A 71343-nucleotide genomic window follows, 5' to 3' on the forward strand; every position below is an offset into this window, starting at 1 on the left:
TCAAAACAACTCATGCACAAAAAAAAATCCAGGTCAGCACACGCTGTCGCGTGACGCACTGGTCAGCACCTCCTCTCTCTCTGTCTCCTCCTTCTCGTTTCTCACATCACAGAAGAATTAAAGAAACAGACAAGAATTTAGTGTTTTATGCACTCACTGGGTTATTTCAACCATACAATACCCTTTTAGACATACCTATGTTCACATTCGCGCTAAGAAATAAGCAAACAGCTTAACTCAGGAATATTATAAATAGCGCAATAATATTTTATTTTATTTATGTATTTTTATTTTTAATCCGTCAACATAACTCTTATTTATAAATTCAATGGATCTCAATCAAATAGTTTCATAATTAAGCAACAGCCACTTAAAAAACAGAATACTTTATTCGTGTGTACTCAAAGTCCCCCTCCTTCTTTTTCAGCTCTAAGTCTGCGTCTCCCAGCAGCTCAGTGCAGGCAGGGGAGTGGCATATTTGCTCTGTGTAACTCTAAACTCATAAAATCCCACGCATGCGCAGCTCATTTACTAGTGCGATTTCAAGGTGAGAGGAGCTCTCCCACAGTAACTTTTCTCTAAGTCAGACAGCAGACAGACCAGCTGTCCCTCCGTTCTTTCTAACACAGACAAACAGTAACACTGAACAGAACGCACAAACCAACACAAAACATAGAACACAAATCCTACTTCGAAGTTTCTTAACTTTACCATCTTCACTTATTCTAATCTGCAGATTTATAGTTATTTTCTTATCCATTACAAATACTCTCTATACAATCATAACGTCCTCCCGGGGGCTCATAGTTTTTTAACAATCATAACGTCCTCTCTGGGGCTCATAGATTTTAACAATCATAACGTCCTCCCGGGGGCTCATAGTTTTTAACAATCATAACGTCCTCTCTGGGGCTCATAGATTTTAACAATCATAACGTCCTCCCGGGGGCTCATAGTTTTTTAACAATGTTTTGAAAACTTTCTCTCAAATGGAGACTCATAAGGTTTTAACCGTAATTAACATATTGACTTACAAAAACTAAAACCCCTGTTCTCAACCAAAACATATATATGTACAGTGGGGGAAAAAAGTATTTAGTCAGCCACCAATTGTGCAAGTTCTCCCACTTAAAAAGATGAGAGAGGCCTGTAATTTTCATCATAGGTACACGTCAACTATGACAGACAAATTGAGGAAAAAAAATCCAGAAAATCACATTGTAGGATTTTTAATGAATTTATTTGCAAATTATGGTGGGAAATAAGTATTTGGTCACCTACAAACAAGCAAGATTTCTGGCTCTCACAGACCTGTAACTTCTTCTTTAAGAGGCTCCTCTGTCCTCCACTCGTTACCTGTATTAATGGCGCCTGTTTGAACTTGTTATCAGTATAAAAGACACCTGTCCACAACCTCAAACAGTCACACTCCAAACTCCACTATGGCCAAGACCAAAGAGCTGTCAAAGGACACCAGAAACAAAATTGTAGACCTGCACCAGGCTGGGAAGACTGAATCTGGAATAGGTAAGCAGCTTGGTTTGAAGAAATCAACTGTGGGAGCAATTATTAGGAAATGGAAGACATACAAGACCACTGATAATCTCCCTCGATCTGGGGCTCCACGCAAGATCTCACCCCGTGGGGTCAAAATGATCACAAGAACGGTGAGCAAAAATCCCAGAACCACACGGGGGGACCTAGTGAATGACCTGCAGAGAGCTTGGACCAAAGTAACAAAGCCTACCATCAGTAACACACTACGCCGCCAGGGACTCAAATCCTGCAGTGCCAGACATGTCCCCCTGCTTAAGCCAGTACATGTCCAGGCCCATCTGAAGTTTGCTAGAGTGCATTTGGATGATCCAGAAGAGGATTGGGAGAATGTCATATGGTCAGATGAAACCAAAATATAACTTTTGGGTAAAAACTCAACTCATCGTGTTTGGAGGACAAAGAATGCTGAGTTGCATCCAAAGAACACCATACCTACTGTGAAGCATGGGGGTGGAAACATCATGCTTTGGGGCTGTTTTTCTGCAAAGGGACCAGGACGACTGATCCGTGTATAGGAAAGAATGAATGGGGCCATGTATCATGAGATTTTGAGTGAAAACCTCCTTCCATCAGCAAGGGAATTGAAGATGAAACATTTTTACATTTAAGTCATTTAGCAGACGCTCTTATCCAGAGCGACTTACAGTTAGTGAATACATCTTTTTTTTTCTTTTTCTTTTTTATACTGCCCCCCCCCCCGTGGGAATCAAACCCACAACCCTGGCGTTTTAAACGCCATGCTCTCAACTGAGCTACATCCCTGCCGGCCATTCCCTCCCCTACCCTGGACGACGCTGGGCCAATTGTGCGCCGCCCCATGGGACTCCCGGTCGCGGCCGGCTGCGACAGAGCCTGGATTCGAACCAGGATCTCTAGTGGCACAGTTAGCACTGCGATGCAGTGCCTTAGACCACTGCGCCACTCAGGAGCTGAAACGTGGCTGGGTCTTTCAGCATGACAATGAACCCAAACACACCGCCCGGGCAACGAAGGAGTGGCTTCGTAAGAAGCATTTCAAGGTCCTGGAGTGGCCTAGCCAGTCTCCAGATCTCAACCCCATAGAAAATCTTTGGAGGGAGTTGAAAGTTCGTGTTGCCCAGCGACAGCCCCAAAACATCACTGCTCTAGAGGAGATCTGCATGGAGGAATGGGCCAAAATACCAGCAACAGTGTGTGAAAACCTTGTGAAGACTTACAGAAAACGTTTGACCTGTATCATTGCCAACAAAGGGTATATAACAAAGTATTGAGAAACTTTTGTTATTGACCAAATACTTATTTTCCACCATAATTTGCAAATAAATTCATTAAAAATCCTACAATGTGATTTTCTGGATTTTTTTTCTCATTTTGTCTGTCATAGTTGACGTGTACCTATGATGAAAATTACAGGCCTCTCTCATCTTTTTAAGTGGAAGAACTTGCACAATTGGTGGCTGACTAAATACTTTTTTCCCCCACTGTATATATCTCTAACATAAATCTTATCATAGCATGAGTCGACACACAGCTGAAACACAACAGAGACCTCTTTAATTTTGCGCAAACACACACTCTCTTTCCCTCGCACACACATGAAAAGAATGCATCCATTCATACGGTCCTTAAAAGCATGCTTACGTCGCTCCTATTTCCTTTATATTCCTTCCTAAATGTATGCTACCTTGAGTTGCAGATATTGAATGAGAGGCTACTTTGGACATATACTTCGTCAACTATATACCGAGAGGTAACATACAATTGAATGTGTATTCTACAATCTCACAGTTCCTTGAACTGACCTGAAAATTCACCTAGTGACTCTCCAGGATTTATGGCCCATCTTAATGATCGCCTCGTTTGAGGGCTTCCGTAGATCAGCGACGTCCTAACAGTATACATTTTTCCTTAGTTCCTTGTCCTATTCCTTATTTCTATTCCTTTTCCCTTAAATTTTATTCAAGCCAAATATCCCTGGGCCCAGCGTTATCAATTCCTATAGACACTTTTATCCTGTATTATATTCTCACTCCCCCCTTTAGAAATTTAGAATGGATTCTCATCCCACAGCAAATAACAGCAAGGCGCACACACAAGTTCTAAACGGTGCATCCCCCAACGCACACACAGTCACACGAACTGACCAGCGCCCAAAGTTGTGAAAAAGCTCACCTTATCTGCCGGCCTCTTGAGCGGGAGTCATTTCGCAGCCCATGATGGAACGTTGAAACAGACGCAACACGTCCCAAAATCCTTGTCGCCAATTTTCTGTGGTGGCCGAACAACGATGCTGATATGCTGTGTTGACAAGGAATCCGCTGACACTGTACTTTGATTATAAAGGTTTATTATATCAAAAGATTTCAGCGTCAATTTACAGATTTCTGCAGAATCTGGAGAACAACTAACCCAATCTCAAATATGATTATTCTCCCCGTCCTTTGTTGAAAACCTGGTATATATCCTTTGTAACATAAGATGGGTGTTTTGAATAGACCAATCCCTGGCTTCCACATATCCAAGTCTCCTCTGTTTCAGGGGGCCCCTATAGTAATGCTTTCCAGATGTTTCAGCAAGGCAGAGTAAAGTTCATCTAACACACCATTTGCAAACGTCAGCCAAAATTATAAACTGTTCAGATATTACAATATTCTTTAAAAAATAATTCAATTTGGATTTCTGTGCATGTTATGCCAAAATTAGCTAGACTTCTGTCTAGTGTTTAGGCCAGACTGCGCTCTAGGGACCTTTGCCCTATTTATATCATAGGAAAGTGACCGCCTCTGCAGCTCTGAATTCGATTGGTCTTGCTGAATGTTGACACGTCACATCATTTGTTGTCTCTCACTTCCAGACACACGAACATCAACAGAAGGAGGGAGCTGCTGGAGAAGGAGAAGGAGGAGGAGGAGTTGGTGGTGGTGGTCAGGCGGCGGAGAAGGGGGTTTCAGTGACCGGGAGACTAGCTTCCTATCTGTCCACCAGTAATAACACCAAACTAATGCATCTCATACACATAGGTAGGCTTGGTGGTGTTACTCTTTTAAAAATACTTTTAAAAAAGTATCTATTTTGTTTTCCTCCCCGGAAAAGTTGCCATTATTGACTATGTAGTGCTCTTGTAGGTCTGTGAATGCACTTTGTTGTCAGCTGAGTCACAATCTCGCTTTTGCACTTGCTGAATGTGCATTTCCTAAAGGTACCTAGCTACAACTAAAGTGTTTTGTTGGTTTGCTTGCTTGTTTGCTATCTAACTTTGCTAATGTTATCTAGCCAGGTCAACTGAGTAACTTACTGTGGCACTGTGTGAAATCACTGTATAGTTAGATGGCTGAAGCTAATCAGCTAAAGTAATTTAGCTAACTTGCTCCACTAACTAGCTAGCTACTAATGTCAACAATAGACTCAAGAAAATGTGAATGCATTTTCAGTTGAATACTTACTTTAATTACTGTCTTTTCTGATACTCAACTGGCTAGTTGAGTGTTTTGCTTGTGTAGTGTCAACATTATTTACTGTCTTAATCTTTTTCTATTGACATGTGGTGTGGTAATTTTGAGAGGGGAGATCAAGGGTTTGGAATCGATCCTAAAGCAAAGCTCTCACTGAGCAACTATGACTAGCCTAGCCACCTGCTTTAAAACAGTATCAAGGTTTTTTTTAACCACAGGTAAGGTCAGTGTTTCACAATCCGTTCCTCGGGTTGCACGTATTTGTTCCAGCCCAACACAAACCCACCTGATTCAAATAGGGCTTGGTGACTAGTTGGGTTTGTGCTGGGTTAGAACGAAAATGTGAAACCCTGTGGTCCGTGGGGAGCAGATCAAACTAAAGCTTCAAGCAGTGTTGCCGGGATTCAGCAGTGTGCCCACTGTGCCACTATCAACTCAATATTAGGAAGGTGTCCTTAATGTTTTGTACCCTCAGTGTATAGTTTAGCAATAAGGCATGAGGGGGTGTGGTATATGACCAATATACCACGTCTAAGGGCTGTTCTTAAGCACGACGCAACACAGAGGTATATTGGTCATATATAACAAACCCAGAGGTGCCTTATTGCTATTATAAACTGGTTACCAATGTAATTAGAGTAGTAAAAATAAATGTTTTGTAATACCCGTGGTATATGGTCTGATGTACCACGGCTGTCAGCCAATCAGCATTCAGAGTTCGAACCACCCAGTTTATAATAATTATTAATAATCAACGCCAACAAATACAATAGGGTCTCATCAGTTTCGCTGCTGAACCCCTAATTCTAATCTGAAAACACTTGGATAATAGGCCAGGAAAATGTTCTGCTCTGTCTGTACTACTGCATGTTCTGGAATTATCCAACTCAAAACACCAATGGGAATGAAAGGTGGCCTGAGGTTACAGCTGCTCTAAATTGAGAGCCTGCGCTATATGTGTGTGTGTGTTTGTTCTCTGATGGCTGTGTCTGCCCACTTGTGCTCTGATTGCGAAAGTGTGGGTTTGGTATCTGACTCTGAGTTGTGTGTTCTCTGGTGGTTGTGTCAACTCTATCCTGTATCTCTGTGTGTGTGTGTGTGTGTGTGTGTGTGTGTGATCTCTCCGTCTCTTGTCTAATATCCAGTGTGAAAAGCGGAAGCAGCATCTGTAGCATCACCCGACAAGATCCCTGCCCTGCTCCTCCCTCTAGCCCCTCCCCCAGCCAGGGACACACCCCTCCACCGTCACCACGGAGACCGAGGTGCACCATGGTGGACGTGACAAAATGACCACTGTTCATCCTGATGGGGGGGCAGAAGCTCTCGTCCATACGGCAGGCCTGTGCGTTTGGAACGTCTGCCAACGAGGGCATCTATACTGAACAAAAATATAAACGCAACATGCAACAATTTCAAAGATTTTACTGAGTTACAGTTCATAGAAGGAAATCAGTCAATTTAAATAAATTCATTAGGCCCTAATCTGGATTTCACATGACTGGGCAGGGGCGCAGCCATAGGTGGGCCTGGGAGGGCATAGGTCCACCCACTTGGGAGCCAGACCCAGCCAATCAGAATGAGTTTTTCCCCTCAAAAGGACAATCCCTCAGGTGAAGAAGACAGATGTGGAGGTCCTGTGTTGGCGTGGTTAAATGTGGTCTGCGGTTGGATGTACTGCCAAAGTCTCTAAAATGACGTTGGAGGCGGCTTATGGTAGCAAAATGGCAACAGTTCTGGTGGACATTCCTGCAGTCAGCATGCCAATTGCATGCTCCCTCAAAACTTGAGACATCTGTGGCATTGAGTTGTGTGACAAAACTGCACATTTTAGAGTGGTCTTTTATTGTCTCCAGCACAAGGTGTACCTGTGTAATGATCATGCTGTTTAATCAGCTTCTTTATATGCCACACCTGTCAGGTGGATGGATTATCTTGACAAAGGAGAAATGCTCACTAACAGGGATGTAAACAAATTTGTGCACAAAATTTGAGAGAAATAATATTTTGGGATCTTTTATTTCAGCTCATAGGACCAACACTTGTTGCGTTTTATATTTTTGTTCAGTATACATCACCCATGATGACAATGTGAGTAATCAGATGATTGGAGTAGTCACTGTGTGTGTGTTTTACCCTAGACCTCTCTTCTGGAATGCACACACACATGCACTCTGCAATGTACATGCTGACTGGTGTCTGTGCTTGTTTCAAACATCAGTGACCCATCTCACTCACTCACTCACTCTCATCTGGCAGGTGTATGTGTTTGGTCTGAACTGCAGTAACTGTCTGGGATTAGGGGACAGCCAGAGCACCATCCTACCTAAGAAGCTGGACTTCACTTTCCTCCCACTCACGATCAGCCTCAGTCCTGGCCACAGAGGGTACTGCAGCGCATAGTTAACAGGGCCACAATGTTCAAGAGGATGTCACAGAATGTTGGACATGGAAATGTCTTCAATATAGCTGACATGATTCCTTATTCCCTTTGGTAGACGTCTGTTCTAAGTGTTTCTACCACTAGTTTGGGTTTCTGACTCACTGTTTCCCCCATTGTGTGTCTGAGGCCAAGCTGTTTGCCTGGGGCTACAATGGCTACAGCTAGCTGGGGAACGGGCCCACCAACCAGGGGGTGTGTCCAGTGCTGGTGTCTGCCAACCTGCTCAACAAGAGGGTGATGGAGGTGGCCTGAGGTTCACATCACTCATTGGCCCTGACTGACACTGGAGAGGTGAGGGATGGAGGGGCGAGGCGAGAGAGTGGGAGATAGGTGGCTTGGGACTCCTCATTCCAGGATCCGTTTTTTATGCTGGAGAGATGAAAATATAGAGAGAAGGATGGATGGAGAGGTCCTGAGTGGCGCAGCAGTCTAAGGTGCCACTACAGCCTGGGATTTGGCCAGGGGGCTTTCCGTGGCTCATCGCGCTCTAGCGACTCCTTGTGGCGGGCCAGGTGCCTGAAAGCTGACTTCGGTCGTCAGTCGAACAGTGTTTCCTCCGACACATTGGTGCGGCTGACTTCCGGGTTAAGCGTGCAGTGTGTTAAGAAGTAGGGGCTAGGCAGGTCATGTTTCGGAGGATGCATGTCTCGACCTTCGCCTCTCCCGAGCCCATTGAGGAGTTACAGGGATGAGACAAGGTTGTAACTGGGAAGAAAATGGGGTAAACATTTTTTAAATAAGATGGATGGAGAGAGGCAGGGTGAAAGATGGAATCTACATTACATTATTTCTCCATGGAGAACTGCTTATATTCTAAATAGCACTTGTGTCTGTCAGCTAACCATCTGAAGGGCTTGCCAACAACATTCCACAGACCATGGGTTGAGATTGAGAAACACTGCAGTCTAAACCCCCTACCATTGTGCCCTGGTCTAAACCCACTTACTGTGAACCTATAACCCTAAGCTCTGATATAAAGGTATATTGTTAACATCTATTGAGTCAGATTGATGTCACAGTGATCCAGTGACTGTGACACCATTCTAGAATGAACCTGTTGTATTATCAGGGTATTGCTGTTAGATCTGTGATGTTGTTTACTTTATTATTAAACCTGAAGAACATCAAGTTACTCAGTTGAATGTAACTCTCTGGCCCTCCTGTATGCGTGGGGCTACAATAACTGCCAGGTGGGGTCAGGGTTCACAGCCAACCAGCCCACCCCCAGGAGAGTGTCCAACTGTCTGCAGAACAAGGTGGCTGTTAGCATTACCTGTGGTCAAACCTCCTCTGGCTGTGGTTGAGAATGGATGAGTGAGAGGGCCCACAGTTTGAACGTGGGTTTGATGTTAAATATGTTCAGTATTTGTATTCAATCCGCCTGTGTGTGTGTGTGTGTGTGTGTGTGTGTGTGTGTGTTTCTCTCAGATGTACGGCTGGGCAACAACGGGAATCAGCTGACACCTTGTCGCCTGGTGGGCCTGCAGGGTCTCTGTGTGCAACAGGTGAGTACACACACATACACTACCTCCTCTAACATTCACCCCACTCCTCCCCTCCAGATAGCGTCTGGCTATGCCCACTCCGTGGCCCTAACAGACGAGGGGCTGCTGTATGCCTGGGGGGCTAATACCTATAGCCAGCTGGCCACAGGACACGAGCAACCAGATTCAGATCATGGCTGAGAAGGAGAGGTGAGAGAAGTCTCTGCATACAGTGCATTCGGAAAAGTATTCAGACCCCTTGACCTTTTCCACATTTTGTTACGTTACAGCCTTATTTTAAAATTGATGAAATTGTTTTTTTCCCTAATCAATCTACACACAATACCCCATAACGACAAAGCAAAAACAGGTTTTTAGAATTCTTTGCAAATGTATATTTAAAAAACACCCTGAAATATAACATTTATGTAAGTATTCATACCCTTTACATTTACATTTACGTCATTTAGCAGACGCTCTTATCCAGAGCGACTTACAGTTAGTGAATACATATTTTTTTATACTGGCCCCCCGTGGGAATCGAACCCACAACCCTGGCGTTGCAAACGCCATGCTCTATCAACTGAGCTACATCCCTGCCGGCCATTCCCTCCCCTACCCTGGATGACGCTGGGCCAATTGTGCGCCGCCCATGAGTCTCCCGGTCGCAGCCGGCTGCGACAGAGCCTGGATACGAACCAGGATCTCTAGTGGCACAGTTAGCACTGTGATGCAGTGCCTTAGACCACTGCGCCACTCAGGAGTACTGAGTGTACAGGAGTACTTTGTTGAAGCACCTTTGGCAGCGATTACAGCCTAGAGTTTTCTTGGGTATTCAGGCCAAAGACTTCAGTCTTGGTTTCATCAGACCAGAGATTCTTGTTTCTCGTGGTCTGAGAGTCTTTAGGTGCCTTTTGGCAAACTCCAAGCGGGCTGTCATGTGCCTTTTACTGAGGAGTGGCTTCCGTCTGGCCACTCTACCATAAAGGCCTGATTGGTGGAGTGCTGCAGAGATGTTTGTCCTTCTGGAAGGTTCTCCCATCTCCACAGAGGAACTCTGGAGCTCTGTTAGAGTGACCATTGGGTTCTTGGTCACCTCCCTGACCAAGGCCCTTCTCCCCCGATTGCTCAGTTTGGCCGGGCGGCCAGCTCTAGGAAGAATCTTGGTGGTTCCAAACTTCTTCCATTTAAGAATGATGGAGGCCACTTTGTTCTTGGGGTTGTTCAATGCTGCAGAAATTTTTTGGTACCCTTCCCCAGATCTGTGCCTCGACACAATCCTGTCTCGGAGTTCTACTGAAATTTTTTCGACCTCATGGCTTGGTTTTTGCTCTGACACGCACTGTCAACTGTGGGACCTTATATAGACAGGTGTGTGCCTTTCCAAATCATGTCCAATCAATTGAATTTACCACAGGTGGACTCCAATCAAGTTGTAAAAACATCTCAAGGATGATCAATGGAAACAGGATGCACCTGAGCTCAATTTCGAGTCTCATAGCAAAGGGTCTGAATACTTATGTAAATAAGGTATTTCTGTTTTTTATTTTGTATACATTTGTAAAAAATTATAAAAACCTGTTTTCGCTTTGTCATTATGGGGTATTGTGTGTAGATTGATGAGGAAAAAAATTATTTAATAATATGGCTGTAACGTAACAAAATGTGGAAAAGGTTGAGGGGTCTGAATACATTCCTAATGCACTGTATACCCACAGGGACACACATAGTACACATTATGGCTGAGAAAGAGATGAGGCAGTCGGGGAATACACACACACACACTGACTTCCTCCCTCCTATCCCATCCAGTTGCAGCGTGCCACTCCACACCCACCTCAGCAGCTAAGACCCATAGTGGCCAGGTGTACATGTGGGGCCATCGTGGTGCTCTTCCTCACACACTTCTCCTGCACTGATGACTTCTTCGCCTGCTTCACCACGCCCTCCGTCATGTGGAGGCTCGTCTCCATGGGTAACCGTGTGTGTCCTCGCTTGTTGGCAGAGCATTGTGTGTGTCCTCTCCTGTTGACAGAGCATTGTGTGTGTTTTCTACTTCCTGACGGTGGCCCAGTCTCTAAAGGAGGAGTTTGACAGCCCAGAGACGGCCGACCTCAAGTTCAGCGTGGACAGCAAACAAGCAGGTGATAAAGATCGACCAGTTCTCCTACCCCGTCTATCGCTCCTTCCTGGAGTTCCTCTACACCAGGGCTCTCCAACCTTTTTCTAGCATGAGAGCTACTTTTAAAAAATGTCATGAGCTACACATTTTTATTCTAGCTTTCAAATAGCACTTTCTTCTCTTCTCCTCGCCCCTGCAACTCTTCCCGGGACATTAGTGTACAAGAGAAAGTAGTGCACAATGTTATCTGTCAATATACCTGGTAAAATAATGGTTAATAAACAACTAAGGGGGCCTCCCGAGTGGCACAGCAGTCTAAGGCACTGCATCGCAGTGTTGCGACGTCACTACAGCCTGGGGTTCGATCAGCTGTGTCACAACTGGCCGTGACTGGGAGTCCCATAGGGTGGCACACAATTGGCCCATCGTCGTCCAGTTTAGGGAAGGGTTTGGTCAGAGGGGCTTTACTTGGCTCATCTCGCTCTAGCGACTCCTTGTGGCGGGCTGGGCACCTGCAGGCTGACTTCGGTCGTCAGTTGAACAGTGTTTCCTCCGACACATTGGTGCAGCTGGCTTCCAGGTTAAGCGAACGGGTGTTAAGAAGCGCAGCTTGGCGGGTCATATTTCGGAGGACGTATGACTCAACCTTTATGTTTGTTTTTCTCAAAATGAGGCAAATACTGGTCCCACCAGGTACTGACTGGTTTTCTGATCCATGCCCGTAACTTTTTTTAAAAGGTATACAGTGAGGGAAAAAAGTATTTGATCCCCTGCTGATTTTGTACGTTTGCCCACTGACAAAGACATGATCAGTCTATAATTTTAATGGTAGGTTTATTTGAACAGTGAGAGACAGAATAACAACAACAAAAATCCAGTAAAACACATGTCAAAAATTTTATCAATTGATTTGCATTTTAATGAGGGAAATAAGTATTTGACCCCCTCTCAATCAGAAAGATTTCTGGCTCCCAGTAACGAGCTGAGATTAGGAGCACACTCTTAAAGGGAGTATCTGTATAAAAGACACCTGTCCACAGAAGCAATCAATCAATCAGATTCCAAACTCTCCACCATGGCCAAGACCAAAGAGCTCTCCAAGGATGTAAATGTAAGGATGTCAGGGACAAGATTGTAGACCTACACAAGGCTGGAATGGGCTACAAGACCATCGTCAAGCAGCTTAGTGAGAAGGTGACAACAGTTGGTGCGATTATTCGCAAATGTTAGAAACACAAAATAACTGTCAATCTCCCTCGGCCTGGGGCTCCATGCAAGATCTCACCTCGTGGAGTTGCAATGATCATGAGAACGGTGAGGAATCAGCCCAGAACTACATGGGAGGATCTTGTCAATGATCTCAAGGCAGCTGGGACCATAGTCACCAAGAAAACAATTGGTAACACACTACGCCGTCAAGGACTGAAATCCTGCAGCGCCCGCAAGGTCCCCCTGCTCAAGAAAGCACATATACAGGCCCGTCTAAAGTTTGCCAATGAACATCTGAATGATTCAGAGGAGAACTGGGTGAAAGTGTTGTGGTCAGATGAGACCAAAATCGAGCTCTTTGGCATCAACTCAACTCGCCGTGTTTGGAGGAGGAGGAATGCTGCCTATGACCCCAAGAACACCATCCCCACTGTCAAACATGGAGGTGGAAACATTATGCTTTGGGGGAGTTTTTCTGCTAAAGGGACAGGACAAGGGGGAGGGGGGGGGGGGATTCAGCAGGGAGGAGAAGGTGGCAAAGAGCTTCCTAGGGTTAGAGGCAGATGCTTGGAATTTAGAGTGGTACAGAAACACATGAAGAAAATGTAGAGAGGAGGGAGTGAAGAGATGCCAGGTCCGCAGGGAGTCTAGTTTTCCTCCATTTCCGCTCGGCTGCCCGGAGCCCTGTTCTATGAGCTCGCAATGAGTCGTCAAGCCACGGAGCAGGAGGGGAGGACCGAGCCGGCCGGGAGGATAGGGGACATAGAGAGTCAAAGGATGCAGAAAGGGAGGAGAGGAGGATTGAGGAGGCAGAATCAGGAGATTGGAGGGAGAAGGATTGAGCAGAGGGAAGAGATGAGAGGATGGAAGAGGAGAGAGTAGCGGGAGAGAGAGAGCGAAGGTTGCGACGGCGCATTACCATCTAAGTAGGGGCAGAGAGTAGTGTTGGAGGAGAGCAAGAGAGAAAAATATACAAAGTAGTGGTCGGAGACATGGAGGGGAGTTGCAGTGAGATTAGTAGAAGAACAGCATCTAGTAAAGATGAGGTCAAGCGTATTGCCTGCCTTGTGAGTAGGGGGGGACGGTGAGATGGTGAGGTCAAAAGAGGAGAGGAGTGGAAAGAAGGAGGCAGAGAGAAATGAGTCAAAGGTAGACGTAGGGAGGTTGAAGTCACCCAGAACTGTGAGGGGTGAGCCATCCTCAGGAAAGGAACTTATCAAGGCGTCAAGCTCATTGATGAACTCTCTAAGGGAACCTGGAGGGCGATAAATGACAAGGATGTTAAGCTTGAATGGGCTAGTGACTGTGACAGCATGGAATTCAAATGAGGAGATAGACAGATGGGTCAGGGGAAAAAGAGAGAATGTCCACTTGGGAGAGATGAGGATTCCTGTGCCACCACCCCGCTGACCAGATGCTCTCGGGTATGCGAGAACACATGGTCAGACGTGGAGAGAGCAGTAGGAGTAGCAGTGTTTTCAGTGGTAATCCATGTTTCCGTCAGCGCCAAGAAGTCGAGGGACTGGAGGGTAGCATAGGCTGAGATGAACTCTGCCTTGTTGGCCGCAGAACGGCAGTTCCAGAGGCTGCCGGAGACCTGGAACTCCACGTGGGTCGTGCGTGCAGGGACCACCAGGTTAGAGAGGCAGCAGCCACGCGGTGTGAGGCGTTTGTATAGCCTGTGCGGAGAGGAGAGAACAGGGATAGACAGAGGCATAGTTGACAGGCTACAGAAAATGGCTACAATAATGCAAAGGAGATCGGAATGAAATGAACTAAACATCTGGGAAAGCGAGAGAGCGGGGCCTCCCTCACTTACGTTTCACTGAAACACCCAAATATAACTCTCCCAACTTCCACCTCAGAAACTATAATTGTTGTAAACTACAGTGGTTCAATGTTTTCTAGGAATAGACTAACTTAGTTTATTCAGCTAGCTAACTTGGTACAGTATTCTTCCGTGAAAACTGTCCAGGGCACCTAGTCATATGACGCCACAGCCAATCAAAAGAAGAAGGATAGTATTATCAGGAGATTTTATGTTGCATAAGTCACGTCAAACTTCCCCAACAAGTAGCACTTACTGAATTATGTAGACAAGTCAATGCTAGTGTTAGGTTACCAATTGTGACAGGTTTGGTAGGGAAAAGGCCACAGTTGGAGATCTCTGGTAAAGACTACTTACTGGTTTGGTAGAGAACAGGCCACAGTCGTAGAGCTCTGGTAAAGACTGCTTACTGCTTACTCCTTGAATCCTATCTTTACTGGAACCCCTTTATTGAGTTGGCAGTCCTCCAAGGAGTCCGACTAAAGTGATTTTCTATCATGGGACGTGCTCATTTTAAATATTCTTGGACACCAAATGATAGCAGTGCCGTTTGCGGCCAAGCTCCTTCCACACCTATTGATGAGTCGTATTCCACATTGTCAGTGGTTTGGTAGAGAACAGGCCACAGTCGTAGAGCTCTGGTAAAGACTGCTTACTGCTTACTCCTTGAATCCTATCTTTACTGGAACCCCTTTATTGAGTTGGCAGTCCTCCAAGGAGTCCGACTTAAGCCAATAGTGGCTAACCAGGGGTGGGATAAATGTCAATGTTGAATTGATTAGATAGTATCTGGGAGCTTGCGGTGTCTGATACTAGTGAGATTTGTTTATGACAGTTTGTAGTGGAACACGTGTACTTTCAGAATTGTTTGGCGAGCTACTCCCTCATAGGAGGGCTGCGACCTGTTGGAAACCCCTGCTCTACACAGACAATATAGACCTGCCCTGAGAGGACACTATTGGTCAGCCCCACACACAGCCACCAAGCCTTACTGACAAGGGAATTGATGAATAGGGAAGGGGTTAAGACTCAGTGAGAGCCTGACTGCTACCAGTCAATCTCATATATTGTGGTATAACTCCTCTATAGACCAAGGGTCATTGAGTTATAAAGGTCCCTTGTAAAGGTCCAGAAACATGCAATACATACACATAACCAAGCAAACATCCCAAGTCAACAGTGATCCAGACTGTCTATCTTGTATCGTTGTGTTAGGTCTGCTGGACCTGGCCACGACCTACTGTGAGAACCAGACTGTCTATCCTGTATCGTTGTGTTAGGTCTGCTGGACCTGGCCACGTCCTACTGTGAGAACCAGACTGTCTATCCTGTATCGTTGTGTTAGGTCTGCTGGACCTGGCCACGACCTACTGTGAGAACCAGACTGTCTATCCTGTATCGTTGTGTTAGGTCTGCTGGACCTGGCCACGACCTACTGTGAGAACCAGACTGTCTATCCTTTATCATTGTGTTAGGTCTGCTGGACCTTGCCACGTCCTACTGTGAGAACCAGACTGTCTATCCTGTATCGTTGTGTTAGGTCTGCTGGACCTGGCCACGACCTACTGTGAGAACCAGACTGTCTATCCTGTATCGTTGTGTTAGGTCTGCTGGACCTGGCCACGTCCTACTGTGAGAACCGCCTGAAGTGTCTGTGTCAGTGTCAGCACATCAAGAGAGGCTCGCCGTGTGCTACGACGCAGAGGTCAGTCCCACCCCTACACCTCACACCTAGCAACAGGTAACCCTTCACCCAATCTGCATTAACATATCTCACCCTGTACCTGTGGTTAGGAGCAACTTCTACCAAGCATACTCCAGGGTTGTGTTCATTAGGGCAACTTCTACCAAGCCTACTCTAGGGTCGTGTTCATTAGGGCACACCGTAGCAAAGAAAGACAAATGTTTGTCATTGGACAGGTTTAATTAGTACCTCCCAGTTTCAGGCCGTTTTCTTCAGTTTCGTGCCTACTGAACACGACCCAGGAGGGTTAGGGTCAGTTGAGTGCTAGTTTAATTCCTGTTGCGGTGTGATGGTTGGAGTGCTAACTTCCTATTTCCTGTTTAACCCTGTCGAGTCTCTAGGACCTGGAGGAGTTCTGCTTTAAGTTCTGTGTAAACCACCTGACGGAGGTGACCCAGACTGCAGCCTTCTGGCAGATACAAGGCAACCTGCTCAAAGAGTTCATCTGCCGAGCCAGCCGCTGTGGAACCTTGAACTGAATCACGCTGCTTTATCTCCCACAGTCTCCCTCAAAGGGGGCTACGCTAAAGCTGCGCTAACAAGGCCCTGGCCTGCAGTCTGATACAGAGCCACCCAGCTGTCCGTTAGCCCTGGCGTTAGCCACTGTGCCTGCCTCTGGTTGTCTGTCTACTGCACATGAGATGGGTGGCACAGGACATTCAGAAGAAGCTACCCTAGCCCCTGTATTAGGGGTGTTAAATAATTGTTCAGAGGAGGTATTAGATATGGATATCATCTTCTGTCTCCCTCTGTGGTTTGGTAGTTTCATCCTGCGTCTCAGGAGGCCAGAGTTTTTTTGTCAGTATTTTTTATTTTCCCTTTTTTCCTTCCAATCGTACGTGTGGATTGAGTTCGTTCTTGACAAGTGAAGAGCACATCTGCACTTCTTGATGTGGTGCAGTGGGTTCTGGGAGATTGTGTGAGATTGAGTATGTATCTTGTCACTGTGGCCAGGTTCTTCAGTGCTCCAAAATTTAAAAGAGGGTCTCCGGTTATAAGATGGTTGTGTCCTGTCATAGGGCTGGATTCAATCCGTATCGCAGAAGAGCCACGTGGAAATGTCAAGGTCATTTCCGATTGAGCCGACATAGACGGGTTGGCTGACAACATCATGAAAATTATGCGCACACATCGATGAGGCCGGAAGCTGTGCTTTGTGATGACAAGAAGCTGCCATGGGGAAATCGTAGCGGGTTCGTTTCAGCTGGTTTTATCTTGTTCTTGATATCATGTCTTGTTTTTAGGTGTTTTGACTGATTTCATGTCAATGCTAATATGGCTAAAATTCGCTAGCTAGTTAACCAACAACTGTAATGCTGTTGTAGTGTCGAGTCAATGTTGCTAATGATGCTGTTAAACAAAGGAGTCCGCTTATACTGAACTTTGATCATAAGTTTTATTCATATCACAAGATTTCAGCATAAGTTTACAGATGTCATGATCACCCGGAGAGCAGTGTTTCCCAAATTGCAATGGCCGCTCTGCTCTTCTTTGTCTCCATCCAGTACTTATAATATTCCCCAAAATATGGGTGGCTCCCTCTACTGTCCAATCCCGTGTCTTCTATGGGGCGTCACCCTAAAAACGTCTCCCTTTCTTCTAAATAAACATCCTCTCAGGTTCCACTTAAAACCTTATCAAAGTCATAATCTTAATACACTACACTGTATTTGCGAACAAGTACTCATTGTGAAAATGTATTTGTTTTCAATAAACATTTGGAGACAAAATATAGTTCACATGTTGTCAATCTCAGCCAACCCTGTCTGTTTTGCCCCATAGTTGCGCACGCGTCGGGAACATTGCCTTTACATTTCAATTGAGCTATAACACGGATCTTCCGAGATACATCTGTGATACAGATTGACTCCAGCCCTTAATCTGTTACAGAGCAATACAAGTGGACCACATGACATCACAACATTCCTAAAAAGTGCAACAAAAGAACCTGTGCAGGGGGTCAATTTAAACTATGACAGAGTTTCTAGAGAACATTGGGTTGGCTGAGTTTTTGTATGCAGTATTTTCAGCCTGTGTTGAAAGATGTTACAAATGATTTCAGACATAAGGTGTTGTTACTTTTCAGTAATGTTTGCACTATACTGTATCTCAACTGTACAGAAATATTGTACAGAAATATTATAATCGCCTATTTTTATGATGGTTATTAAAGATAATTTGTAGATATATTTACATACTGAGTGTGAGATGGCTGGGTCAAGGTTGCTTTGTTTTGAAGAGTGTCTGGAATTCCAGTTATGATTCCATTCCAACCATCAGTCATTTATTTCTATGCCAATTGTATGGAGTGCCAGGTGACGTTCCTCAATATGACCACTGACTGCTGAACCAATATAAATACACTAACCAGCTCAGTAGTTTTCCTTATTGGATCCAGTTGAGGGCCGCTTTACCTCAAGGGCAGAACACATTTGATCGGTTAGATCAGTGGTTCCCTAACTGTGGGGGTCGGCAGGGGGGACGCAGTGTCCCCCCCCCCCCCAAAAAAAAAAATATATTATTTTTTATTTATTAACTTAGTCCAGCTTTAAACTTACTCTTGAAAGCATCATCAGTTCCTCTTGTCATGCTAGTCATTGCATACCTTAGAGAGCTATTTATAACTTGTCAAATGTCCAGATCAACTATCCCATGTCAGCTAACGTTATTTTATTTAGGTCTTTTTAGCCCATAGATATTTTTGTAATTTCTAGTCACTCATATCACATGAATACACATTAGACATGGAAAAATGTATAGAATTGCAAGAAAATTTGCTTTAAAACTGCTGAATGTTCTTTGCACCCCACGTCAAAATGTGTAGAATTGCATGAAATAAGCTTTATACCTGAAAGATTCTTTACACCAACAAGAGGGGTGTGAACAGTTTGTGCCATGAACAGTGCTTGTGCCCATAGAAATAGATGTGGTGCAGGGATGTTCCCCAATGCTGGAAGGGGGGCCCGAGTGAAAAAGTTGGGGAACCCCTGTGTTAGATCACGTGTCAAACTCATTCCACGGAGGGCTGAGTGTCTGCGGGTTTTCGCTCCACCTTTTGTACTTGATGAATTAAGGTCACTAATTAGTAAGGAACTCCCCTCACCTGGTTGTCTAGATCTTAATTGTAAAGAAAAAACTAAAACCTGCAGACACTAGGCCCTCCGTGGAATTAAATTCGACATCCCCTGGGTTAGATGAAAGCTCAGTGGGCAGAGTTTACAGTGACAGGTCAGTGGTTGGAGTTACAGGGCTGCGTTCAGTACGGTGTGCAACGTTCCACTAAACGGAAACTGTGCTGTTCTGAACGACCAGTTGGAAAAATGGGGAGGGGTTGGGTTTGTTTACCTTTGCCATTTTAAATTAGTCACTCATTGCTTCAAGCCACACCCACCAAACATACCTCAAAGTCTGTTCAAGAACGTTGAAGAACGTTTTGGGGAAAGGTTTCCTTCCGTACAAACCGTCACTCAACGTAGCATTTACATTTTAATAATTTAGCAGACGCTCTTATCCAGAGCGACTTACAGTTACTGAGTGCATACATTTTTCATACTGGCCCCCCGTGGGAATCGAGCCCACAACCCTGGCGTTGCAAGCGCCATGCTCTACCAACTGAGCTACAGGACATTTAATCGAACTGAAAACACCCCAGGTGAGAGTCAAATAAAGAAAAACGAATCTTGTTGATGTCCTTTCTCAAAAAAGGTATACCTGTGTTCACAATAGCCTAATAAATGCTGGCATTCAATCTGAAACCACTGTGCACTTGACTTCCAGTAGTTTCCAAATGAACTGACATACAGTGGCTTGCGAAAGTATTCACCCCCCTTGGCATTTTTCCTATTTTGTTGCCTTACAACCTGGAATTAAAATTGATTTTTGGGGGGTTTGTTTCATTTGATTTACACAACATGCCTACCACTTTGAAGATGCAAAATATATTTTGTGAAACAAACAAGAAATAAGACAAAAAAACAGAACTTGAGCGTGCATAACTATTCACCCCCCCAAAGTCAATGCTTTGTAGAGCTACCTTTTGCAGCAATTGCAGCTTCAAGTCTTTTGGGGTATGTCTCTATAAGCTTGGCACATGTAGCCACTGGGATTTTTGCCCATTCTTCAAGGAAAAACTGCTCCAGCTCCTTCAAGTTGGATGGGTTCCGCTGGTGTACAGCAATCTTTAAGTCATACCACAGATTCTCAATTGGATTGAGGTCTGGGCTTTGACTAGGCCATTCCAAGACATTTAAATGTTTCCCCTTAAACCACTCGAGTGTTGCTTTAGCAGTATGCTTAGGGTCATTGTCCTGCTGGAAGGTGAACCTCCGTCCCAGTCTCAAATCTCTGGAAGACTGAGGTTTCCCTCAAGAATTTCCCTGTATTTAGCGCCATCCATCATTCCTTCAATTCTGACCAGTTTCCCGGTCCCTGCCGATGAAAATCATCCCCACAGCATGATGCTGCCACCACCATGCTTCACTGTGGGGATGGTGTTCTTGGGGTGATGAGAGGTGTTGGGTTAGTGCCAGACATAGCGTTTTCCTTGATGGCCAAAAAGCTCAATTTTAGTCTCATCTGACCAGAGTACCTTCTTCTATATGTTTGGGGAGTCTCCAACATGCCTTTTGGCGAACACCAAACGTGTTTGCTTATTTTTTTCTTTAAGCAATGGCTTTTTCCTGGCCACTCTTCTGTAAAGTCCAGCTCTGTGGAATGTACGGCTTAAAGTGGTCCTATGGACAGATACTCCAATCTCCGCTGTGGAGCTTAGCAGCTCCTTCAGGGTTATCTTTGGTATCTTTGTTGCCTCTGATTAATGCCCTCCTTGCCTGGTCTGTGAGTTTTGGTGTGCGGCCCTCTCGGCAGGTTTGTTGTGGTGCCATATTCTTTCCATTTTTTAAATAATGGATTTAATGGTGCTCCCTGGGATGTTCAAAGTTTTGGATATTTTTTATAACACAACCCTGATCTGTACTTCTACACAACTTTGTCCCTGACCTGTTTGGAGAGCTCCTTGGTCTTTATGGTGCCGCTTGCTTGGTGGTGCCCCTTGCTTAGTGGTGTTGCAGACTCTGGGGCCTTTCAGAACAGGTGTATATATACTGAGATCATGTGACACTTAGATTGCACACGGATGGACTTTATTTAACTAATTGTGTGACTTCTGAAGGTAATTGGTTGCACCAGATCTTATTTAGGGGCTTCATTGCAAAGGGGATGAATACATATGCACGCACCACTTTTCCGTTATTAATTTTTTTGAATCAAGTTATTTTTTAAATTTCACTTCACCAATTTGGACTATTTTGTGTATTTCCATTACATGAAATCCAAATAAAAATCCATTTAAATTACAGGTTGTAATGCAACAAAATAGGAAAAATGCCAAGGGGGATGAATACTTCTGTATGCAGCGTTTACCTTTAATCCAATGTCCTGGAACATGGTAACATTGCCTTTGAAAGCTGCTTGTCTGCAAACATGATTGAATCCCAGTCAAAATATGAGGGTGGATTGCATGTTTAGACAGGCAGCCCAATTTTTATATTCTTTCACTAATTGGTCTTTTGTCCAATCGCATCAGATCTTTTTCAGAGCTTATCTGATTGGCCTAAAACACCAGGCTTACAGCATGATGTAATAGTGAGGGTGGAGGGTGTAACATATAATAATAATAATATGCCATTTAGCAGACGCTTTTATCCAAAGCGACTTACAGTCATGCGTGCATACATTTTTTTGTGTATAGGTGGTCCCGGGGATCGAACCCACTACCTTGGCGTTACAAGCGCCGTGCTCTACCAGCTGAGCTACAGAGGACCACAAAGGGGGTGAATACACATGCCGGTTGCCATGCAGAAGGTCCATGGATCAAATCCAAGTGTGGTGTTTTTTATCACCTAAGAACAAGATAGAATGAGGGAAACTCCAATCTGCCACGGACAAGTTTGGTTCTTCATTTATTACAAAATGAATAAAAAGTGTGGCAACCTAACATGTAACAGTGCAGTTAACAAAAGAGTGGATGAGCAGTTAAAGACATGCAGGTTTTTCCTACCCATATGATTTAGGAATAACTCTAAACCCTAATCATGTAGATTATAAGAAGTTTTAAGTACAGAAGATGTTAAAAGCTTAAGGCCAGGATATAAAAATGATTGAAATGAATGCTTTAAGAGGTACATTTTAGTCATTTAGCAGATGCTCTTATCCAGAGTGCATACATTTTTCATACTGGCCCCCCGTGGGAAACGAACCCACAACCCTGGCGTTGCAAGCGCCACGCTCTACCAACTGAGCTACAATTTCACATACAAATATACACTGAGTATACCAAACATGTGGAACACCTTCCTAATACTGAGTTGCAACCCCCCCTTTGCCCTCAGAACAGCCTCAATTTGTCAGGGCGTGGACTCAACTAGGTGTTGAAAGCATTCCACAGGGATGTTGGCCCATGTTCACCCAAATGATTCCCACAGTTGTGTCAAGTTGGCTGGCAGTCCTGTGGGTGGTGGACCATTCTTGATACACACGGGAAACTTTTGAGTGTGAAAAATCCAGCAGCGCTGCAGTTCTTGACACAAACCAGTGCGCCTGGCACCTACTACCATACCCAGTTCAAAGGCACTAAAATCTTTTGTCTTGCAGATTCACTGTCAATGGCACACATACAATCCATGTCTCAAGGCTTAAAAATCCTTCTTTAACCTGTCTCCTCTCCTTCATCTACACTGATTGAAGTGGATTTAACAAGTGACATCAATAAGGGATCATAGCTTTCACCTGGATTCACCTGGTCAGTCTGTCATGGAAAGAGCAGGTGTTCTTAATGTTCTGTATACTTGCTATCAGCACTTTTTAGGATGTATTAAATATATATATACAGTGAGGGAAAAAAGTATTTGATCCCCTGCTGATTTTGTATGGTTGCCCACTGACAAAGACATGATCAGTCTATAATTTTAATGGTAGGTTTATTTGAACAGTGAGAGACAGAATAACAACAAAAAAATCCAGAAAAACGCATGTCAAAAATGTTATAAATGTATTTGCATTTTAATGAGGGAAATAAGTATTTGACCCCTCTGAAAAACATTACTTAGTACTTGGTGGCAAAACCCTTGTTGGCAATCACAGAGGTCAGACGTTTCTTGTAGTTGGCCACCAGGTTTGCAGACATCTCAGGAGGGATGTTGTCCCACTCCTCTTTGCAGATCTTCTCCAAGTCATTAAGGTTTCGAGGCTGACTTTTGGCAACTCTAACCTTCAGCTTCCTCCACAGATTTTCTATGGGATTAAGGTCTGGAGACTGGCTAGGCCACTCCAGGACCTTAATGTGCTTCTTCTTGAGCCACTCCTTTGTTGCCTTGGCCGTGAGTTTTGGGTCATTGTCATGCTGGAATACCCATCCACGACCCATTTTCAATGCCCTGGCTGAGGGAAGGAGGTTCTCACCCAAGATTTGACGGTACATGGCCCCGTCCATCGTCCCTTTGATGCGGTGAAGTTGTCCTGTCCCCTTAGCAGAAAAACACCCTCAAAGCATAATGTTTCCACCTCCATGTTTGACGGTGGGGATGGTGTTCTTGGGGTCATAGGCAGCATTCCTCCTCCTACAAACACGGCGAGTTGAGTTGATGCTAAAGAGCTCGATTTTGGTCTCATCTTACCACAACACTTTCACCCAGTTCTCCTCTGAATCATTCAGATGTTCATTGGCAAACTTCAGACGGCCTGTATATGTGCTTTCTTGAACAGGGGGACCTTGCGGGCGCTGCAGGATTTCAGTCCTTGACGGCGTAGTGTGTTACCAATTGTTTTCTTGGTGACTATGGTCCCAGCTGCCTTGAGATCATTGACAAGATCCTCCCGTGTAATTCTGAGCTGATTCCTCACCGTTCTCATGATCATTGCAACTCCACGAGGTGAGATCTTGCATGGAGCCCCAGGCCGAGGGACATTGACAGTTCTTTTGTGTTTCTTCCATTTGCGAATAATCGCACCAACTGTTGTCACCTTCTCACCAAGCTGCTTGGCGATGGTCTTGTAGCCCATTCCAGCCTTGTGTAGGTCTACAATCTTGTCCCTGACATCCTTGGAGAGCTCTTTGGTCTTGGCCATGGTGGAGAGTTTGGAATCTGATTGATTGATTGCTTCTGTGGACAGGTGTCTTTTATACAGGTAACAAGCTGAGATTAGGAGCACTCCCTTTAAGAGTGTGCTCCTAATCTCAGCTCGTTACCTGTATAAAATACATCTGGGAGCCAGAAATCTTTCTGATTGAGAGGGGGGTCAAATACTTATTTCCCTCATTAAAATGCAAATCAATTTATAACATTTTTGCCATGCGTTTTTCTGGATTTTTTTGTTGTTATTTTGTCTCTCACTGTTCAAATAAACCTACCATAAAAATTATAGACAGATCATTTCTTTGTCAGTGGGCAAACATACAAAATCAGCAGGGGATCAAATACTTTTTCCCCTCACTGTATATATATATTTATATAAACATTTATAAATTGTTTAAAGGTAAAACGTCCTTTTGCTACTGGCAAGCAAAATGGCAGCCTCTTCTTGTTTCACAATTGGTTCCCGGTCTCAGAGGTTGAACATACAATTTAAAAGTACTTTTGGGTGGGGATTATGATATTGACAAGGTAAGAAAGTGGAACAACGCGTTCTTCAAAAACTATTGCGAAATCAAATTCTCAATATATTGCTGCATAAAGCACCCTATAAAATCTTGTGCTGCCAATGAACTGAATGAGGGAAGGTGGATTATGGTTGTCATTTATCTGGCAGGGCTGTTTATCGCTTCAGGGCTGACCTGGCATCCCTTATGGCTGCTGTAGCTCTCTCTAGCTTATTTAGCTTCTTCTCAAACTCTGAACAAAGGAGGGAGAATATATTAGATTTAGATTTCACAAGCTTTCAAAAATAAGAAGCCTTAACATTCACACAATGCTACAAACTCCTGTACACCTGTTATTAACCCACCAATTCTCACCTCTCTCCTGCTCTGAGAGCATCTGTGATAATTTTCCAGAAGCCTCCATCACTCTCAGAGAGAGATCAAAATCTGAAAACGAGAGAAGGCAAGAAATAAAGTCAGCAATTTTGATAATATGCTCCCAACAGGGATTCATTGGTGAGGCAAGTTTTTTTTTTTATACCACCCAACCGTGCCACTCACCCTCCTGACTGGCCTTATTCGACAGGATCCTATTGGAGATGCTGACCATGTCAGAGATGAAGGTGTTGAAGATGGACTCTGTACAGCCTGCTTCGTTACATCTACTCCAGAACACTCGGCTGGCTTCAGAGTCAGAACCAACAGGTGAACCCAGGCCTCCAGGCCCAGCCGGAGGACGTTTGGAGACAGAGTGTGGAGAGGGAGAAGGTGGAGAGGACACAGGGATGAAACAGCAACCAGGGGGGACGTGTGAGACTGGTGGACTGGTACGAGTAGGTGTGCTGGTGACAATGAGTGGACCAGAGTGGACGGATGAGATTGGATCGTGAGCAGGACCAAGTGTGAGAGAGCTGCCGTGTCGACCAGAGAGGACAGGTTCTGCGGCTTGTCCTGGTTCACACGGCTCAGAACTGCACACTGAGAGGAGAGAATAGAAAACGGCTACATTATCAAAAGCTTTTCCAAGACTAAACTGATCAGTAGGGATAGTAAGTAAGGAGTGTAGGAGGTGAGTATCTACCTGAGAGGTTTGTGCCCTGAGAGGGTTCTTCAGACGCCACTGGCAGCAACAGACTCTGGGACACAGCGTACTGGATAGAGACACAATAATTGTATTTTATTTTTATTTTAGCTTTATTTAACTAGGCAAATCAGTTAAGAACAAATTCTTATTTACAATGACGGCCTACACCGGCCAAACCTGGACGACGCTGGGCCAATTGTGAGCCGCCCTATGGGACTCCCAATCACGGCCGGTTGTGACGCCTCAAGCACTGAGATGCAGTGCCTTAGACCGCTGCGCCACTCGGGAGCCCAAATGATGATCAAACCAATGGTCAATCAAACCAAATAATGATCAAACCAATGGTTTAGGACCAGGACAGAGACACAGTAATGATCAAACCAATGGTTTAGGACCAGGACAGAGACACAGTAATGATCAAACCAATGGTTTAGGACCAGGACAGAGACACAGTAATGATCAAACCAATGGTTTAGGACCAGGACAGAGACACAGTAATGCCACAGGAAGTGTTGGATAAGAATAGTCAAGAGTGTTGTGTAACTCACTGAGTCTATGACTGTATCGCTATCGCTATTGTCTCCGTTTTCAGGTTCTGGCTGACTTCCTGCGGAAAACAGTGGTTTTGATATTATCAGGGCTGATATAAAAAAATATTTAAAAAAATTAAACCTCCTGGCAATGTGTTGTGTGTGTAAATGTGTACCCTGACATGTTTACCTGTGGTGGGAGCCTCAGCATGATTTCTGTGAAGTAAGAGAGCAATATTATTTTTCTAACGTCACTGTACACTACAGAGGCAGGCAACTGTTATCTCCCTCCCTCCCTTTCTATAATATTTGGCCTACACAGGAACCGCCTCAACACTGAAAAGATAACATGTCTCATGATTGGGTATTTATGCCCATCAGACTAAACATGAAAGTAGTTTTATTCACACCAGACTAGAGCACCATCACCATTACCTGTGTTCAGAGTTGACACTGTCTTCTAGATCAGACTCCAAAGGGGCTAACTCCATGTCAATTCCATTCTCATCTCCGTCTGTTACAGAACATACAAAAATATGAATCAATGCAATGCATCACTGATGTCTTTGTAAAAACAAAAATATAAATGCAACATGTAAAGTGTTGGTCCCATGTTTCTTGAGCTGAAATAAAAGATCCCAGAAATATTTCATATGCACAAAAAGCTTATTTCTCTCATATTTTGTGTACAAATGTGTTTACATCCCTGTTAGTGAGCATTTCTCCTTTGCCAAGATAATCCATCCAGCTGGCAGGTGTGGTATATCAAGAAGCTGATTAAACAGCATGATCATTACACAGGTGCACCTTGTGCTGGGGACAATAAAAGGCCACTAAAATTTGCTCAAGTTTCAAGTTTTGACTGATTTCCTTATATGAACTGTTACTCAATAAAACATTGAAATTGTTGCATGTTGCATTTATATATTTTTTCAGTATAAATATAAATCGACAACAATCAAGATAATGAAAAGGGAGCCTACTGGAACAATAAAGTAACCTGAGTCTGAGAAATCCTCCTGTATCCTCTTTTTTGATGATTTCACTTCCTGTCTGTGACAGAAAAAGTAACAACTTGAGCAGTGTTCAGAAAAATAGTGCCCAGAGAATTAAAGAGACATATTTACATATTTAACTTTTTGACAGCAAAGAATGTTAATAAAGCTACATGCACTCAAAACGTGAAACAGAACAGGGCTGGTCAGCATCAAAGAAACAGACCACCCAACTATGACATGCATACATGAATTCAATACTTACGTGCTAGATGGGCTCAACCGTCTCTGTTTCAACAGCAAAAGCAAAGAGATTGCAGTTCACTGTGATATTACCATATATGATTACATGAGCATATTACGTGATTTTCTTTACTGAAGATATGCATCCCTTCTCAACAGCTAAATACACACCTTGGGTGTTTGTTTCTGCCGTCGTTTACTAGACATGTTGGAGTCACTATTGTGAGATGAGGGTCCTGCCACTGCATCAAGTCCTTTAGAATTGAAACATACATTTCTAAATTACAAATCTGATCTTTAAACTACAAGGAAACAACCAAAGGAGAAGTCAAGTCTGTTGGTGTGAGTCATTGGAGATAAATTACTTACCATCCAGCTCTTTCTGCAACGACTGTAGTTCATGCTTTTCACAATATGGCCTAAGTGACAGAGACAGACACGCCAGGCTCTCACAACTACATAATAAAGCACTGTACTGACATCAATGATAGAAATTAAGGAGCAAAGATGAATGGGATGGAAGGATTGAAGAAAGTGTTAACACACAGAAAGCTACCATTGCTGGAATGCTATCACACATTTTCCTACTTTAGGGACATCAAATAAAATCACTATGAGACATAATTGTCACCCCAAACAGAACCCCCTAGCTCATGGACTAGGTCAACTGGACAGCATCCAAGAAACAGACCACCCAACTATGACATGCATACATGAATTCCATACTTACGTGCTAGAGGAGCTCAACCGTCTCTGTTTCAACAGCAAAAGCAAAGAGATTACGATTCACTATTATATTACCATATATGATTACATGAGCATATTACGTGACTTTCTTTACTGAAGATATAAACTCAGCAAAAAAAGAAACGTCCTCTCACTGTCAACTGCGTTTATTTTCAGCAAATTTAACATGTGGAAACATTTGTATGAACATAACAAGATTCAACAACTGAGACATAAACTGAACAAGTTCCACAGACATGTGACTAACAGAAGTGGAATAATGTGTCCCTGAATCAGTATCTGGTGTGGCCACCAGCTGCATTAAGTACTGCAGTGCATCTCCTCCTCATGGACTGCACCAGATTTGCCACTTCTTGCTGTGAGATGTTACCCCACTCTTCCACCAAGGCACCTGCAAGTTCCTGGACATTTCTGGGGGGAATGGCCCTAGCCCTCACCCACCGATCCAACAGGTCCAAGACGTGCTCAATGGGATTGCGATCCGGGCTCTTCGCTGGCCATGGCAGAACACTGACATTCCTGTCTTGCAGGAAATCACGCACAGAACGAGCAGTATGGCTGGTGGCATTGTCATGCTGGAGGGTCATGTCAGGATGAGCCTGCAGGAAGGGTACCACATGAGGGAGGAGGATGTCTTCCCTGTAATGCACAGTGTTGAGATTGCCTGCAATGACAACAAGCTCAGTCCGATGATGCTGTGACACACCGCCCCAGACCATGACGGACCCTCCACCTCCAAATCGATCCCGCTCATTCCTTTGACGATAAACGTGAATCCGACCATCACCCCTGGTGAGACAAAACCGCGACTCGTCAGTGAAGAGCACTTTTTGCCAGTCCTGTCTGGTCCAGCGACGGTGGGTTTGTGCCCATAGGCGACGTTGTTGCCCGTGATGTCTGGTGAGGACCTGCCTTACAACAGGCCTTCAAGCCCTCAGTCTAGCCTCTCTCAGCCTATTGCGGACAGTCTGAGCACTGATGGAGGGATTGTGCGTTCCTGGTGTAACTTGGGCAGTTGTTGTTGCCATCCTGTACCTGTCCCGCAGGTGTGATGTTCGGATGTACCGATCCTGTGCAGGTGTTGTTACACGTGGTCTGCCACTGCGAGGACGATCAGCTGTCCGTCCTGTCTCCCTGTAGTGCTGTCTTAGGCATCTCACAGTACGGACATTGCAATTTATTGCCCTGGCCACATCTGCAGTCCTCAGGCACATTCACGCAGATGAGCAGGGACCCTGGGCATCTTTCTTTTGGTGTTTTTCAGAGTCAGTAGAAAAGCCTCTTTAGTGTCCTAAGTTTTCATAACTGTGACCTTAATTGCCTACCGTCTGTAAGCTGTTAGTGTCTTAATGACCGTTCCACAGGTGCATGTTCATTAATTGTTTATGGTTCATTGAACAAGCATGGGAAACAGTGTTTAAACCCTTTACAATGAAGATCTGTGAAGTTGTTTGGATTTTTACGAATTATCATTGAAAGACAGGGTCCTCAAAAAGGGACACTTCTTTTTTTGCTGAGTTTACATCCCTTCTCAACAGCTAAATACACACCTTGGGTGTTTGTTTCTGCCGTCGTTTACTAGACATGTTGGAGTCACTATTGTGAGATGAGGGTCCTGCCACTGCATCAAGTCCTTTAGAATTGAAACATACATTTCTAAACTATAAATCTGATCTTTAAACTACATGGAAACACAACCAAAGGAGAAGTCAAGTCCATGTTGGTGTGAGTCATTGGAGATAAATTACTTACCATCCAGCTCTTTCTGCAACGACTGTAGTTCATGCTTTTCACAATATGGCCTAAGTGACAGAGACAGACACGCCAGGCTCTCACAACTACATAATAAAGCACTGTACTGACATCAATGATAGAAATGAAAAAGCAAAGATAATGGTTTTGGAATTAAAAACTCCTCCTCATACTCACTTGACAATGCCACTATCGATGTGTTCTAGACTGACGTTTTCCTCTTTCTTCTCACAGACGAGACAAAACAGCTGGAAATGGGAACGGAAATTGATTAATTTAGTTGTGTTTGCTTCTCAGCCTTTAGCTGGATGATGTGGTTCAATGATGGCCAGCGGACGGGGATAGTGACCAGGTAATCAGTCATATATAGGCCTAGCTGTTAACTATCCATTCCATAATTGTCCTGTATGTGTGTTATTACAGTACAATCAGTGGAACACAGACCTTGGGTGACGTTTCTCCATTGTTGTTCACCTCTGTGTTTGAATCCCCGTTGAAAGACAATGCTCTACTCACTGTTCCATTGGTTGCTGTGTTGAGACAGAAACAACCCTCAACAAAAAGTCAAAGAAGCACCTCATTAACTTATAGCTTTTTGCTGGAACTGCAAGTTGGACCGGCAGAGGCAGCGTGTTCGTGTACAAAGCCAGGAAGATTTGCCCTGATGGACTAATAGGTATTTAATCAACTAAACACATCCAGATATATATTGGGAATGACAACTCATTGATTTCTGCTATAGTAACAGTTACTCAGGTAGCCTACAGGCATGAACCAGATGGACACATAAAACTCCTAACAGCCGCCTCACCTGCCATCTCCGGATGATGCTTCTGACAGTACAACCTGTAAAACACAGAGATACAGTCATAGAGCCCCATTCAATAACATGGTCATGACCTTTATCTACTTCCCCAGAGTTAGATGAACTCATGGATACCATTTTTATGTCTCTTCATCCAGTATGAAGGAAGTTAGAGGTAGTTTTGCTAGCCAATGCTAACTAGCGTTAGCGCAATGACTGGAAGTCTATGGTAACTCAGGCCCCGTGTAGCTCAGTTGGTAGAGCATGGCGTTTGCAACGCCAGGCTTGTGGGTTCGATTCTCACGGGAGGCCAGTATGAAAAATGTATGCACTCACTAACTGTAAGTCGCTCTGGATAAGAGCGTATGCTAAATGACTAAAAATTTTAATGTAAAAATGTAACTCAATGCGCTAACCCTAGTTATCAATTGCTCTAACGTTAGTTTGCAACTTCCTTCAAATTGCACTAAAAATTGTATCCATGACTTCATCTGACTCTGGGGAAGTAGATACAGTTGAAGTTGGAAGTTTACATAGACCTTAGCCAAATACATTTAAACTTAGTTTTTCACAATTCCTGACATTTATCCTAGTAAAAATTCCCTGTCTTAGGTCAGTTAGGATCACCACTTTATTTTAAGAATGTGAAATGTCAGAGTAATAGTAGAGAATTATTTATTTCAGCTGTTATTTCTTTCATCAAATTCCCAGTGGGTCAGATGTTTACATACACTCAATTAGTATTTGGTAGAATTGCCTTTAAATTGTTTAACTTGGGTCAAACGTTTCGGGTAGCCTTCCACAAGCTTCCCACAATAAGTTGGGTGAATTTTGGCGCATTTCTCCTGACAGAGCTGGTGTAACCGAGTCAGGTTTGTAGGCCTCCTTACTCACACATGCTTTTTCAGTTCTGCCCACAAATGTTCTATAGGATTGAGGTTAGGGCTTTGTGATGGCCACTCCAATACCTTGACTTTGTTGTCCTTAAGCCATTTTGAGACAAAAATTGAGCGTTTTGGTCTTAACTCCACTCGCCGTGTTTGGAGGAAGAAGAAGGATGAGTACAACCCCAAGAACACCATCCCAACCGTGAAGAATGGAGGTGGAAACATCATTCTTTGGGGATGCTTTTCTGCAAAGGGGACAGGACGACGGCACCGTATTGAGGGGAGGATAGATGGGGCCATGTATCGCGAGATCTTGGCCAACAACCTCCTTCCCTCAGTAAGAGCATTGAAGATGGGTCGTGGTTGGGTCTTCCAGCATGACAACGACCCGAAACACACAGCCAGGGCAACTAAGGAGTGGCTCCGTAAGAAGCATCTCAAGATCCTGGAGTGGCCTAGCCAGTCTCCAGACCTGAACCCAATAGAAAATCTTTGGAGGGAGCTGAAAGTCCGTATTGTCCAGCGACAGCCCCGAAACCTGAAGGATCTGGAGAAGGTCTGTATGGAGGAGTGGGCCAAAATCCCTGCTGCAATGTGTGCAAACCTGGTCAAGACCTACAGGAAACGTATGATCTCTGTAATTGCAAACAAAGGTTTCTGTACCAAATATTAAGTTCTGCTTTTCTGATGTATCAAATACTTATGTCATGCAATAAAATGCAAATTAATTACTTAAAAATCATACAATGTGATTTTCTGGATTTTTGTTTTAGATTCCGTCTCTCACAGTTGAAGTGTACCTATGATAGAAATGACAGACTTCTACATGCTTTGTAAGTAGGAAAACCTGCAAAATCGGCAGTGTATCAAATACTTGTTCTCCCCACTGTAAATGTATGTAAACTTCCGACTTCAACTGTAAGTATTGTTTGTTTCGGTTATTTCATTTGGACACTTGAAAACGAGATGGTGCATCTCAAAAGATTTCATCCCGCAAACGTTCTACTAAATAAATAAATAACATAAAGGGCTTCATTGCCAAAATCCCAAAGTATCCCTTCAAGTTGGTCAGTTAAGAACCACCTCTCATTTGCAATGAAGTTCAAAAATATATTTCATAGTTGTTAGGAAGAAAAGACGTTGTGCCTTGCACTAACGTAAACTTCTCTTCTCTATGGTCATCAACGTTTTGGGCCCCGTCTCGCACAGCGCAGGGGTAGTGGTAGGACTTCTTACAGCGTTTCACCTCACATCCCACTGTGGCACCCTTCTTCTTACATCTGTAGCAAATCTGGGTTGGAGAAACAGTACAGTAAGTAGCAGTTTGCTTTGTAAAGGCTACATTAGATAAATAAACATCAGACATAACTAGAGGATCCGACTAAAACAGTTAGACTTAATTCCTTCCTACAACGTTCAAACAACCAATGGAAACATACAAACAACCATGGGAAACATTCAAACAACCATCAAACAACCAAGAGAAACATTCAAACAACCATCAAACAACCAAGGGAAACATTCAAACAACCAAGGGAAACATTCAAACAGCCAAGGGAAACAATAAAAGAACCTCACCAGTCTGTTTCCCCTTTTTATCTCCTTAAGGACATCTTCCTCAGAGAAACCAAACAAGTCGTCAAACTCTGGCGAGTTCTGGCAAATAATCCCAGATGAATACAGCTGCCATTCAGACAACACATGGAAAAGCAGAGAGTTAAAGGGGCAATCTGGGATTCAAACAACAATCTGGGATTCTCATAGATGGTCAGTCCTTGCATCGATAGCTCCATCTATGAATTTGATTGGTTACATAACATGTATCCAAATAAAACACACCAAAAAAACATAACATAGGCCTAAGTGTTATGTAAGCAATCAAATTCATAGACAGAGCTGTGGATGCGAGGACTGACCATCCATGAGATCAAAATTATAGTTTTAACCATGTTTGAAGCTATACAGTGTTTGTTTACAATTAAATTGTTTACAAACAAACAATGAAATAGATGTTCTTTTTGGGGTTCTGATGGGGTATGACAGTTGTACTAAACTCATAAACCATGCATGGCCGCAGGAAGATGTTTTGGTGTGGGGTTTTTTTCTCCCTGCTCTGCTGATGAATATTTTTCTCCGCTAATGCAGGGTTTCCCAAACTCGGTCCTGGGGCCCCCCCTGGATGCACGTGTTGGTTTTTGCCCTAGCACTACACAGCTGATTCAAATAACTACAGAGTTTGGGAAACCGTGGGGAAGACAGTTTTGTATATTACTTTGTTTTTATTTGATGACTTTATTATTTTTAATTCCTTAAAGTCATGCCATCTCATCTCTGCTCAGACAGTAGCAGCCAAACAGCTCTCCGTAGCTGATGTGAGTAAGACTTTTAAGCAGGTCAACATTCACCAGGCCACAGGGTCAGACGGATTACCAGGACGTGTTCTCAGAGCATGCGCGGACCAACTGGCAAGTGTCTTCACTGACATTTTCAACCTCTCCCTGACCGAGTCTGTAATACCTACATGTTTCAAGCAGACCACCTGTGCCCAAGAACACTAAGGTAACCTGCCTAAATGACTACCAACCCGTAGCACTCACGTCTGTAGCCATGAAGTGCTTCGACAGGCTGGTCATCTCACATCAACACCATTATCCCAGAAACCCTAGACCCACTCCAATTTGCATACCGCCCCAACAGATCCACAGATGACGCAATCTCAATTGCACTCCAAACTGCCCTTTCCCACCTGGACAAAAGGAATACCTATGTGTGAATGCTGTTCATTGACTACAGCTCAGCGTTCAACAACATAGTGCCCACAAAGCTCATCACTAAGCTAAGGACCCTGGGACTAAACACCTCCCTCGATCCTGGACTTCCTGACGGGCCGCCCCCAGGTGGTAAGGGTAGGCAACAACATCTGCCACGCTGCTCCTCAACACAGTGGCCCCTCAAGGGTGCGTGCTTAGTCCCCTCCTGTACTCCCTGTTCACCCACGACTGCGTGGCCAAGCACGACTCCAACACCATCATTAAGTTCGCTGACGACAACGGTGGTAGGCCTGATCACCGACAACGATGAGACAGCCTATAGGGAGGAGGTCAGAGACCTGGCAGTGTGGTGCCAGAACAACAACCTCTCCCTCAACGTGAGCAAGACAAAGGAGCTGATCATGGACAACAGGAAAAGGAGGGCCGAACACGCCCCCATTCACATCGACGGGGCTGTAGTGGAGTGGGTCAAGAGTTTAAAGTTCCTTGGTGTCCACATCACCAACAAACTATCATGGTCCAAACACACCAAGACAGTCATGAAGAGGGCACGACAATGCCAATTACCCCTCAGGAGACTGAAAAGACTTGGCATGGGTCCCCAGATCCTCAAAAAGCTCTACTGCTGCACCATCGAGTGCATCCTGACCGGTTGCATCACCGCCGGGTATGGCAACTGCTCGGCATCCGACCATAAGGCGCTACAGAGGGTAGTGCGTATGGCCCAGTACATCACTGGGGCCAAGCTTCCTGCCATCCAGGACCTCTATACTAGGCGGTGTCACAGGAAGGCCAAATAAATTGTCAGACTCCAGTCACCCAAGTCATAGACTGTTCTCTCTGCTACCAAACGGCAAGCGGTACTGGAGCACGAAGCCTAGGTCCAAAAGGCTCCTTAATAGCTTCTACCCCCAAGCCATAAGTCAGCTGAACAATTAATCAAATGGCCACCCGGACTATTTACATTGACCCCCCCTGTTTGTTTTCACACTGCTGCTACTCACTGTTTATTATCTATGCATAGTCACTTTACCCCTACCTACATGTACAAATTACCTCGACTAACCTGTACCCCTGCACATTGAATCGGTACCGGGACCCCCTAAGGTTATATATAGCATCGTTATTGTTATTTTTTTTTTGTGTTACTTTAGTTTATTTAGTAAATATTTTCTTAACTCTATTTTCTTAAGACTGCATTGTTGGTTAAGGGCTTGTAAGTAAACATTTCATGTTAAGGTCTTCCCCGGTTGTATTCGGCACGTGACAAATCAAATCTTATTTGATTTTAACTTTATCTCTGTGCTCCCCATACTGTCCTGTCTTTAGCCAGCCAGACAACGTTAGCGCTGTGCTCCCCATACTGTCCTGTCTTTAGCCAGCCAGACAACGTTAGCGCTGTGCTCCCCATACTGTCCTGTCTTTAGCCAGCCAGACAACGTTAGCGCTGTGCTCCCCATACTGTCCTGTCTTTAGCCAGCCAGACAACGTTAGCGCTGTGCTCCCCATACTGTCCTGTCTTTAGCCAGCCAGACAACGTTAGCGCTGTGCTCCCCATACTGTCCTGTCTTTAGCCAGCCAGACAACGTTAGCGCTGTGCTCCCCATACTGTCCTGTCTTTAGCCAGCCAGACAACGTTAGCGCTGTGCTCCCCATACTGTCCTGTCTTTAGTCATCCTATTCAGCTAGGCTAGCTGCAGAGCTCTCTGTCAATAACATTTGACTAGTTCTTCAAAGATGATAAGGCATACTTTCACGAACTGTCTAACCCTCTGTCTCGTCCTTGTCTTGTGTACATTCCTCTCTCATGTGGTCTGTGTGTATCCAACATAATGTAGTAGGCGGGGTTTAGGACTTTGTGGCTGTGGTAACTAGTGACGAACCAAAAAAAAAACCAGGCGCAATGGATTTTGGTCATTGTAGTGAATTACCACGTTTGCGCTGAACTAAATTGAATATTTGCTTCATGAAAACTCCATTCAGCCCAGCGTCCCACATAATGTAATTATTGAGTTGATTTCTCTCGTGAATGATTTGATTTCTCTCTAGAGAACAGGCGCGTTGGGATCACAAAAAAACTAACTAAATGGAGTTCAAATGGAGTTCAAGTAATTCAATTAGTTGTTTAATAACCGAAAAAAAGAGGGAAAAAAAAGGTTAATCGCTCAGTATTACCCCCAACTAACTGGCCCACATCTCCAGCCTAGGCCAGAGAAGACCTTTGCCTAGGGCTAACTGCATTGAGAATTTAAATGGGAAAGTAAACCACAAAGCCATGCAGCCTATCTTATCTGTAAAGGTGTCCTTTAGTGGTCTCCTATAGTGCGCCACCAAAGACAGTACAGTATGAAGATAGGCTAAAACGGCTTCCCCAATAGAAAACCCCGATCACGCTTGTAGGCGATGTCATTGCGACGTTGGCTAGCAAAGGCATAACGGTCGTCTCGCGCATGTGCACGCCGTCAAATCAAATGCACTCCTTCGATATGAAGTTTTTTGTTTTACAAGAATGTAAACGTGTCAGTTTGTCACTTTCACGAGGTTGGAGTAACAACATGTTCAACTAAGACACTGGCTCGAATCTAGGTTGTGCTTTAGGATTGAGAAAGGTGTGCGCTCTGAACGAAATGCTGAATTTACGAATGGACAATCTGACAATACTCTGAAATTACGAACGCACCCCAGAGTGAATTTACGAATACAGTACACCAAATTTACTTCCCAAACGGGTCTGTTTCGCAAGCGTTCCCGGAAGTCTCGCGATGTTGCTCCTCTGGGTTTATAAACTCTTTGGCCACACTGTCAACTGGGTTTACCACAGATTGTTAGCTCAGCGTTTCCCAAACTCGGTCCTCTTGACCCCAAGGTAAGACTACATAGCTGATTGAAATTATATTATTTTTATCAGCTGTGTAGTGCTAGGGCAAAAACCAAAACGTGCACTGAGTTTGGGAAACCTTGTTAAATACTACTATTCTAACTTGATTGACTCGTTTTAGTTCCTTCAAGAAAGTTATATTTGCTAGCCTACCAGTACCAAAATCTTCGCCCAAAGCTAAATGACCCGCGTAGCTGGAATAACAGAACCTCCAGGCCCTGGTTATAACGCCTTTTAAAATCTTACCAAGCAGTTTTCATGAGCGGTGACAGAACCTTTTGTCGATAGCGGTCCAGTTGTCGGATTCTCTTCGGACGTTTGACAAAGTACGCATTGGACTTTCTTGCCATGTTGCTCGGTACCCATTCTGCAAGTGTTCGTTTTATCTTTAGCAACAACTTCCCAGAATCAGAAAATTGATCGCGCCAACCTCCGTGCTAGCTGGGCATCCGGTTTCGCTTCTTCAGAAATGTTGTCTAAACAAGTCTCCGTGTGGTTTTAGTTTCAGTACACTTGGGGGTGCAAGAGGGCATTGCGCACTGCCAACCACAGTAAATGGCAGGGATCGTCAACTATACTGAACAAAAATATAAACCCATCAATTTCTAAGATTCTACTAAATTACAGTTGAGGAAATCAGTGAATTTTAAATAAATAAATTACGATTTCACATGACTGGGAATACAGATATGCATATGTTGGTCACAGACGCCTTAAAATAAATGGGCCTCAGGATCTCGTCACGGTATTTCTGTGCGTTCAAATTTCCATCGATAAACTGCAATTGGAGCTAATTTCCTGGTGTGTTATGCCTAACAATGAAAATCAAAAAAAATTTTTTTTTTGCTAAGAACACTTGGGGAGCCAAATAAAACCACCAGGTGGGGAACCCTGGTATACCAATACATTCTGAGAAATCATAATCTTCACCACCTATATTATACACCTCCCTTTCCACTGTAGAGCATGAGCAGTGCAGTAACTTTGTAACTTGTACTATTTACTATACAAAAAAGTTCGGGACATTTTCGATCTGAAATAATCACATCACACAACTCATTTACATAACAGGAGTTTAATTCATTCTCAGAAAATGTCACAGTTCTCAGATTTCCTCTCAAGTATACTATATTACCAGTGTATTCATAATAATGAACTTGTCTTATATTACTACAGTGGACATAGTACCCATCAAGAGAAAATTAGATCTACTGGTTTGCACATACAGTATATTAGGATATATTTAGTCTTAAGGGTTAGTGAACATATACATACAGCAGAGAGGGAGACTAAGGATCACCTACTAACATCAAAACATCTCCAATAACCTCAGAACCAATGTCTGTCAAAATATTATATTACCAATTACTAATTTAATGTTTAACATGCCACCCAAGTCAGTGGCCAGGGTGAAACAAACTGCTTTCAAATATCATAGAGTCAAATGTCACAGAGTTAAAGTTTGAACACGGGTAGAAAAATATGGCAAATACAAAAGGTTTGAAATATTTACATTCGGTTAAAAGAAGGATCAGAGTTTCTCCTGACGAGGGGATTGGACCAGGGAAAACTCCAGGTCCTATACCTTCCTAGTTCAGTTACGTGGTCAGAAACTCCAGGCCCTGGTTATAACGCCTTATAAAACCGCTTTTATCTTCAGCAGTGCTCCGTCATGATGAGGTGAAGCTCATGACGCAAGCATCTCTCATGGCAGACCTGGCCGTCCTCACCGCTTCAGTCTCTCTCTGCAGCTCCCTCAGTCTCTTCTCCATTTCTAAAAAAAAGGGAAAGAAACAGGGCATCAGGGTGACAGCAGTTCTCTGGGCTCTGTCTGCCTACTGGCCAGTGGGTGTGACCGATCAGGGTACGAGCCCGGCGGGTCTCCTGCATGCCACATGACTGTGTTAGCCCATCAAGCTTAAGCCTAGGCATTAGCTCGGAAACATAATTCTTCAGGTGTCAGGCAAGGTTACTTGTGCTTCCGAACCAGAATTCCTATGAGGAGCTAACTTATGGGGACTTTATTCCATGTACCACAAAAATAGTGTATATTTTGTACTTAAAGGAAAGTTCCACCCAAAAAGTATATTTTGGTATTTGTTTCGTTAGTCCATTGTTGACATAGACCCCAAATACATTTTTCAAGATATGCAACTTTCAAAATACAGAAATCATCCCCTTTGAAAGTTACACATCTTGAAAATGCATTGCTGACAAGCAAAATAGTTTGGCACTATGTCAACAATGGACTAACGAAACAAATACCAAAATATCATTTTTGGGTGGCGTTTTCCATTAATGGGGATGTTTAAATACTTTACCTTGGTCTCTTTTGGCAAAGATCTCTGGCAGCATCCCAGAGGCCTCCAGCACTTTCAGGGTGAGGTTGAAATCTGTGGACACAGGAAACAATTTTTGTTAATATCTATACTAACACTAACATAAAAATGTAATATTACAAGCACACGTCCAACAAGGAGCAGTTTTACAATGGGTAATACAGTTGACAAATGCACTTTGAAAACGCGCACGCCCCGGTTTAGTTAGCTGACCCGGTTAAGTTGGCCGACAACAGTACCAAGCCATTTTATCTATCAGTAGTCGAATGTATCATTCCATTTAGTGCCCTTCTATTCCTCAGGTGTTCCGTCTCACCTTCCTCACTGGCCTGCTGGGATGTGATCCTCTCAGTGATGGTGCTGAGGCGGGAGGCGAACTCTGAGAAGATGTACTGTGTACAGCCTGCCTGGTGGCACTTCCTGAAAAACTGTGCAGCCTGACTCGTACTGGACCCAGAACCAGACGAGCCAGGAGGCCCCGAATCCCCAGGTGACCCAGAACCACAGCTGGAATCTGGTGATGGAACAGAAAGGAGAAGAGTCGACTCCTGATAAGTGCACATTGGATATGTAGGCAAATCAATCCTAGTCCAAATGTTACCGCAGATCATTTTCACTTGCTTCATTGTCCAGTTTAGTGCATACATTCACTATAGTCCCACCCCCCTCCCCCACACACCGGTTTGGTCTGGGAGGAGGGAGTCCAGCTGTTCCACTTTGATGATCGACAGATGGCTCTTGGAGGACTGCACAGGGGAAAAAAGGAAGAGGTTTGAGTAGAAGAAATGAGGAGCTGTAGCTTAGCCTGGTCCCAGATCGGTTTGTGCCATCATGCCAAACATCATATTTGGCATGACAAGGAGTTGAACGATCGCCTGGGTACCAGTCCGTTTTGTGCTAACTGCAGCTAACTACAAGAGTAAAAGAACACCTGCTCATTTGAGCAACGCTTTACCAACTCACCTCCCTGTTGTCATCCTTAAATGTTGGTCCCTCAAGTCCATACTGAAATTCAAACTGCTCTGGAGCACCGTCTACCGCAAAAAAAAAAAACATAGTATATTGTGAGAGACATAACCACAATATTATTGCTATGAGACCATCTGAAAGTTGACATATTTGACTATACAGGACATCTTGGATTGAAACTATTAATACAACAACAGAAACTAACCTTCTGTCAAGGCTACCAGTGAAGTATTGGGTTCTTGCCTGGGGGATGTTAAGAACACAGAAATACAAAGTTAAACCATTAGAACACTGAAGTAGTCTGGCAAAGGCTTGGCCATTTTGAACTCAAATCAAACATTCATATGAACTAAATATGTAACAACCTAGTCTGTCATAACAGACTAGATTTGATTATGGGCTCTGACAATCTAATACAGTAGGCCTATAGAAAAGTGTTACCAATGTTTTATCTTCCAATATACATGATACAATGAATTGGGGGGCTGTCAATGTGTTGACCCCTAGTTGAACCCCTCCTCCCAAAACCAAGGTGCTTGTTCAATGTGTAAACTGATGTTATTAAACTGTAGTGCTTTATGTTGTACATGTTTTGTGTGCTGCTATTTTGGCCAGGTCTCTTGCTAAATAGATGTTTAATCTCAATGAGACTAACCTTGTAAATGTAAATTAAAGTACCCACTTTGACATCCCTCTTTTAGGGTGCGGCTCATCTTCCTCATCCTCATGTGTGTTCTTCTTGGACAGTGTCTTCTCTTCCTTTATTGCAGCTTCTCTTTTGTTGTACTTCAATGACTGTAGAAAAACCATTCATACCACATAACCATTAACAAATAACATTATGGTACGTCATGTTCCATTCACCATGTGAATTTATGCAGCAGAAAGTACTAGCGAGCATAATACACTGAACACAAATATAAAACCCAACATGTAAAGTGTTGGTCACATGCTTCACAAGCTGAAATAAAAGATCCCAGAAATTTTCCATACTCACAAAAAGCTTATTTCACTCAAATTTTGTGCACAAATGTGTTTACAACCCTGTTAGTGACTCCTGCCCAGTCATGTGTAAGTCGCTCTGGATAAGAGCATCTGCTAAATGACTAATTTTTTAAAATTTATGTGAAATCCATAGATTAGGGCCTAATGAATTTACTTCAATTGACTGATTTCCTTATATGAACTATAACTCAGTAAAATCTGTGAAATTGTTGCATGTTGTATTTATATTTTTGTTCAGTATATCGTAGCCCACCAGATGTATACCAAAACAAGCTGCTTTTTAGATTTTTGAAAAAAGGATTGTAGCTTTAAAACTGTACATGTTGTCCCTGAAGATTTTGTTGGGTGGTTTTATACTCTATCTGTAAAACTTCAATTAATAGCCTGGGCGTTTATTTGCTTCAATCACTGAACACAACCGGCGCATATTAGAGACTGCTGTTTATTTACTTTTACCTTTTTCCACCCCCCACCTTGCAGCCTCACCCTCTTCTGATCCACCTTAGACAAACGTTGAAGTTCGACTTCTCCATTATCTCACTCCTTTTGGATCAATTAAAAAAATGCTTGGCTGTTGCCTCGACAGAATTTCACTCTGCGAATTTGATGTTGTGTTTTCTTTTTGGTGGCGCCATGGTTTAGCCTGGCTGACACGACCCACGTGACCACACAGCAAGGAAGAAGACTTCGCTTTAGGTGTCAGCCAGACTAGCCATGGCTAGCAACATTTCAGCTAAAACTAAATTTAAAGCTTATTTACTGCATTTCTACACTATTTAAACTCTCAAATGCAATGTGGAGAACAGCAGAAACAAACAAAATTGACGCCAGCCATTATCACCTTGTTGCTGTAGCTTCATTCACCTCAGTCAATATGGGACTTAACATTCTACAAACAGGTCATACAAGAATTAGCTGCTATGAATTAGCTCAGCACCGGGATTAAAACTCTAGTTAAGATTCGTGTCAAATCAAACAGCAGTTACCTAGCCAAAGCCATGTACTACAGGCATCTTTAAACGCTTCGTTGGGGACTGCAGCGAGGCAAATTGGCGGTATGACGTCATCGCGGCAATGGCAAAACGTCATCTAGCGGCAAATCAAGGAGCCAATAGCTGATCTCACTGAAAAATTGTTGGCAACACTGCTCTCCGTAAAGCCAGCCAGCCAGCCATAGAGGGTTGTTTAGTAACTATAGAGCAAAATCGAAGGGGTTGGCTAAAATAGTTGACAACATGTAAACTACATTTCGTCTCCAATGTTTATTGAAAACAAATACATTTGCACAATGAGCACTTGTCTCAACTACATCGTTACAGTTGTTGGTTAGCTAGCTAGCGAATTTTTGACATATTAGCATAGGCATTACATCAGTCAAAACAAGACATGCCATGGTATCAAGAATGAGATAAAACTAGCAACCTATGATTCCCCACATGGCAGCTTGTCATTTTTGCTAGCTATCTGGCCATCCAGAATCACAAAACACGGACTTCTGCCCATTGAATCGCCGCATCGTTTGTGTCGTTGTCAGCTAACCCAGCTAGCTTTACAGCCTTGCCTCATGCTTCCAGGCGTCCACATGGTCCTAAAGTCTGCCCAATAATACCGCTAAACTGCATTTGCCTTTTAAATCGGGATTGGAATCATTTTAGTAGCCTATTTTAAATGGTTGATGTTGAACTAGGGTATGGCGACCATTAAAAGGGACAGCTAGGCGGCTATTTGAGACAGCGTTTAATTTAAGTTTTACGGGTATGCCAATAAAGGTACTAATATTCGAGGGACAAAATAACATGTGGTGGATAATAATAGCTCTCTACTTTACCCCAATGGTCGTTTTTGATTTACCATCTAGAGCTTCTGCTACGATGGCTGGGTGCTTGTATTTTATGTGGTTTAACATGCTGCCGTTGTTGTATCGGAGTACTGCTTTGCATAGCCGACATATACATACATATACCTCCTCAATGATCGCCTTGAATTTATTGTTCACGAAGGCTTCTGCCTCAGCGGTATCCGCAGACGCCATCTCACCGTGCAGACAAACATTTTTAAGTCCAAAGCGTTTCTTAAACTTTTCAAACCAGCCCTTGCTTGCATTAAATGCGCTTGGCACTTTGTCAGCAGCACTTGCTGGGGGCCTGGCATCCTCTCCCACTGTGTCAGCAGCACTTGCTGAGGGCCCGGCATCCTCTCCCTCTTCCCCGTCACTGACAGCAAAGTTTTCATACAGCATTCTCGCTTTTGTGCAGATAACGTTTGTATCCAGGGTTATGTTTTTTTTCCTGCAGTCATTAGTCCACAGAGCTAATGCCGTCTCCATCCGTACCATGGTCTTGTTGCGGACAGTTACAACCCTTTTTGCATTCGTATTAAAATTGACTGCTGCTGTCGTCCTTATGTTTTTTTCCTCCTTCTTTATGTAACGAACGGAAGATTCATTGATTCCGTAATGGCGAGCAACGGCTGCATAGCTTTTACCTTCCCTTAGCATGTCCAGAAGTTTAACTTTATCTGAGATAGGTAGCATCTTCCGCCGTTTGGGCCCATCCGCAGGTGCTTTTGTCGGTCCAGGCCGTTTCGTCGACATTATGGGTTTAGGAGATGTTCGAAATTACAAGATAATTTGGCCAACTTAATGTAAATTTGCCAAGCTGTTTTATGTACGTACACATAACTGCACGAGACGACAAAATGATAGCACAATTCGTAGCATGTTTTGATACAAGAAGCGGGAGTGAGTTTTTAGCGAATCAGAATGCAGAGCACAATGCACCAAAAAAAAAAAAATGCATTATGAAAATCCGCGAAATAGCGAATCCGCGATAAGTGAACCGCGAAGTGGCGAGGGATCACTGTATATCAATGCCTTTTCTGGTGAAATACATCCAAGCTGTACTACTTTTAGCACGTCCCATCGCTTCCGTTTTATGCTATGACAGATTTTATCTCCAGAGTCAAAACCTTTCCTTTAGATCTCTGCTGCACTAGCCAAATTAGCAGGCTTCTACGTGCGTGTTAAAAAACACTATTTCGAGCGCGGTTTTAACACAACGTCAAATCGATAAGAATTCCTGGTTAGCTACCACAATATATGTATTTTTTTTAGGCTGGCATACAAGCGGATATCCGCAAATCCATGTAACGGAAATGTGCGCATGATCATTGAATCAACGTAATATAACTCCAAGTTCTTCATTGATCGTGTGAAATATAACTCGTCACATCAGCAGGTTTATAGCTATTTAGTGCTGACTCATTTTAATACCTACTGTCTCTTGGGCGCTCCAATATCTATAGCTCCATTGCTTTTGTCTGGTTACCAGCACAGTGTCAGAAAAGACGGAGGTCTCAAATTTGTTCTGGTAACGTTAGTCCTTTTCCGAGGTCCAGTTTACCTGATGCCGAGACTCTAAATGCCTTTTCATGCCACTGGTGCTACCTCCTTTACATCTGATATTCCGGTCGCAGTGTTTACATTTTGCCAGTGCAGCTTCTATTCTGTCGAAGCTGTGCCACACAGCTGAACCAAAGCTGGGTGAACTTGGTGTAGACATTTTGTGAATGAATGGAACAAATAAACAACCAAACCAGATAATCTATATGACTGACCAAAACAGCAGAGCAGCCTACTGTTACCTTCACCAAAAGAGCTGCGTGAGTGTGAGCGCAGATACTGTATATAATGACGAGATGGTTTTGTCTCCGCCCTAACAATGGGAGTCGTTGTCCCAAAGGCGGGAATGCAGTCGGTTTATCGCTGAATTCCCGCGGACAGATTTTGACGGGAATAAAACCTCTCGCTTCGCCTCTTCCTCTCTGGTGTGACTGACCAAAGATTATCTATTATATTGACGAGATAGTCGAGTGACCGCTATAACAATGGAAATAAATGTCCTCAAACATGGAATGCCGGCGAGAGGAGACGAGATCAGGTGGGTCCATTCTAGCAAATGAAAGGGCAGATACGCGTGTGATAAAAGGCAAACCTCCGATAATGGCCAATTTGGAAAAAACTGCCACGTGCGTCCACTTATCAGTGCATTCGTAACAACCTAACCAATACTAAACTTCGTTTCGATCAAATAAGCCTCACGTAGCAGGCAATTTTTGTTGACCAAATTCGACACTCATTGACCTCCATACAAAAATTCCTCACTTCGTTGTCTTATTTTCGTGGACAGATTTTGGGCGGAGTAAATGCTTCGCCTTTTCCTCTCGAGTGACCAAACATCGCCAATTTACCGTATTAACTGCATTTGTGGGCAAAACAAATGTGACGCATTCGGAATTTATGGCAACCTCATGAGGAGTAATTACGGTAGGCCTACAAGCGGAGGTAGAAGAGAAACTTGTCTTTGTGACCAGTCCAGATATCACACGAGTTTGCTGTAGTAGCCTACCTAAGAATTAAATAAAAACACTTACAGGACTCTTACCTCTAACGGTAGAAATCCGCTCTCGCTGCGTTTTGATATGTCTTAGCGACAGATGATGGATCCTTTCTAAATGGTTCAACATGGATGTTGTGCTACCGCTCGTCCGCTTCAGAACAGCCGCACACAGCTTGCATGTCACACTTTCCGAAGAGATTTCATTGAAATATCTCCATGTGTGACTCCTATATTTTTTACGGTCTCTGCTTCTACATTCCATATCTCACAACTGCTGGTTCTTAGAGTGTAATGGAAGGATATTTTAAGCTACCTCGAATGCACGTATTTAGCAGCACAGTGTACGGTCTTTGGTAGCCGTCTGGAATCAGATATTTCATTGCGCATGTGCAGGCATTAAAGGCGAACGTCTTCACCACTTCACATAGCCGACACATACAAAAGCAACATTTGACAATAAATCAAGCATCCTGCTTCACAACAGCACGCATATTATTTCAATTATCACACGCACATAAACTAATACTGTATGTGTCTGCCACAGAGTCCAATTTGAGCCCCCCCCCCAAAAAATCATAACCGCACAAACGGATCTGTTGGACCCGACTGCAAACCGCCATTAGGAAAGACTGCTACCTCAACCCGAACCATGTGGAATTTAACCGACCGCCACAACCCGAGCTAACCATCTTTGTCCTTCCTGCCGCGCATTTTAAGCTTCTTGTTTTGCATTACAATTGGCTACTGTGCAATTAATAGACGTCTTACCGTGCATTTCTCAATGTGTTTTTTCAAGCTGGAAGTGCCTGTTCTATGGCTATCATAGGCTAACACCCGCTTGCACTTTTTACATGCTGCGAATCCTTCCACATGCTGTTTGTCAGCGTTAACGATTACTCCAAAATGATCCCATACATTTGATTTGACTCGTGCTCTGTTTTTCACGATTCTGAGCTCCTTATTTTTGATCTTTTGGGTCAAGTTCTGGTTTTCCGTGGTATGCTTTTTGCTTTCCATTTTTTTTTCGGTCTTCTCTGGCTGGGCTGTGCGGGTAGGGTTGTCCTATGGTTAGTCTTCACTGTGTCAATGCGCGCTGCTTGGGATGTAGGCTGGCTGCAAACTACCGTAGCAAAGAATAGTTTAGCTGTAGGCTTCTCCTATATGCAGTCTAGAATGACATTTACAAGCAATACAAAATATTATATTATTAGGAAACCCGATAAGATGCAACACACACACTTTACAGTGTTCATTTTAGCACTTTTTTTTGTTGATCTAGGGTTATATTAGCCGTTGACCAAGACTCAGTTGCATTACATTACACGAATCATTGGATAACGGCGTATTTTGTAGGGGGGAGTTTTGTTAAGAGCCCTGATGCTCGGTCTGAACATTAACATGCATCGTTTGTGGTACAGTTTTGGAAACACAAGGACCTTATCTTTCATATCAGCTAGAAAAAAAAAAGTTAAATTGATACACATTTATAGGGTTAGTGTTCCCACACGGACATATCTCCATGTTACGGCACTTGTTTACGGAAAACAGAGGCGACCACCTGTGCTAATTATCTATCTAGCGTGCCCTGAATGCCTACTCTGGAAGTGCAGTTTCGTTGGATGGAGGCACCCATAACTGTATGGATCTGTGCAAAACTGCTACAGTAAGTGTATATTTTTTATTTGAAGGATTCGTTCTCGCTATAAGTCCATATGTATCGAAAGCTGTATCGCAAGCAACGATTATTGACGTTTCTAAACGTTAAAACACCGCTTGGCCCCAGTACCTCTATAACAGGCGGTGTCAGAAGAAGGCCCTCAAAATTGTCAGACTCCAGCCACCCTAGTCATAGACTGTTCTCTCTGCTACCGCACGGCAAGCGGTACCGGAGTGCCAAGTCTAGGTCCAAAAGACTTCTCAACAGCTTCTACCCCCAAGCCATAAGACTCCTGAACAGCTAATCATGGCTTCCCGGACTATTTGCACTGCCCCCCCTCCCCATCTTTTTACGCTGCTGCTACTCTGTTAACTATTTATGCATAGTCACTTTAACTCTACCCACATGTACATATTACTTCAACTACCTCAACTAGCCGGTGCCCCCGCACATTGACTCTGCACCAGTACCCCCCTGTATATATAGCCTCCCTACTGTTATTTTATTTTACTTCTGCTCTTTTTTTCTCAACACTTTTTGTTGTTTTATTTTACTTTTTTATTAAAAATAAATGCACTGTTGGTTAAGGGCTGTAAGTAAGCATTTCACTGTAATGTCTGCACCTGTTGTATTCGGCGCATGTGGCCAATAAAATTTGATTTGATTTGGGATTGTAGTTCACATGAGGCAGTTGTGGGCGAATCTAACAGCAGAAAACTGTAGGAAGACAGCCTGGGCTCAGACTAGACGTAAATGTAAATCGGGAGAAGGCACAATACTGCCTAGAGTTTGAGCGCTAGGGCTCTATTCAACCCGTAGCGCTGAAGATCTGCTTCATAGCCTCCCGAGTGGCGCAGTGGTCTAGTGGCTGTGCCACTAGAGATCCTGGTTCGAATCTCTGTCGTAGCCGGCCGCGACCGGGAGACCCATGGGGCGGCGCACAATTGGCCCAGCGTCGTCCAGGGTAGGGGAGGGAATGGCCGGCAGGGATGTTGGTAGAGCATGGCGTTTGCAATGCCAGGGTTGTGGGTTCGATTCCCACGGGGGGCCAGTATAAAAAAATATAATGTATGCACTCACTCTGGATAAGAGCGTCTGCTAAATGACTAAAATGTAAAATAGCGAGATTGGCAATGTTCCCATGGTCAAGGAGACTGCATTCACGGGCAAACACAGCACATGTTGGCTCAATCGGAAATTACCTTTAAATGTTAACCCGGATTTTAGCGATATTTAGGCGATAAGATTATAATCCAGCCCATAAGGCTCTATTCAATCAGATTCGCTTTAGGCGATATCCGCATAGCGGTTGTTTTGGCGGTGTCAGAGCTGTCAAATCCACAAGCGGCTCCTGGCGTTATACCTAAAGTGGACAATGCCATTGGCTGCACTGAGTCGCATTAGGAGAAATCCCATGCAGCCCATAGAGGTAGATAGAGGACTCATCTTTGTATCTGTGCCATTATAGTGTCTGACAGCATTAAGGCTCTCCATTTTGAAGTAGTCAATTTTCTTATTCACAACTGGCTGATCCCTCCTGATCATCAGGAGGGATTCAGCTAATGAAGTAGGAAGTCACCCCTTCAATGTCGCTACTCATTCTAATATGGCGTTTTGGCCACTAGAGGCCTCTATCATACTCTATGAAGCAGCCTTGTTTACACCTTCGAACACTGGAATGTGAGATGTAATCTACACCTCGATTAGGCTGATATAAATCTTCATTTAGTTTAATGATTTTCAATTTGAGCGTCATTATTACTATATAGCCTACACTTTCTTGTTCTGAACTTCTAACAGGTGTGGCTTCGTGACAATCATCAAGAGCAGCTGCTCACCAATTGTACAGCTCCAACGCAGTTACACATCCGACACCGCCAAAACACCAGCTATGAGTGTGTCAGCTATCACCGGTTAATGCTTGATCTGATTGAATCTAGGTCTTAGTCTAGTCTTAGTCATTTTGACTAACATATCATGAAGTCTTAGTCACATTTGTCATCTGACTAATGATTTAGTCCAGTTATTGTAAAAATGACAGTGGGCCATTTTAGTCAACTAAATCCACTTTCATTTTAGTCACATCACCTTTTTATTGCCCAATTAACCTAGTCACCCTTAGCGGAGTTGCCATCAACCAGATGTTTTCAGGGATAAACATAAAGGGGTTTTCAGGGATACAGCTAATTCAACCTAATTTACCTTTCTGATTATACGTTAGGTTAACCTATATTAAATCTAAATCACTGACTTCCATGTGCACAAACATACCTAGCTTGTCCTACTAACACATTTTTCAGCATAACGTCCTATCATGATTCTCCTCCCAACAGTCAAATTGGCAGAAGAACACATTACTCTGCAGCAGATTTTTTTTTAAATCACACCCCTTAACCTACTTGAGTTATATTGTAATCAAAGTTTTGTCATAAATAGTGGTCTGATAGGTTGCAGTAAACTAACTATCTAGCGTTTAATCTGTCATTACCTGACTGTATATACTGGGATGATGCGCTTTCAGATGTCTCTTGAGGTTGGTAGTATTTTTCCCCGTCAACTTGTGGGTGCAAACGCTGTCTTCTCCCGTGGAAACGTTGCATTCGGTCTTGTTTGAATCGACACGATAAGTAAAGTGGCTCCAAATGTCGCCCCTTTTTCTACCGGCAGCTTGTACCACAGGGAGAGTAGCCATGGCGTGTGCCTTATTTGCATCAATGATTTGTTGCCGCCAGATTGGAGAATGAGAAAGCCTTACAATTCTGCTAAGAATGAGAAAGCCTTACAATTCTGCTAATGTCCTCTATGCTTTTGATTCGACCAAACAAATAACACTGAAAAGCTCTCAATCTCTCCAAAAACTATTGTCCAGACAGTTCATGTACTAGTCAGATTTTAATCAGATGATTTCGTCTCTCTCGTTTTTGTCAAAGGAAATGAAAAATAATTTTAGTCTAGCAGTGTTACGCACTCCTCTCGGAAGAGGGAACGCAACACCCTGCTACAACTCAACTCTCCGTGGTGTGAAAGAGGTATGGGACTGTAGGTGTGAGTAAGGATGACAAAAGGCAGAGAATACCGTTAACAGGGAATGTATTCCTTCGCACGGTAAGTTTGGGGAAAAGGGGCTGGACAGAACAAAGCAAAGAAAGTAAATATCAAAGCCCCCTCTCCAACCTTACCTGTCTACCCACTACTTACTTAACTAGCACCACCTGCTAGTGCACTAACCAAAATACAGGGGATGGTCCGCCCAGGTCTTTCCTAGTGTGCATAGACAATTAACTTCTACGGGTAATGTATGCCTGCGGGCCTCTTGCCTAAGCACTCCCTAGGTGCCTTCCCCTTCCCCCCTTGGGAACAAAATAACACAAACTGGTTCACAACAAAACCTGAGAAAAACAACTAACTCAGGACATTAAAGAAACTCTCTGAACAACAAACTAACACAAAACATTACAATCAGCTCTCACAGCAACAACTACACAGTACATACCACATGTCTTAGCAACAACCAACATGCTATAACTTTCAGCCATTAGCCCTCTCTCTCATCTCTGGTGAAAAATCAGTCGATGTGCCCTTGAGCAAGGTACTTAACCTTTAATTGCTCCTGTAAGTCACTCTTATCCAGAGCGTCTGCTAAATGACTAAAATGTAAATGTTTAGTTATTGTTTTTTTCTGGGTCGATTTAGTCAGTTATCATCTCAATTGCCACTGAAAAATAGGTGTTTGATGACTATTTGTCACTTTTCGTTAATGAAATTAACACTAACCAGGTTTCCATCCAACCTTTTTTATGCGTAGGAAACTCCGAAATGTCCGACTTGCTAAAAGGTGATACAATGGCGCCGGAGGGGGGATGGCTGCTGTTTTACGGGCTCCTAACCAACTGTGCTATTTTGTTAGCTCTTTTCGCATTGTTTGTAACTTATTTTGTACATAAAGTTGCTGCTACCGTCTCTTATGACCGAAAAGAGCTTCTGGACATCAGAACAGTGATTACTCATCTCGAACTGGACAAAGATTTTTTCTTTAATGAGTCCGACGCGAAGGATATACTGCTCTCAAGAGACCAGGCCCAAATCCCTGTCATTTGCGTGAAGGAAAGCTGGAGATACAGAGGGAGAAGGTCGGGGTGCCTTGTTAGGATTCGTAGGCGAGTGAGTAAATCGCCATTACCATCGGTTCTATTGGCCAACGTGCAATCACTGGAAAACAAACTCAATGATCTACGGTCAAGACTATCCTACCAACGGGACATTAAAAACTGTAATATCTTATGTTTCACCGAGTCGTGGCTGAACGACGACACGGATATAGAGCTGGCTGGGTTTTCTGTACATCGGCAGGACAGAGCAGCTACGTCTGGTAAGATGAGGGGTGGGGGGTGTGTGTCTATTTCTCAATAACAGCTGGTGCCCGATGTCTAGGTATTGTGGATTTGTACAGCCTATCTCTAAGCCTAAAAGCATAATTCTCCTCATGTAGGCTACCATGACGGTCCTACCTGGCCGATAACATATTGCAGCCCAAATGTAATTCAATAGCTTATTTCCAGTTTCAGTGTTTTCATAAGGGCAAATAATAGGTAACGGGTGTGCAAAACCACTCAACCACTGGGCACACACCGGTTGAAGCAACGTGGAATAGACATTGAATGGACGTCTGTGCCCAGTGGGCAATTAGGTTCAGTAATTTCAAACCTGAAAAGCCAGTAGCCTCACCAACCTGGATTTAGGGGTAGGTGTAACATAGTAAATGTAAATCCGGGACTCACAATTAGTATGATATGTTACGTTTTGTATGGTATGTACTAATTTGTGGATGTCCATCATCCATTTCGTATGATATTGTAATGAAACAGGCAGGAAGCAGGTCTCGAGCCCTCAACCAGCATGCCATCGACTGTGCCCCAAAAGCATGCTCCCGTGGCAGAGTCGATATCCGCGCTTATAAACCCAGGGTTGTTACACAACTCCCTCCTTTCAAAGTGCGCGTCCTCGCACTAGCCCACAACTCAACATCTTACAGGAACGTATTCACCAGCCAAGCACACGCACGTTCGTGGATGCAAGGTCCGATCACTTCTGACACCAATGTAATGAAACAGGCAGGGAGCAGGTCTCGAGCCCTCAACCAGCGCGCCATCGATTGTGCCCCAAAAGCATGCTCCCGTGGCAGTCGATATCCGCACTTATAAACCCAGGGTCGTTACAATATGTTATGAATTACCTTTTGTATGATATTTGACGAATTACAAATCGTACGATACGTTACAAATTGCAATTCGTACAATATGTTACGAAATTAGCTAAACATATATGTTCCGAATTCCAATTTGTTGTGGCTAACGTTGGCTAGTGGCTAACGCTAACGTTGGTTAGGTCGCTAACGTTGGCTAGGTGGCTAACGCTAACGTTGGCTAGGTGGCTAACGTTGGCTAGGTGGCTAACGTTGGCTAGGTGGCTAACGCTAACGTTGGCTAGGTGGCTAACGCTAACGTTGGCAAGGTGGCTAACGCTAACGTTGGCTAGGTGGCTAACGCTAACGTTGGCTAGGTGGCTGGCTAGGTGGCTAACGCTAACGTTGGCTAGGTGGCTAACGCTAACGTTGGCTAGGTGGCTAACGCTAACGTTGGCTAGGTGGCTAACGCTAACGTTGGCTAGGTGGCTAACGCTAACGTTGGCTGGGTTAGGGGAAAGGTTATTACAGAATGGTGCTGGAGGGAATAGCAGCCGTTTTACGGGCTCTTGACCAATTGTGCTATTTTTTTGCATTGATCATAAATGTTGCACATTATGTTTCCGCCATCGTTTCCTATGACCAAAAATAGCTCTTGGACATTGAGATGTATTTATTTTCATAAGCAGGACATAACGGCAGGATCGGGTAAACTCAAGGGGAAGGTGTGTGGCTGTTTGCAAATCTGACCATAACTCTATTCTGCTGATTTCTGCTTAAAATAAAAAACTAAAACATGAAGTACCAGTGATGCTCAATACGGAAGTGGTTCCGATGAAGCGGATGCTAAGCTACAGGACTGTTTCGCTAGCACAGACTGGAATATGTTCCGGGATTCATCCGATGGCATTGAGGACTTTATCACATCAGTCACCGGCTTCATTAATAAGTGCATTGTCGTCCCCACAGTGACCGTAATAACATATGCCATAGCTAGAGCTGCCGCTTTCAAGGAGCGGGACACTAATCTGGATGCTTATAAGAAATCACGCTACACTCTCCGACAAACCATCAAACAGACAAAGCCTCAATACAGGACTAAGATCTAATCCTACTACACCTGCTCTGATGCTCGTCTGATGTGGCAGGGCTTGCAAACAATCGCACAGGTTACAAAGGGAAACCCAGCCGTGAGCTGCCCAGTGACGGTAGCCTACCAGACGAACTAAATGCCTTTTTATGCTTGCTGAGGCAAGAAACACTGAACCATGCATGAGAGCACCAGCTGTTCTGGACGACTGCGCGATCACGTTCTCCGTAGCCGATGGAAGACCTTTAAACAGGTTAACATTCACAAGGATTACCAGGACGCGTACTCGGAGCATGCGCTGACTAGCTGTCAAGTGTCTTTACTGCCATTTTCAACCTCTCCCTTACCCAGTCTGTAATACCTACATGTTTCAAGCAGACCACCATAGTCCCTGTGCCCAAGAACGCCAAGGTAACCTGTCTAAATGACTATCGCCCCGTAGCACTCATATGTAGCCATGAAATGCTTTAAAAGACTGGTCATGGCTCACATCAACACCATCATCCCAGACAAACCGGACCCACTCCAATTCGCATACCGCCCCAACAGATGACACAATCTCTATTACACTCCACACTGCCCTTTCCCCACCTGGACAAAAGGAACACCTACGTGAGAATGCTCTTCATTGACTAAAGCTCAGCGTTCAACACCATAGTGCCCTCCAAGCTCATCACTAAGCTAAGGACCCTGAGACCGAACACCTCCCTCTGCAACTGGACCCTGGACTTCCTGACGGGCTGCTCCCAGATGGTGAGGGTAAGCGACAATACATCAGGGGTGCGTGCTTAGTCCCCTCCTGTACTCCCTGTTCACCCACGACTGGCCAAGCACGACTCAAACACCATAATTAAGTTTGCCGACAACATGACGGTGGTAGGCCTGATCACCGACGATGTATGAGACAGTCTATAGGGAGGTCAGAGACAACAACCTCTCCCTCAATGTCATCAAGACAAAGGAGCTGATCGTGGACTACCAGAAACAAAGGTCGCCCCCATTCACATAGATGGGGCTGTAGTGGAGCGGGTCGAGAGCTTCAAATTCCTCAGTGTCCACATCACTAAAGACCTATCATGGTCCAAACACACCAACACAGTCGTGAAGAGGGCACAACAACTCCTCTTCCCCCGAGCTACCTGCCTTCCAGGAGCTCTATACTAGATTGTGTCAGAGAAAGGCCCTAAAAATTGTCGAACACTACAGCCACCCAAGTCATAGACTGTTCTCTCTGCTACCGCACGGCAAGTGGTACCGGAGCGCCAAGTCTGGGACCAAAAGGCTTCTGAACAGCTTCTACCCCCAAACCATAATACTGCTGAACAGTTCATCAAAGGGCTACCTGAACTATTTGCATTGACCCCCTATTTTCTGCACTGACTTTCTTGCACTGGCTCTGCACACTCACTGGACTCTATCCACACTACATACACACACACACTACATACACACACACACACACACACACGCATATTCACGCCACACACGCATACAAACTTTCAGACTCTTCACATATTCTGTTTATTATCTATCCTGATGTACACTACCATTCAACAGTTTGGGGTCACTTAGAAATGTCCTTGTTTTCGAAAGAAAAGCAATTTTTGTTGTGCTGATTAAAGAAGCAATAAAACTGGCCTTCTTGAGACTAGTTGAGTATCTGGAGTATAAGCAATTGTGGGTTCGATTACAGGCTCAAAATGGCCAGAAACAAATAACTTTCTTCTGAAACTCGTCTGTCTATTCTTGTTCTGAGAAATGAAGTCTATTCCATGCGAGAAATTGCCAAGAAACTGAAGATCTCGTACAACGCTGTGTACTACTCCCTTCACAGAACAGTGCAAACGGGCTCTAACCAGAATAGAAAGAGGAGTGGGAGGCCCCGGCGCACAACTGAGCAAGAGGACAAATACATTAGTGTCTAGTTTGAGAAATAGACGCCTCACAGGTCCTCAACTGGCAGCTTCATTAAATAGTACCCACAAAACACCAGTCTCAACGTCAACAGTGAAGAGGCGACTCCGGGATGCTGACCTTCTAGGCAGAGTTGCAAAGAAAAAGCCATATCTCAGACTGCCCATCTTAATCTTTTCTTTTTATTGGCCAGTCTGAGATATGGCTTTTTCTTTGCAAAAATTGCTTTTCTTTTGAAAACAAGGACATTTCTAAGTGACCCCAAACTTTTGAATGGTAATGTATTCAGACCCCTACGTTACAGCCTTATTCTAAAATTGATTACATTGTTTTTTCCCCTCATCAATCATCTACACACAATGCCCCATAATGACAAAGCAATAACAGGTTTTTAGAAAGGTTTGCAAATGTATTAAAAATACAAAACTGAAATATGACATTTACATACAGTTGAAGTCGGAAGTTTACATAAAAAATAAATAAAAAATTTAACCTTTTATTTAACCAGGTAAGCCAGTTGAGAACAAGTTCTCATTTACAACTGCGACCTGGCCAAGATAAAGCAAAGCAGTGCGATAAAAACAACAACACAGAGTTACAATACAATACAACAGAAAATATATATACAGTGTGCGCAAATGTAGCAAGTTATGGAGGTAAGGCAATAAATAGGCTATAGTGCAAAATAATTACAATTAGTATTAACACTGGAATGCTAGATGTGCAAGAGATTATGTGCAAATAGAGATACTGGGGTGCAAAAGAGCAAAATAAATAACAATATAGGGATGAGGTAGTTGGGTGGGCTAATTTCAGATGGGCTGTGTACAGGTGCAGTGATCGGTAAGGTGCTCTGACAACTGATGCTTAAAGTTAGTGAGGGAGATAAGTCTCCAGCTTCAGAGATTTTTGCAATTAGTTCCAGTCATTGGCAGCAGAGAACTGGAAGGAATGGCGGCCAAAGGAGGTGTTGGCTTTGGGGATGACCAGTGAGATATACCTGCTGGAGCGCAGACTACGGGTGGGTGCTGCTATACACCATAGCCAAATACATTTAAACTCAGTTTTTCACAATTCCTGACATTTTAATCCTAGTAAAAATTCCCCATTTTAGGTCAGTTAGGATCATCACTTTATTTTAAGAATGTGAAATGTCAGAATAATAGTAGAGATAATGATTTATTTCAGCTTTTATTTCTTTCATCACATTCCCAGTGGGTCAGGAGTTTACAAACACTCAATTAGTATTTGGTAGCATTGCCTTTAAATTGTTTAACTTGGGTCAAACGTTTCGGGTAGCCTTCCACAAGCTTCCCACAATAAGTTGGGTGAATTTTGGCCCATTCCTCCTGACAGAGCTGGTGTAACTGAGTCAGGTTTGTAGGCCCCCTTGCTCGCACACGCTTTTTCAGTTCTGCCCACAAATGTTCTATAGGATTGAGGTCAGGGCTTTCTGATGACTACTCCAATACCTTGACTTTGTTGTCCTTAAGCCATTTTGCCACAACTTTGGAAGTATGTCATTGTCCATTTGAAAACTCATTTGCGACCAAGCTTTAACTTCCTGACTGATGTCTTGAGATGTGCTTCAATATATCCACATAATTTTCCTTCCTCATGATGCCATCTATTTTGTGAAGTGCACCAGTCCATCCTGCAGCAAAGCACCCCCACAGCATGATGCTGCCACCCCCGTTCTTCACGGTTGGGATGGTGTTCTTCGGCTTGCAAGCGACCCCCTTTTTCCTCCAAACATAATGATGGTCATTATGGTCAAACAGTTCTATTTTTGTTTCATCAGACCAGAGGACATTTCTCCAAAAAGTACAATCTTTGTCCCCATGTGCAGTTGCAAACCGTAGTCTGGCTTTTTTATGGCGGTTTTGGAGCAGTGGCTTCTTCCTTGCTGATCGGCCTTTCAGGTTATGTCGATATAGGACTTGTTTTACTGTGGATATAGATAATTTGGTACCTGTTTCCTCCAGCATCTTCACAAGGTCCTTTGCTGTTGTTCTGGGATTGATTTGCACTTTTCGCACCAAAGTATGTTCATCTCTAGGAGACAGAACGCGTCTCCTTCCTGAGCCATATGACTGCTGCGTGGTCCCATGGTGTTTATACTTGTGTACTATTGTTTGTACATATGGATGTGGTACCTTCAGGCATTTAGAAAATGCTCCCAAGGATGAACCAGACTTGTGGAGGTCTACAATTTCTTTTCTGAGGTCTTGGCTGATTTCTTTTGATTTTCCCATGATATCAAGCAAAGAGGCACTGAGTTTGAAGGTAGGCCTTGAAATACATCCACAGGTACACCTCCAATTGACTCACATTATGTAAATTAGCTTATCAGAAGCTTCTAAAGCCATGACATCATTTTCTGAAAATTTCCAAGCTGTTTAAAGGCACAGTCAACTTAGTGAATGTGAACTTCTGACCCACTGGAATTGTGATAAAGTGAATTATAAGTGAAATAATTTGTCTGTAAACAATTTATGGAAGAATTACTTGTCATGCACAAAGTAGATGTCCTAACCGACTTACAAAAACTATAGTTTGTTAACAAGAAATGTGTGGAGTGGTTGAAAAAAGGGTTTTAATGACTCCAACCTAAGTGTATATAAACTTCCGACTTCAATTGTAAGTATTCAGACCCTTTACTCAGTACTTTGTTGAAGCATCTTTGGCAACGATTACAGCCTTGAGTCTTCTTGGGTATGACGCTACAAGCTTGGCACACCTGTATTTAGGAGTTTCTCCCAATCTTCTCTGCAGATCCTCTCAAGCTCTCTCAGGTTGGATAGGGAGCAACGCTGCACAGATATTATCAGATCTCTCCAGAGATGTTCGATCGGGTTCAATTCCGGGCTCTGGCTGGGCCATTTTAAGGACATTCAGAGACTCGAAGCTACTCCTGCGTTGTTTTGGCTGTGTGCTTCGGGTCGTTGTCCTGTTGGAAGTGGAAACTTCTCCCCCGTCTGAGGTCCTGAGCGCTCTGTATCAGGTTTTCATCAAGGATCTCTCAAATTTTTTCCGTTCATCTTTCCCTCGAGCCTGACTAGTCTCCCAGTTCCTGCGGCTGAAAAACGTCACCACAGCATGATGCTGCCACCACCATGCTTCACCGTAGGGATGGTGCCAGGTTTCCTCCAGATGTGATGCTTGGCATTCAGGCTAAAGAGTTCAATCTTCGATTTCATCAGACCAGATAATCTATTTTCTCATGGTCTGAGAGTCCTTTAGATGCCTTTTAGCAAACTCCAAGCGGGCTGTCATGTCTCTTTTACTGAGGAGTGGCTTCAGTCTTGCCACTCTACCAATAAAGGCCTGATTGGTGGAGTGCTGCAGAGATGGGAGAACCTTCCAGAAGGACAACCATCTCCACAGAGGAACTCTGGAGCTCTGTTCGAGTGATCATCGGGTCCTTGGTCACCTCCCTGACAAAGGCCCTTCTCCCCCGATTGCTCAATTTGGCCGGGCGGCCAGCTCTAGGAAGAGTCTTGGTGGTTCCAAACTTCTTCCATTTATGAAGGATGGAGGCCACTGTGTTCTTGAGGACCTTCAATGCTGCAGACATTTTGTGGTACCCTTCCCCAGATCTATGCCTCGACACAATCCTGTCTCGGAGCTCTGCGGACAATTCCTTCAACCTCATGGCTTGGTTTTTGCTCTGACATGCACTGTCAACTGTGGGACCTTATATAGACAGGTGTGTGCCTTTCCAAATCATGTCCAATCAATTGAATATACCACAGGTGGACTCTAATCAAGTTGTAGAAACATCAAGGATGATCAATGGAAACAGGATGCACCTGAGCTCAATTTCGAGTCTCCTAGCAAAGGATCTGAATACTTATGTATTTTATTTCACCTTTATTTAACCAGGTAGGCCAGTTGAGAACAAGTTCTCATTTACAACTGCGACCTGGCCAAGATAAAGCAAAGCAGTGCTATTAAAAACAAAAACACAGAGTTACACATGGGATAAACATGGAAATAAGGTATTTCTGTTTTTATTTTTAAATGTGCAAACATTTCTATAAACCTGATTTTTCTTTGTCATTATGGGGTATTGTGTATAGATTGACGAAAAAAATGTAATTTAATCAATTTTAGAATAAGGCTGTAGTGTAACAAAATGTGGAGAAAGTCAAGGGGTCTGAATACTTTCCGAGTGCACTGTATTACCTAACTTACCTCAAGTACCTCGTACCCTTGCACATTGACTCGGTACCGGTACTCCTATTATATAGCCTCGTTATTTAATGGTGTTACTATTCCTTTTTATTTAGCCAAATGTTCTTTGTTTTTAATTGCATTGTTGGTTAAGGGCTCGTAAGTAAGCATTTCACTGTGAAGTCAACACCTGTTGTATTTGGCGCATGTGACAAATACAGTTTGGTTAGCTAACATGCTAAGTAGTTGCAAAGTAGCTAAAAAGTAGTAATAAGTTGCTAAAATGCTACAGTTGTCCGTGATGAGATTCGAACAAGCAAACTTTGGGTTGCTAGATGTTCGCGTTATACGCCCAACCACCCTACGTAACCTGTCTTATGGTAACAAATACTAATTTGAGTGTCCCGGATTTACGTTTACTATGTTATGTCTAGTGTATGCCGTCAGGTCAAGACCCTGGTGAGGACGACTAGCACACAGATAAGCTTCCTTGAGACGGTTTCTGACAGTTTGTGCAGAAATTCTTTGGTTGTGCAAACCCACAGTTACATCAGCTTTCCGGGTGGCTGGTCTCAGATGATGCCGCAGGTGAAGAAGCCGGATGTGGAGGTCCTGGGCTGGCGTGGTTACACATGAGTGTGGTTGTGACGCTGATTGGACGGACTGCCAAATTCTCTAAAACGATGTTGGAGGTTAACATTAAATTCTCCGGCAACAGCTCTGGTTGACATTCCTGCAGTCAGCATGCCAATTGCAGGCTTCCTCAATTTTTGACATCTGTGGCATTGTGTTGTGTGACAAAACTGCACGTTTTAGAGTGGCCTTTTATTTACCCCAGCACAAGGTGCACCTGTGTAATGATTTTCACGCTCAACAGTTTTCTGTGTGTATCAAGAATGGTCCACCACCCAAAGGACATCCAGCCAACTTGACAACTGTGTGAAGTGGCCTTTTTATTGTCCCCAGCATAAGGTACTTAATCATCATGCTGTTTAATCAGCTTCTTGATATGCCACACCTGTCAGGTGTATGGATTATCTTGGCAAAGGAGAAATGCTCACTAACAGGGCTATAAACAAATTTGTGCACTAAATTTGAGAGAAATAAGCTTATTAAATCAGCTTATTAAATATTGAATCCCTGGTGCCAATAGGGCAGTTAAGAACACTGATGAGGGATGAATTCACTGAGGTTTTCAAGTGTTTTTGGTTGGTTGTAGTGGTTTATTAGTGTTTTGGTTGGTAGTGGTGGTTTATTAGTGTTTTGGTTGGTAGTGGTGGTTTATTAGTGTTTTGGTTGGTAGTGGTGGTTTATTAGTGTTTTGGTGGTTTATTAGTGTTTTGGTTGGTAGTGGTGGTTTATTAGTGTTTTGGTTGGTAGTGGTGGTTTATTAGTGTTTTGGTTGGTAGTGGTGGTTTATTAGTGTTTTGGTTGGTAGTGGTGGTTTATTAGTGTTTTGGTTGGTAGTGGTGGTTTATTAGTGTTTTGGTGGTTTATTAGTGTTTTGGTTGGTAGTGGTGGTTTAGTAGTGTTTTGGTGGTTTATTAGTGTTTTGGTTGGTAGTGGTGGTTTAGTAGTGTTTTGGTTGGTAGTGGTGGTTTATTAGTGTTTTGGTTGGTAGTGGTGGTTTATTAGTGTTTTGGTTGGTAGTGGTGGTTTATTAGTGTTTTGGTTGGTTGTTCCTTTTGCTGTTGCATTGATTTATTGAAATATCATGTTGTGAGTTGTTTGTTCTCAGGGCACCATTGTGAATGAGACCCTGGTCTCAATTGGGCTACCCTGATTTAAATAAAGTTAATTTAAATTTAAAAAACTAAAAACAACTCTACGAGGCAGCTTTCAAATGAACAGTAACCCCTCACTCTCCAACAGGCAATACGATAGCCATAGGTCTACCATAGGTCATACTGGTTACTTCCATGGTCACACGTTTGAGGTGACTTGTAACACTCAGAGCAACTAATTTATCTGAAAAGCTAAACATGGTATACTTTTCATTTCATTGCATTCATAATCTTTTTATTTACAATAACTTTATATTTGAAAAATACAAAGAGCCTTGTCTAATGCTAGACAATTGAAGGAACCATGATGCGGACCAACAGCATTGTAATGGTGACACAGGCCTACAGTACAACAAGACCGGGTACTTCAAAAACACCAGAAAACACATTGTAGAATGAGTAGAACAATACATCAATGAATTGATGGCATCATAACTCAGAACAGTAAATCAATTAAATTCACTACCCATTTAACAAACTTTTCCCTTTTTTCAAAAATATTACAGGCTACGTAGACCGGCTCCTGGATCTCCTCTAACGAGGTCACCCTAGATCCAGCACCGCATATGTGGAAGCTGTGCGAGCTGTCCATCCCAGGACCCCTGTCAGCCCAGTGTGAGAGGCCTGATCTGTCCATCCCAGGACCCCTGTCAGCCCAGTGTGAGAGGCCTGACGAGGAGGAGGCCATAGCTGGATTTGTCTCCCACTTCAATCTTGGCTTGACTGAAGCCTGCTTGATTGAAGAGGGGTACATGGGTCCCTATCTCCCACTCCCCTCCCCATCAATCTCTGTAGGTGGTTGAATTTCCTAAAGCCTAAGTAATTCACTTTTACGTCATAGGACGTCACACTTTGTTACTTTGTACAGTGGGGAAAAAAAGTATTTAGTCAGCCACCAATTGTGCAAGTTCTCCCACTTAAAAAGATGAGAGGCCTGTAATTTTCATCATAGGTATACGTCAACTATGACAGACAAATTGAGAAAAAAAAATCCAGAAAATCACATTGTAGGATTTTTTATGAATTTATTTGCAAATTATGGTGGAAAATAAGTATTTGGTCACCTACAAACAAGCAAGATTTCTGGCTCTCACAGACCTGTAACTTCTTCTTTAAGAGGCTCCTCTGTCCTCCACTCGTTACCTGTATTAATGGCACCTGTTTGAACTTATCAGTATAAAAGACACCTGTCCACAACCTCAAACAGTCACACTCCAAACTCCACTATGGCCAAGACCAAAGAGCTGTCAAAGGACACCAGAAACAAAATTGTAGACCTGCACCAGGCTGGGAAGACTGAATCTGCAATAGGTAAGCAGCTTGGTTTGAAGAAATCAACTGTGGGAGCAATTATTAGGAAATGGAAGACATACAAGACCACTGATAATCTCCCTCGATCTGGGGCTCCACGCAAGATCTCACCCCGTGGGGTCAAAATGATCACAAGAACGGTGAGCAAAAATCCCAGAACCACACGGGGGGACCTAGTGAATGACCTGCAGAGAGCTGGGACCAAAGTAACAAAGCCTACCATCAGTAACACACTACGCCGCCAGGGACTCAAATCCTGCAGTGCCAGACGTGTCGCCCTGCTTAAGCCAGTACATGTCCAGGCCCGTCTGAAGTTTGCTAGAGTGCATTTGGATGATCCAGAAGAGGATTGGGAGAATGTCATATGGTCAGATGAATCCAAATTAGAACTTTTTGGTAAAAACTCAACTCGTCGTGTTTGGAGGACAAAGAATGCTGAGTTGCTTCCAAAGAACACCATACCTACTGTGAAGCATGGGGGTGGAAACATCATGCTTTGGGGCTGTTTTTCTGCAAAGGGACCAGGACGACTGATCCGTGTAAAGGAAAGAATGAATGGGGCCATGTATCGTGAGATTTTGAGTGAAAACCTCCTTCCATCAGCAAGGGCATTGAAGATGAAACGTGGCTGGGTCTTTCAGCATGACAATGATCCCAAACACACCGCCCGGGCAACGAAGGAGTGGTTTCGTAAGAAGCATTTCAAGGTCCTGGAGTGGCCTAGCCAGTCTCCAGATCTCAACCCCATAGAAAATCTTTGGAGGGAATTGAATGTCTGTGTTGCCCAGCGACAGCCCCAAAACATCACTGCTCTAGAGGAGATCTGCATGGAGGAATGGGCCAAAATACCAGCAACAGTGTGTGAAAACCTTGTGAAGACTTACAGAAAACATTTGACCTGTGTCATTGCCAACAAAGGGTATATAACAAAGTATTGAGAAACTTTTGTTATTGACCAAATACTTATTTTCCACCATAATTTGCAAATAAATTCATTAAAAATCCTACAATGTGATTTTCTGGATTTTTTTTTCCTCATTTTGTCTGTCATAGTTGACGTGTACCTATGATGAAAATTACAGGCCTCTCTCATCTTTTTAAGTGGGAGAACATGCACAATTGGTGGCTGACTAAATAGTTTTTTCCCCCACTGTATAGTTTTTTTCAAGCATTAGGACAGGAGATCAGTGTTACAAATTGTATGAATCAATGGGTCCTGCTTACTGTAGGGCGGCTGGGTGCCTGTATTATGCTTATGGCTCAAATTACTTTTTCTAATGTCAAATGTCTCACCATTATTTATCACCTTTTATTTAGGTTGATCAATATTTAGGTTGTGCTGGCCTATTGTAAATGATCAAATAAATGTCTGATCAATACATACAATTCTGAACATATTGTCATTTATAATGCAGAGGCACCATTAATTGTCAAGTACACTTATTATATGCGGTTTTCATGTACATTCCCTTATGTCTAAGGTGACTCAGGCTTGACTAATTCTTGTGAAGTAGTTTATCAGTGAACTGTATTCTGTAATTAGTTACAAAGCAATAGGCTGACTAGAAACTTAATGTGGAGAAAAGGAATGCTGTATTCTGTTGGGAAGGTACGACTTCATTATAGGACTAATATATGCATAAACACAGTGCAACTGTACACCTAGAATGATATGTAAACGTGACACACGTCAAGAACATAAGCCAGTTCTGTTGACCATGAGAGCATTTTGCAGAGAAAATGGGTTGGGGCATACTATTTAGGTTAGGAATGACCTGGTCCATTATTTACCTTGTTACCTGGCAACGACCACAAGGGTGTTTCAAAGAGCTGTCAGTCAAGGTGAGCTCATGAATATAAGCTCCCCGCCTACTCAGCCTGTTCCTTCAGGCTTCCTGATAGTTAGAGATGAGAGAATGTACCATTTCTTCAATTCTGAGCATTTTAATGGCGTAAAAATATTATGGGTGATGTTTTGGTCATTCAAATGCTATTTTTACTTTGGAAATAGGATGACGGTGCGGGACCTTTTTTAAGAAGAGAAATTGTAGAAATAGGAGGGGTTTATGACTTTGTCTGTTATCTACTGACGATCCTAAGTCCTTTTTAATATAAAAAAACAACAGACAATGCTGACTGATAGAGAATTTCTGATTTCTTAAAGAAAATAATAATAATAATAAACAATATCTACATAAATATGATTGCTTTACAATAAATAATTTAAGACTATACACTGGTTTCTGAGTTATTAACAAAAGGAGGAAAGTTCACAGTACACATGGAGAAATGACTGGCAATGACTAGCCTACAGATATGCTACATACAACATCCAAAGTCATGTTTAACACGTGTGAATGGACAGCTGGTGGAATGGATGAAAAGGGGATCATAATGAAGTTATTTGATGAGGACAACCAACCAGTGAATACTGTGACTGATCTGTCTGAATCACAGGAGGCTGGAGGCACCTTAATTGGGGAGGATGGGCTCATAGTAATGGCTGGAACGGAATAACTGGTTTACACGTGTTTGATACCATTCCAATCACTACATTCCAGGCATTTTTATGAGCCATCCTCCCCTCAGCAGCCACCTGTGGTCTGAATCATACAGAAATAATGTTGCAGGACAGGGTAAGCTAATTAAGAGGACATGAGGGAGGAAGCGTAGAGAGCGATTACATTATGGAGATAGAACGATGTAGAATAACATCTTTATCAAAGTACAGTAACTCCTCACTCTCCAAGAGGCAATAAGATAGTCATAGGTCATACTGGTTACTTCCATGGTCACACGTTTGAGGTGACTGGTAAAACTCATAGAGCAACAATCTGAAAAGCTTAACATGGTATACTTTTCATTCATCGCATTCATAATCTTTTTATTTACAATAACTTTCTATTTGAAAAATACAAACAGTCCTGTCTATTTCTAGACAATCAAAGGAACCATAATGCGGACCAACAGCATTGTAATGGTGACACAAGCCTACAGTACAACAAGACGGGGTCAACACGATCCATGTCCACCACTAAGGCAGCTGAAGACGTTTCCTCATCACTGACACCTGATCAGATTCATCATAGAATTAGAATTCTATGGGTTCTGTCAGGTTCCATCTTGTCCGTAGCATTTTGTCTGCCATAGTGCCATTGATACAGGCCTGCCCCAGGTCTGCTTGCCTAGCTGACGGTCAGATCTGGGAACAGTTCACCCTCCCCCAATCCTAAACTGACCTAAGATCAGTGTCTAGGGTAGCTAGACCTCATACTCCACTTGCTCATCCTGTGGATGGATGGAGCTGCTTTCTACCAACACTGCACTGTGTCTCTACAATTACACGAGGGCGCCAGATCCATTCTCTAATCAATGACACTGCTATCTATAGACTGGTCACTGGAACATTGGCATTTGTTGGCATTTTCTTGAAATGGCTGACCAGTATCCTAATCCAGGGGCTTGCCTCTGGGTAAGGAGGGGCAAAGTTGGGTTTTGGGTAGGGGGAGGAAGTGCTGCTTTGTTGGGGGAGCCACCAGCTGGTGCTGTTGGGTTCGGTTCTGGAGACCAGGGGCGGCCTGATGGGACCAGGGAAGGGTGGAGGGTTCAGGGCTTTATGTCAGAGAAGCTGGTGTAGGTCTCACAGCAGCTGGATGAAGTGCTGAGGTTCCCTGAGCCACTGCCCTCTGTAATACACACACACAGACATACACAGAGGTTAGAGGAGATGGTTTAGGAGAGATGTACACACACACACAACCACACACATAATTCTACCTAGATGGAGAGGAGGAGGTTTTACCTGAACTGGTGAGAGACTGGCAGGACGTGGACTCTCCAATCAGGGTGTGAAGGTTGGCTGCAGCCACCCAGCCCTCCTGCTTAGTCTTCAGATTCTTCACAAACCTGCAGCAACACAGAAACACACACAATTCCGCCCCCCCCACGATCAGCACTTAGCTACCTTTTTACTATGATGTGCCCTAATGAATATTACCTTGTTGGAATAGGCTATGAGTGTGATTGTGTGAAACCCAGTGTCGAGGTAATATTCTCACCACTGTCCATCTTCTCCCTTCTTGATCAGCTGAACCGTTTCACCACTCTTGACTGACAGATCCTGGGCCCTGATCTTCTCATAGTCAGACACCACTGTGTACTTCCCTGCACGCTGCACACCGTCAGGATAGGGTGTTACATTGTATGTATGATTGTAAACTATTCTTTTAAAACGGTTTGTATGTGGAGCTACAAAACAGCTTGGAGTGGATGACAATCCTCACACACACACACTCTTGCGCAGTTAACCTTGTGGGGACAATTCAGTCCCATTCAAAATCCTATTTTCCCTAACCCTAACTCGTACCCTTACCCTAACCCAAAAACCTAACCTTAACCCTAATTTCTTGGTTTACTATTTTTGTGGGCACTTCTCGTCCACACAAGTATAGTTAAACACGTCCACACTCACCAGTTTCTTTCCCCCCTCGTCCTCAGGGTCTGAGGTTAGGGGCTCCTCAGTGCTAGAGTACCCATCATTCTCCTCGTTGGCGTCCAATGAGAGAGAGCCCTTGGTCCATCCTAGAGGAGGAAGGGAGAGAGGGTACGTAAGAGTATGGTGTCATGTCTAGTCTGAAACACGCACACGTACACACACACACACACACACACACACACACACACACACACACACACACACACACACACACACACACACACACACACACACACACACAGGGACAGTGAGAGCAGGCACTGCAGCAACTTCTGCTAGACCAGACATGGTCAGTGACAGGGTGGACCACGATCAGAGTGAACAGGACCAAGTCCTGTGGAACTCAACCACAAAGCCATCAGTGAGCCTACAGTAATCGTGCTCGACCATTCAGAACCGCAACACTACTAAGCAACCAGGAACGTGCCTGTTTCTTGATAAATGTATTGCATGTGCATACACACACTCAGGCCTGGGAACACAGTGTGCAGGGAGTGAGAGAGATGAGGGGCAAACCTCTCAGTGAAATTCGGCAGCCATTTTGTGCTCACTACACATTTTAATAATCTAAACCAGTCCAGTCCAATTGAGTGCTGTACGGTACCTCTCCTCTTGGCCTGTAAGAGACTAGAGGTGCTGAGCCACCTGACTCTGCCCAGGTGGAGGTGAGCGTGAGGGCCTGGTTCTGAGAGAGAGAGACACACGACCGCATGAAACACAGTCAAAGGAATCGACCGCAGCGAACATACTCAACCACAGTAAATGACCGAGCGTGGTAACTACGACCGCTGTTGCCTGTCAGTCAACACAGTGTTTCATACATTCCCTGATGAACCATGTTCTCTTTGTCTGAGGGGAGAAACTGCTGTGTGCAAAAAATCAATACACCCTGACCAACCACCGTCGAAATAATGAAATGCAGCGACCGTGTTCGACCACAGATTTAGTGAATAGGGTTATTATGGGATGGTGTACCTTTGAAGCCGAACGGAGTGGGATCACTCTTTATCTCATGACGTTTGGTTTTATGGTCAGGGCTTGTGGGAGAACCTAGCCGAATAGAAGAAGAGAAGTGAGGAGGAGGAAGAGAGTGAAGAAGAGCAGCTAAACACTAACAGGAAGTATAAATAAGTAGTAGCATATCTTTAAAGTGGATGTTACAGGAAGTATGTCTACTCTGTGTTGTTCTGTGCACTGCCATTGTTATCCAACAGCACACACTACTCTGAGACTATAGTGGTGAAAAACAGAGATACAGGGTCTGAAGCCTAAAGCTATGGGACACAGTTACCTCTAGACACTAATCTGTACCTGGCAGAGAGAGAGGCATCCTGGGTAAAGTTAAGCTTTTATTGTCAGGAGGTGAGAGGTCTGTGGAAGGAAGCGTGTCATGATTTATCGTGTTGTAGGCTACAGTGCTGACATTAGCCTTGTAAAGTGCTGGCATGATGTAGTCACATAAAGTACTATGGCAGCCCCTGGTGGCGAGATAGTGCTATTACCTTTGCTGAAGTTGCTGAAGCCCTGCAAGGTAAAACGCTTTTTAGCCACTGCTGCTCTGTCTAAGGTAGGACTGGTCATTGCCTCGTCTGGGCCAGGAGAAGGAGAGGAGCAGGGGAGAGAGGGAATGAGGGAGAGGTGAGTGGCATGAGGAACAGGAGAGCAACAGGGAGAGGTATGTGAGACATAAAATAAGGAAATAGTGTTGAATTTAGCACACACACACCCCCCCCCCCCCCCCATCTCTGCTCACCTTTGGTTTTTGGGGAGGAGCAGGAGTTAGCATCGGGGCTGCTCGGTTCTCCCTTCTTCTCCTTCATGCTCCTCTCCCCTCTTCTAAATGGACTGAGGAAACAGGAGGATGAAACACGTCAGTCACACTGCAACACACTGAGGTTACACAACATGTTGTGTTCAGGTTATAACCATTATCAATTCTGTACCCACAAAACCCATACCCTCCATGCGATTTATACTAGACTGGAAAATAAATCCTTCTCATTGGGCATGAGAGGCAAAGAGGAGTTGCCTGGCTACCCAGACTTCTTGCTCCGGCCAAACGCTACGTCACGCCCACGTACGTTAGTTTCTTCTCCTCAATGCGTCTGGATCTAAGTACCTCCCCGACCCTCAGTGGTGGAAAAAGTACCCAATTGTCATACCTGAGTAAAAGTAAAGATACCTTAATAGAAAATGACTCAAGTAAAAGTGAAAGTCACTCAGTAAAATACTACTTGAATAAAAGGCTAAAAGTATTTGGATTTAAATATACTTCATTTTCAAAAGTAAATGTAATTGCGAAAATATACTTAAGTATCAAAAGTAAAAGTATTAATAATTTCACATTCCTTATATTATGCCAGTGGTTCCCATCCTTTTCAGTTACTGTATCACAAACTGAATTTTGCTCTGCCCGAAGTGCCCCTGAAGTACCCCCTCGTGCATTTTACCAGTAGGCCTTTGGTCTCATAAGTCTTCTCAAGTACCCCCTATGGATAGGCTAAGTACCCCCAGGGGTCCTAGTACCCCTGGTTAGGAACCACTGTATTAAGCAAACCAGACGGCACGGTTTTCTAGTAAAAAAATAAATAATTATGGATAGCCAGGGGCACACTCCAACACTCAGACATCATTTACAACTGAAGCATTTGTGTTTAGTGAGTCCACCAGATCAGAGGCAGTAGGGATGACTAGCGATGTTCTCTTGATAAATGCATGAATTGGACCATTTTCATGACCTGCTAAGCATTCAAAATGTAACAAGTACTTTTGGGTGTCAGGAAAAATGTATGGGAGTAAAAAGTACATTCTTTTCTTTAGGAATATAGTGGTGTAAAGTAAAAGTTGTCAAAAATATAAATAGTAAAGTACAGATACCTCCCCAAAACTACTTAAGTAGTACTTTTAAGTATTTTTACTTAAGTACTTTATACCACTTCACTGAATACGAACACATTCGGGGCCGTCTGAATGGTCCAGAAACCGATGCGTTGGGACAGAGCCAGAACACACGTGGGTAAAGCTGCGGTTTGAAACTTTTTCATTGGCTTTGATACTCTGATTGGTTAGAGATTATCCAATCGCTGATGACTTTGTTTTGTACAAAGCTCCTCATGCCCCTCATCACCATAATGACTTCAATGACGGCAGTCTCAGACTAGCGTATGTAGCGAACGACAGAGCAACGGAATAATTTAGTGTGTCGTCAGGCTATGAGAGCAGGTCTGTGATATGTCAATATGGGACAAGTGTAGGAGAGGGTCTGTGATAGGTCAATGTGGGACAAGTGTAGGAGAGGGTCTGTGATAGGTCAGTATAGGACAAGTGTAGGAGAGGGTCTGTGATAGGTCAGTATGGGACAAGTGTAGGAGAGGGTCTGTGATAGGTCAGTATGGGACAAGTGTAGGAGAGGGTCTGTGATAGGTCAGTATAGGACAAGTGTAGGAGAGGGTCTGTGATAGGTCAGTATGGGACAAGTGTAGGAGAGGGTCTGTGATAGGTCAGTATGGGACAAGTGTAGGAGAGGGTCTGTGATAGGTCAGTATGGGACAAGTGTAGGAGAGGGTCTGTGATAGGTCAGTATGGGACAAGTGTAGGAGAGGGTCTGTGATAGGTCAGTATAGGACAAGTGTAGGAGAGGGTCTGTGATAGGTCAGTATGGGCCATGTGACTGACCCGAGGCTGACAGGTCCTCCAGCGGCAGGAGGGAACTGGAACAGTCCGTCTGACGGCCTCTGTTGGCTGGCTTCTAGAAGACACGCAGGGTTATCTACTACAGTCCCACCTCATCATGACCACTGAGCAATGTAATGCTCAATGTGATTACAATATAATACACTCAAAGTATTAGAAAGAAAACAAATACTATATCACCCCAGGTCT

The 71343-nt window shown here is 43.7% G+C and overlaps 3 protein-coding genes and 1 pseudogene across 13 annotated transcripts in view; 1 reads left to right on the top strand and 3 right to left on the bottom strand.

The window, feature by feature from the left end:
* Positions 1 to 515: 515 nt before the first annotated feature.
* On the top strand, positions 516 to 16614 carry LOC311143376 (RCC1 and BTB domain-containing protein 1-like; annotated as a pseudogene). Its single transcript has 13 exons — positions 516 to 547; positions 4391 to 4486; positions 6134 to 6357; positions 7207 to 7372; positions 7527 to 7719; positions 8589 to 8724; positions 8857 to 8933; positions 8991 to 9122; positions 10631 to 10641; positions 10725 to 10895; positions 10948 to 11122; positions 15644 to 15776; positions 16157 to 16614. The product of its transcript is annotated as an RCC1 and BTB domain-containing protein 1-like (transcript).
* Positions 16615 to 24304: 7690 nt separating this feature from the next.
* Positions 24305 to 37585, bottom strand: LOC311143248 (uncharacterized protein). 2 transcript variants are annotated; one of them, XM_084179060.1, is made up of 20 exons: positions 37389 to 37585; positions 33072 to 33176; positions 32651 to 32784; positions 30613 to 30647; positions 30246 to 30331; positions 29979 to 30049; positions 29802 to 29851; positions 29600 to 29682; positions 28033 to 28055; positions 27672 to 27721; positions 27474 to 27556; positions 27325 to 27347; positions 27065 to 27117; positions 26500 to 26578; positions 26255 to 26280; positions 26083 to 26141; positions 25532 to 25601; positions 25012 to 25428; positions 24826 to 24897; positions 24305 to 24703 (listed from the first exon to the last, which is right to left on the bottom strand). In XM_084179060.1, exons 1-20 carry the CDS (start codon positions 37506 to 37508, stop codon positions 24627 to 24629), a joined length of 1716 nt encoding a protein of 571 aa, XP_084035186.1. In that variant the 5' UTR covers positions 37509 to 37585; the 3' UTR covers positions 24305 to 24626. The 2 variants fall into 2 exon arrangements, with proteins under 2 accessions (XP_084035186.1, XP_084035187.1); XM_084179061.1 differs by having other exon boundaries at positions 24621 to 24703; positions 24816 to 24897.
* A 614-nt stretch (positions 37586 to 38199) lies between these two features.
* LOC311143265 (uncharacterized protein) lies at positions 38200 to 46882 on the bottom strand. 9 transcript variants are annotated; one of them, XM_084179082.1, is made up of 8 exons: positions 46621 to 46882; positions 41133 to 41245; positions 40656 to 40693; positions 40445 to 40515; positions 40161 to 40227; positions 39798 to 39995; positions 39464 to 39535; positions 38200 to 38916 (listed from the first exon to the last, which is right to left on the bottom strand). In XM_084179082.1, the coding sequence occupies exons 1-8, from the start codon at positions 46867 to 46869 to the stop codon at positions 38813 to 38815; spliced, it is 912 nt and encodes a 303-aa protein (XP_084035208.1). In that variant the 5' UTR covers positions 46870 to 46882; the 3' UTR covers positions 38200 to 38812. The 9 variants fall into 9 exon arrangements, with proteins under 9 accessions (XP_084035208.1, XP_084035211.1, XP_084035213.1 ...); XM_084179085.1 differs by lacking the exon at positions 46621 to 46882 and adding an exon at positions 45898 to 46243; XM_084179087.1 differs by lacking the exon at positions 46621 to 46882 and adding an exon at positions 46166 to 46221.
* Positions 46883 to 66572: 19690 nt separating this feature from the next.
* Positions 66573 to 71343, bottom strand: part of LOC311143705 (guanine nucleotide exchange factor DBS-like) — a gene marked incomplete at its 3' end in the record, with an annotated part of 91051 nt that continues 86280 nt past the window's right edge. Inside the window, exons 25-33 of the mRNA XM_084179573.1 lie at positions 71137 to 71230; positions 69215 to 69306; positions 68964 to 69050; positions 68773 to 68832; positions 68437 to 68511; positions 67438 to 67547; positions 67025 to 67137; positions 66769 to 66872; positions 66573 to 66652 (exon numbers count right to left, since the gene is read on the bottom strand). Of these exons, the coding sequence (XP_084035699.1) occupies positions 66573 to 66652; positions 66769 to 66872; positions 67025 to 67137; positions 67438 to 67547; positions 68437 to 68511; positions 68773 to 68832; positions 68964 to 69050; positions 69215 to 69306; positions 71137 to 71230 (815 nt within the window). The remainder of the gene's footprint in view (positions 66653 to 66768; positions 66873 to 67024; positions 67138 to 67437; positions 67548 to 68436; positions 68512 to 68772; positions 68833 to 68963; positions 69051 to 69214; positions 69307 to 71136; positions 71231 to 71343) is intronic.

Source organism: Coregonus lavaretus (assembly GCF_964263955.1).
Source record: "Coregonus lavaretus genome assembly, chromosome: 16".
Lineage (NCBI taxonomy): Eukaryota > Metazoa > Chordata > Actinopteri > Salmoniformes > Salmonidae > Coregonus > Coregonus lavaretus.

Coding starts and splice junctions, on each gene's coding strand:
- LOC311143248 (XM_084179060.1), bottom strand. CDS start 37,508: ATGGGTACCGAGCAACATGGCAAGAAAGTCCAATGCGTACTTTGTCAA. Junction 32,785..33,071: donor TAAAAAGGGGAAACAGACTG/GTGAGGTTCTTT, acceptor TCTCCAACCCAG/ATTTGCTACAGATGTAAGAA. Junction 28,056..29,599: donor GGCAGAAACAAACACCCAAG/GTGTGTATTTAG, acceptor CTGTTGAAACAG/AGACGGTTGAGCTCCTCTAG.
- LOC311143265 (XM_084179090.1), bottom strand. CDS start 43,790: ATGGTACGGATGGAGACGGCATTAGCTCTGTGGACTAATGACTGCAGG. Junction 40,694..41,132: donor CCTAAAAGAGGGATGTCAAA/GTGGGTACTTTA, acceptor AACATCCCCCAG/GCAAGAACCCAATACTTCAC. Junction 38,917..39,463: donor CTTTGCCAAAAGAGACCAAG/GTAAAGTATTTA, acceptor CCTTTTTTTTAG/AAATGGAGAAGAGACTGAGG.